At 34.6% G+C, this 72,089-nt stretch overlaps 2 protein-coding genes and 1 pseudogene across 3 annotated transcripts; 2 read left to right on the top strand and 1 right to left on the bottom strand.

The window, feature by feature from the left end:
* Positions 1-2,439: 2,439 nt before the first annotated feature.
* Positions 2,440-3,251, top strand: LOC309860317 (large ribosomal subunit protein eL8 pseudogene; annotated as a pseudogene). The gene has a single exon. The product of its transcript is annotated as a large ribosomal subunit protein eL8 pseudogene (transcript).
* Positions 3,252-5,019: 1,768 nt separating this feature from the next.
* On the top strand, positions 5,020-15,583 carry UTS2B (urotensin 2B; the record flags this gene model as incomplete). The annotated part of the gene is made up of 5 exons (XM_082722124.1): positions 5,020-5,122; positions 10,293-10,391; positions 12,027-12,064; positions 13,286-13,379; positions 15,531-15,583. 5 exons carry the CDS (start codon positions 5,020-5,022, stop codon positions 15,581-15,583), a joined length of 387 nt encoding a protein of 128 aa, XP_082578250.1.
* Positions 15,584-24,075: 8,492 nt separating this feature from the next.
* Positions 24,076-65,528, bottom strand: OSTN (osteocrin). Its single transcript, XM_082726528.1, has 5 exons — positions 65,453-65,528; positions 53,846-53,944; positions 51,376-51,590; positions 30,061-30,172; positions 24,076-26,164 (listed from the first exon to the last, which is right to left on the bottom strand). The coding sequence occupies exons 2-4, from the start codon at positions 53,942-53,944 to the stop codon at positions 30,088-30,090; spliced, it is 399 nt and encodes a 132-aa protein (XP_082582654.1). The 5' UTR covers positions 65,453-65,528; the 3' UTR covers positions 24,076-26,164; positions 30,061-30,087.
* Between the last annotated feature and the right edge of the window lie 6,561 nt (positions 65,529-72,089).

Below are 72,089 nucleotides of genomic sequence, written 5' to 3'. Positions count from 1 at the left end.
TAAAGAAGTGACAAAATATCTCAGTGTTTTATTTCTATAGCAAATAATAAATAAACAAATTCCATGGGTTGGCAATATTACTTGTTTACTAAAAACTATAAAACAGTTTTGAAAGAAATTAAACACATAAACAGAAGGACTATGTTCATGGATTGGAAGAGTTAATATTTTTAAGGTTGTAATATTTCCCAAATTGATCTAAAATTTAATGTAATCCCTATCAAAATCCCAGTTGCCCTTTGTATAGAAATTGATAAGCTCATTCTAAAATTAATATGAAAATGAAAGAGATCCAGAAAAAAGGACAAAGTTGGAAGTCTCACATGTCCTGATTTCAAGGCTTACTACAGAGCTACATTAATCAAGATAATATGGTAGGGGCACCTAGCTAGCTTAGTTAGTAGAACATACAACTCTTGATCTCAGGGTTGTAAGTTCAAGTCCCAAGTTGGGTATAGAGATTACTTAAAAATAAAATATATTTTTTTAAAAAGGTAGCATGGTGGTGACATAAGGATAGACAGACTGATCAATGGAAAGAAATTGAGAGTCCAGAAATAAAACCACATATCAACGAAAGGTGATGGGACAATTAGATACCCACATTTAAAAGAATAAAGTAGGACCCATGTGGCACACCATATATTAAATTTAGTGCAAAATGTGTCAAAGTCCTACATTTTAAAGCTAAAAGCATAAAACTCTAAAAGAAAATGCAGTCCTGAGTCTTCATGACTTTGAATTAGGTAATGATTTTTAGATATACTAAAAATACACACACACAAAGAAAAATAAATAAATAAATTGCAGTTTATCCAAATAAAAACCGTGCTTCAAAGGCCATATCAAGAAAGGGAAAAGACAGCCTATAGAATGTGGAAATATATTTGCAAATTTTATAGTTAATAAGGGACTGGCATCCAGAATATAAGGAGCTCTTACAACTAATAACAAAAAAATAATAATCCAATTTAAAAAGTTATAAAGCTATTGGAATAGACATCTCTACTTTATTTTGACAAATAAAGTCTTTCTGAACTCTTTAAAATAAAAAAAAAATCAATGCACACACTTATCACAGCCTCTACTTTTGCCTTCTTTCTTCTGTCTGCTCTTTTCTTTCACTCATTTAACTGTATGTTAGGAATTCTACCAAGAAATAATGGGGTCAGAGGAGGGTCAAAATAAAATTGTTTAATTTTTTTACTCACTGGAAAAAAAGCCCAACTGTTTAATAGAGTCAGAAAGTAATTATTCAAATGTATTTGAGTCACCATATGGACTCTGATTATCTGTGCTTTTCCTGTCACTCATTATGAGAATAGTTAAGATGTAAATGAATCTTAGAGTTATCTATACATTGTAATATAATGACAGTGTCTTTATTGACAAAATAGAAATGTTATTTAGAAGTAATGACTGAGATACAGACTAAGTGATCAAGAAAATTGCTTTTGAAAATTTGAAGCAAATTATTCGTGGAGCATAACCAATAGCATGGAGGACATGGGGAGTTAGAGAGGAGAAGGGAGTTGTGGGAAATTGCAAGGGGAGGTGAACCATGAGAGATTATGGACTCTGAAAAACAATCTGAGGGTTTTCAAGGGGTGGGGGGGTGGGAGGTTGGGGTACCAGGTGGTGGGTATTATAGAGGGCACGGATTACATGGAGCACTGGTTGTGGTGAAAAATAATGAATATTGTTATGCTGAAAATAAATAAATTTAAAAAAAGAAAAAAAAAGAAAATTTGAAGCAAAATGTTGTAAATTTCCTTTAAAATTTGGGATCTCTCTGATTGGAATGACCAATCACTTTCCATTTCTAGGTTTTCTCAGTTGTGGACAAGAGACAACGTGGATAAGAGTATGACTCTGAGGTAGATCTAGGTTTCCTTTTGGCTCCATTACTTTCTTCCTTTGCTGTAAAAGGTGAAAAATCAAAACAACTTTATAATTTTTGAGGCACTACTGTAAGAATTAAAAAAATAATATATGTGAAATGTTTAGAACAGAGCCTGGCTTAGATGATTGCTCAATTAGTGGCAACAATAACCTTGCTATGTACTATTACTGTGTATACTAATGACTCCAGAAACAAATATTCTAATTTCATTTATCTGTTTAATACAATCAATCTTGAAAATATGTTTTCATTTAAACAACAAATTAGATTATATACTTACCAGAGTTTAGTAAAGTATTTTGATTATTAAGAGAGAATGATTTAGTTAAGGATCTCTGTAGGCTTTTTTCCCAAAGTGGATAGAATGGTCACAGATAAGGAAGTTATTTTTCATCACTTCCTCAATATCAGATAAAATATGACAGGAGATTCAGGAGGTTACATGAGATTTCCTGATGCAAATGTTTGGGGAGCAAAAGTCATACATAAGATTTTGTTTAGAAATGAATCATCAGAGCTCTCTCTTCCAGCCATCTGAGATGCTGAAAGGACAGAAGGCGAAGAGGAAGAAGCTGGCTCAAGCCCCTGCTATTGTAAAGAAGCAGGAGACCAAGAAGATGGTCAATCCCTTGTCTGAGATAAGGCCCAAGAATTTTAGCATCAGACAGAACATCCTGCCCAAAAGAGACCTCATTTGACAAATAGTCCTACTACATCCGGCTGCAACAGCAAAGGGTTATTTTCTATAAATGTCTAAAAGTGCCTCTCATGATTAACCAGTTCACCCAGGCCTTGGATCACCAAACAGCTACTCAGCTGCCTAAACTGGCCCACATATACAGACCAGAGACAAAGCAAAAGAAGAAGCAGAGATTGTGGTTCTGGGCTGAGAAGAAAGCTGCTGGCAAAGGGGATATCCCCACTAAAAGGCCTCCTGTCCTTCAAGCTGTAGTTAATCTTGTCACCACCTTGGTGGGAAACAAGAAGTCTCAGCTGGTAGTGATTACACATGATGTGGATCCCATTGAACTGGTTGTCTTCCTGCCTGCACTGTGTCCTAAGCTGCGGGCTTCCCTACGCATTACCAAGGGGAAGGCTAGGCTGGGGCATCTGGTTCATGGGAAGACCTGCACCACTGTTGCCTTCTCACAGGTTAATTCAGAAGACAGGGGAGCTCTGGCTAAGCTGGTAGAAGCCACCAGGACCAAGTACAATGACAGATATGATGAGATCCACCATCACGGTGGTGGGGGGAGAGAGGGGCAATGTCCTGTGTCCAAAGTCTGTGGCTCACATTGCCAAGTTGGAGAAGACAAAGGCTAAAGAACTACCTACCAAACTGGCCTGAGTGGATGCTGTTGAATTTTCTTTACAGAAAAGTAATAAAAAGTTCTCTTTCAGTCACTTAAAAAAAAAAAAAGGAAATGAGTCATCAGTACCCAACCTTATCACAGAAGGCAGTTAAATTAAGTTGCCTCTTTTAAGAAGCAAACCCTATGGGAATTGGGTTCCTTGTGCTGCTATTTAACATCAAATTTTTAAAAAATCCAAACAATCTTTTTTTATATTTAAAAACTTTTTTTTTTAAGTTAGGGAGCCATGATCTGAACATGTTTTTAATATTGACTCATATTTAACTTGCATTTTATTTGTTATTTTTTGCCATGCCTTCATTTTGGATTATTAGATTTATTATCCACATATTTTATATACAATTGATCAGATTTATTATCAGTGAATTTTATACTTTGTTTTTACTTTTTTCTTTACTAATTATTTGCAATTATACTATTTTTCATCATGGTTGTATATTGTTTGTCTACTAAGTAATACTCATTTGCCATTTTCCATATTGACATACTATAAAAATAGTAGAGTTTAAAAACCTAATACAAATAACTTATTAAATAAGTAATTATGCTTTCGAGGTATGTTTGAATGATGGAAGGTTTTGAAATACTGTGGTAGGATGAACTTTAAGGATCAACTTGCAAAGACACTGTTCTTGAATTTTTAGTCTCAGGAGAAAACACACTTAAGGAGGTGCAATTATTCTTTCCATTCACTTAGCTTGATATCCAAATATAAAGTCTAAAAACATTACTGGGGAATGTGTCAGGGACACTCTGAAGTGAGGAAGTGCAAGGCATGTCCAGGAATTGAAAGCCTATTGTGATTGGTGCAGAAGAACATGCAGTGACAATGAGCCTGTGGAGGAAAAACAAGCCTGAATACCAAACCAAGTAGTTGAGACTTTATTCAGGGAATTTATTAAAGCAATGGGTTCGTGAAAAGTTGGATAATCGCATTTCTTTCACATTATCATGTGCTGCCCTTTATGCATGGGGAACTGAGTCAGTTTTAGAGCTAATGCATGGAATGTTCTTCTGACAGAGAAGTAAATGCCAAGGCCAGAGGTCATTAGCACATCTTCAGAGCCATAAAATTGGAATTGTGGATCTACTGAAAGACTTTGACTTAAAAAGAAAGCAGTTACAATTAAAGCAAGTATTAAAGAGTGTAATTGACGGGACATTTGCCAACTTTGAATTAATTAGATTTAGCTTTAATCTCTAGAAGTGCTGGTTGCAGCAAAATGAAACCATCCTTCTTCAATGTTGTAAGACATTAATGTTCCCATTATGATTCATTTACAGATTGAGCTCTTCCCAACTCTAATCTATCTGGTTGGTTAAAAATGAAGCGGTGGGATTCTAAATTAGTCAAATGAAAGGCATTGCTCCCATTTCACTGTTACGAAAATGTAACCAACAAGTTCTACATTGCCAGTTTTTGCTCTGTGCTTGTGCATGGGTCTGAGTGCATGAACATGCATAGGAATGCGTGCTTTTAGTGAAATGGGCAGGTATGAGATGTATTGATTGGGTTCTTCCTGTAATTGACTGAGTAGCAAACCTGTCACTTCTCCAAGTAGTGAATCATGTTGACAGAATTCATTACATTTTATAAGTTTTTGTCTTTGTCCACATCATTTGTAGTTGAAGCACATTTGGCATCTTTTAAAAGTGATCTCTGCAGCATTCCAGAGCCACTGAAGTATTTATCTTGACTTGGATAGTCCAGTTTCTCTGCTAGCACAGAAGAAGATTTTTAACATGAACAAGGTCCTTTCAACCACTCTTTGCTTTGGACTCCTAACTTTGTTAACTGTAATGATTTTTTTGGAATTGGTGCATGGACAGCCATATCTTACCCAAGGTATGTACAGATGAATCTAAAATCCTATAGATGGGTAAATAATCCCTATCTTCCTGTTTGCATTGTCTTAATTTTTCTGACATTATTAAAATAATGCTGTAAGGCATTACTATGATGTAATCATTAACCATCCCTTCAAAAGCTACTGTTTTAAATTAAATGTAATCTGTGGTGTTGTTCTGCTCAAGTAAATTAATTGTAACCACCACCGTACTAAATTTATTTTGATTACATTGTATTATTTTTTTTTCTAATCATGGGGCACCTTTTTCTTACATCTACTCTATGACCAAAGGTAGTGAATGTATAAATATTAACACAATCAATTAACTAACATGTGCATATTTTAAAAATACATTTGGGGAAAGAAAAATAATAGTTTTACCCAATAAGACTATAAATAAGTTACTTGTGAAAGAAGAACGGCTCAGAGAAGAACTCATTAAGGTGGAAATTTGTGTTTGCAGAGATTTGGAAGTAATAATGCACGGGGAAATCTACACAGTATTTTCAGGAGGATGATGCTAACACCTACATTATGCATTGACTGTATTTATCAGATTTCTAACATATTTAGGGTACTTATGTTAAATGAAATAATGTAATCTATGACATCTACAAATATTTACCATGTAAAGTTGGAGAAAATAAGTTCCTGCTTTTGTAGTATTGTAACTTATACTGATCTTTAAAATTTTCAATGCATTTTGTAGTGGAAATAACTCTTCATCTGAGAATCAGTAGAGCTAAATTTAATGTTGATTCATTAGGCAAACAACCTCATTGAAACTTTTGCATAATTCTTTATGTTTGAAAAATAGTAACTTAAAATAGTCCTCTCTATTTTCCCTTCCAGCTTGGGATTTTGAGGCTACTGTCATCTAACTGACCTTCTTGATGGGCTGGAAAGAGCCTTTTGTCCTACTGGGTGTGCAGCCAAATCAGAACATTATACATTTGGTTTATATAATATTGGACTGAGAAGGGGGCTCAAGTTTCTCTCCCTTTCAGAAGGAATTCAATTGTATTAGACCATGTTGCTTCAAATGCAGTTTTAAAAGTCAATGAAAAAGCAGTTCTTTTGGTAAAGAAACTAAAATTGCATAAATCCTTGTTATTTATTTATAGGGATTTTTCCATTGAAAAAAAAATTGTCCCAGAGACATAAACAGAAACCTGGGAATCAAAAAGACTAGATTTTCTCCATGGCTCACAGTTTGTCTTTGGCAGGTCAAAATCATTACACTTGGTAGGCCTCTATTGCTCTTCCTGTGAAATAATGAAATTTTCAATGTTCTTATCATAGCACAAACATGTGTGGAAAAATGAGACCATTCGTGAGGACTTTGCAAAATTAGGATGTTAGTGGTAAATGTACCTTCTGATTTCATATGCACCTGGGATACAGCAGAATCCAACTCTAAAGCATTTTTCTAGATTAAAATTGCATAACATCTCTGACCCCAGAATACCACACATTGATGTCCTTTTATCACTGGCAGCGCATTGGAAAGGTTTCTCTCTGGGACTCCCTTGGATCTGTTGCCTTGTATGTAAATGGAAAAGATGAAATTACTAGTAAGGTTATTTTCTGAACTAAATTGTATGTGATTAGAGTATGCCTCTCTCCATGCCCACATTTGTCAAAGCAGCATTTGACTTATTGTGGTTTTTTGACACATTTTTCAAATAAGCATTTGTCCACTGACAGAGAGCAAAGTTGGGATTAACCATCTCTTGCTCTGTGTTAGACAATATTCAAGACAAATGTCACGGTCTGCCAGCTTTAATTTGGTGGGGGTTACAGAAAAGCCTGGCTCCATGGGTAAACCTGACAATGAGCAAACTACCTACCACAAAGGATGGAAGAGTGACTACCATGACCCAGAAGACTATGGAAAATTTATGAATTTTTGGTATTATCATTATGGGGGGGTTTCAGGTTTCTTTCTGGTAAAAATTTCTCATCTGTCTCCACTAAAATGCTTCAAATTTGAACAAAAAGCAAGGAGACAACAAAATCTTTTAAGTCTATCTTAAGTAGTAATGAATCAATATGATCTGTGTATTTGTAAAAGCATTTACTCAGTCACGTCTGGGTAACTTTGCCATCCTTTGTGCTAAGGGTGCATCTACACTCAGGGAGTTTTTATTCAAACATTTTCTTTATCAATATTAACCTTTATAATTCATTTTTTTTTAAAATAACTGTAGTTCAAAGACAGAAACATAGTCAAAATATGTGTTTTTTTTTTCTTTTAAAACTGTAGCTGTTTTAAAACTAAAAATGAAAACTGCTGATTTCCTAACAGTGAACGGGAGAATAATGAGGCACAAAAAGGTGAGTGCTGTGAAGTGTGTAAACCTGGTGATTCACAGACCTGTACCCCTGGGGATAAAAATATATGTTTATAAAAAAAAAAAAAAAAAAGTCAGCAGTAAGAGAGAGGGGAGCAGAGGACCACAGCTGAAAGGACTGTCACGGGAACAACTTCTCAGTCCTGTATTTATTAGATACAAGATAGCAACAAAGGAGAAGAAAATAAGGCTATACAATAGCCATACGTCTAGTAGGTAAACAAGAAGGAATGTGAGTCACAAGTTGGTTCCAAGTCTTAGAGGTAAATGAGGTAGACAAGAAGAGGAGTAAGGTGTGTGGGGTCCAGCAGCAGGGAATTGTAGTTGAGCAAGTGCACTTAAAGGGACTGCCTTAACAGCAGGCTTTCTCTGAGGCAGGGGAGACCAGGAAACAGGGAAGCAGGCAGCCATTCCACCCTGAGTGGGCCTGGCATTCCCAGCTGCCCCGCTTCCATGAAGCAGGCGATGTCCCACTCTGGGTGAGCCAGGCATCCCCAGCTGCTCGTCTTCAAGGACATTTATCATCCCCTCCACCAGAGGCCTGCTGCTAGTACATGTTTTTCTCAAGGTCATCTTGGGCATGCTTGTGTGACCAGTACAACTCCTCATTAGTTGTTATATTTTAAGCAGTATCTTATTCTGAGGGATGGTTACAGAAAACAAGAATAAAAAAGGTTCATTTCCTATTATATATCTTAGACAATACTTTCTTAACTTTAAGAATAAAAAATATTAAAAAAATTTTTATTTTTTTTTTTATATTTTTTATTTTTTATAAACATATATTTTTATCCCCAGGGGTACAGGTCTGTGAATCACCAGGTTTACACACACTTCACAGCACTCACCAAAGCACATACCCTCCCCAATGTCCATAATCCCACCCCCTTAAAAAATTTTTTTTTAAAGATTTTATTTATTTACTTGACAGAGATCACAAGTAGGCAGAGAGGCCGGCAGAGAGAGAAAGGAGGAAGCAGGCTCCCCACGGAGCAGAGAGCCCAATGTGGGGCTCGATCCCAGGACCCTGGGATCATGACCTGAGCCGAAGGCAGAGGCTTTTAACCCACTGAGTCACCCAGGCGCCCCTATTTTAAAAAATTTTTGAGAAAGCTTTTTTCTTCAGAGAGTCCTGTAAACAGTGGTTGCCTTAACAGGTAGTGACAAGACTTTTTGAGGACACTTATGCAAGTGTAGTTACCGCAAGCAAAAGTGGTAAAGAAAGGCAAATAGGTTAATTTTCTTTTGTGAAAAATGTTCCACTTAAATATGCAGAAGTGGATTGTGAATTAAGCATATAAAATCTTCAGCTCTACTTTTCCTCCTTACTTCCTTCTTGTCTTATACTTTCTCTAGTTAAGGCAATGAAACAGTTGCTCTTATCACAGTTCTCTGACACAAGTAACCATTATCATCTGGCTATAAAATGTACCTATGTCTTTTTCAAACAGAAACATTTTAAAGTTTATTATTTAACATTTTCATAAACAACTGTAGTAACAATTATTGTATTGCATGGCCACGTCTTAAACTAAACTGTCTCTGAGGGTCTTCATTTAATTAATAGTAAGCAAAATTTCCATTGGTATTTTATTAGTGTTTTAATTAATCAATAGAAAAAACCCACAATGTCACAGATAATTTCTATGTTTATGATGTAAAGAAAATTGAAGAGCTGAGCACCAATGAACTATGTTTGGTCAGTGTGGAAACAATGCTGTCACTTGCCCCAAGTCATCCATTTGCTTCCTCACCAAGGCTTTTTGATTTCCTTCATTAGCCTCTCAGTCCTTTGAGTTTATCAATAAACATTTTCTAGACACAGAAAAGGCAGATGGTTTTATGGAATAATATAGTCAAGTCATGAGCCATTTCTGTAGCTAAAACCACAATACTCTCGCTTCTAAACTTCAAACTTACAAATCTAGTAAGTTTTACAAATCTAGCTTCTGCTCACACTGTCAGCTTGTCTGAGGAAATAAGAAGTAGAGAAAAATGATCCAAAGAAGTTCTATGATAAAGGTTTGATTTTTTAGGCCACCTCACAAAAGTTTATTTTATTTGTAATACACTAGTTATTATTTCAATTGTGTTATTTGTTCATAGCTATCTTATTGGGTCTACATGTTTTATAACTTGAGTAAAGGTTATTGTCCTGATTAAAAATATTTAATAAAATAAAAATATTTACAAAAAATTGGGTGATATTTCTGTTTTTAAGGTGCTGAAAGAGTTGGGCATCTGGTCAGTGAATGGAATGGGAGGGAAACTGACAAAGATAGAAAGATGTCAATAGGGAGAAAATAGACATCATGCAACCTCATCCACAGGGTTCCTTAGATAATTTAAATGCAATCTCCAGAACACAAAATGACTCATATTTTAATGTGTATAGCTCATAAAAATCTTAAAATTAAAAAAATATATAGATTTTTTCTTTAAAAACATACCTTTTATGTTTTTCATATTAAATACAAGAGTAGAAAATTTCAATAATGCAGGTAAAAAATAAGAAATTTACCTGTAATTCTACTACCTAGGAATGAAGGCAGGTAAATTTTAGGATTTCACCTTTCAGACAAACTCTCTGTCTTTCCTTCTCCCTCTCTCACAGTCTGTCTTTGAGTGCTCCAATTCATTCATTGATTTTTTTTTAACAGCCTGTTTTTTTTGATTACACACCTTTCTCCACATGCCTTTTAATGATGACTATATGCATTGATAGTTACCAGTAAAATGTATTTAATTAGAAATACTTCCAGTGATACAGATAGAAAATGGGAGTTTTATTACATTAAGGTGATTATTACAGGAAATAAACTATTTCCAGATAAGGAAGATACAAATCATGAGGAACTACTGCTGGCTCTACTGAATAAACATTTTGATTTCCAAAGACCTTCCAACATTGGTGAGTCAAGAATTTATTCTGTCTACTAGAACTAGAGGGTATCATGCTTAGCGAAATAAGTCAATTGGAGAAAGGCAACTATCATATGATCTCCCTGATATGAGGAAGTGGAGAAGCAGCATGGAGGGTTAAGGGGGTAGGAGAAGAATAAATGAAACAAGATGGGATTGGGAGGGAGACAAACCATAAATGACTCTTAATCTCACAAAACAAACTGAGGGCTGCTGGGGGGACTGGGGTTGGGAGAAGGGGGTGGGGTTATGGACATTGGGGAGGGTATGTGCTTTGGTGAGTGCTGTGAAGTGTGTAAACCTGGCGATTCACACACCTGTACCCCTGGGGATAAAAATATATTATATGTTTATAAAAAATAAAAATAAAAAAATCATACAAAAAGAATTTATTCTGTCTTCTGATCTGTTCTTTCTAAATATTTATTTATATTAAATAAAATAATAACTACTCCCTTTTATGCTGCACTGATGGCTTAAGTGTTTTTATTATTTCATATTCATGTAAAAGCAATGGCATTATTAACAAATATTAAAATCCTATTTTCTTCAATTAGAAGGTCCTAGTGGTATCGGTAACCATGTAGTTACACCATAGTAATCTTTACTCATATTTTCATATCTATGCAACTTCCTATTGGTATAGTTTATACACACACACACACACACTACACAGATATATATATATATATATATACACACACATACACACACACATATATATATATATATATATATATATTTTTTTTTTTTTAGCTAAATGCTTCACATCCATTCATAGGTTTCCATTAGAAATTTCACAAATTAACAGAAGTCTCATAGCAGTTAAGTTAGCATATTTTGCAATCAAATTCTCCCAGTGTGAGAAATGGAGAAATGGTTAAAGTAGAGACCATTGGGAAGTTTAGTCTACACCAACTGAGATTTTTTCTTTCTTTAAAGAACAGAAGAATCTAATTTATGTATCAGAATGTTCTCAAAGAAATGACAAATACTGTCAGAAACTTGGTAAGTCTAGCCTGAGAGAAAATGTGACAATATGTCAATGTGGTATACTCTCAGAAAACATCTGGTCTTCTAAAGAAAATGTCTATTCATGGGACAATGTGCTGACTACAACAATATTTTAATAAATATTTTTAAAATACAAGGTTTTAAAATTAGAAGTAAGATATTCTCTTTGAAAAAATGAATGAAATTATACAAAAGAAAAACTTATACTCAAATTTTAACGGGGGGAGTTATTATTCATATTTTAGGTGTTTATCAGTTGAATTACATAGATGCTTGTGTCCTGCTCTTTTTGCTTAAAATTGTTTTCTAATATTTCCTCATATTAGTAAAATAGTTTATTTCTAAATAATAGCACGTGTTAGAACTATGGTCTTTTTAAGAAAGCTTTATGTTTATTACTAGAAATCAGATATTTTCTCATTACATAACTGGTTACAAGTCAATGTTATAGACATTGAGAAAGTATTTGGGTTTTATATTAGGAATGATGGGTGGTCTTAAATCATATGAAAAAAGACTTTGCCTTCCAGATAAGATCCTAATGCGTGTCCTGAAGTGAATAAAATATTACTTGCAATGAAATTTTTCATATGAAAAATGTATCTTGCAGATAGACAACTGGCTAGCAAATTGGAAGAACTTAAGCAGGTGAGAATGTGCAATACTTACATTTCAATTTTAATAATAATTATAAGGCATTTTTTGGGGGTACAGTTTTGAAAAATTATTAGTGCTATATTGTTAAATTTTTTTATTCCTGCTAGAGAAAAAGTGAAGTAATTCACTAGGGAAAAAATAGTCAAATTACACTTAAACTAAAAAAGAAAAAGAAAAGAAAAGAAAACCAAAATGAAACTATAGCTGAAGAGATCTTGAGACGAAATGCATCCCAGCTCTTCAATTACCTAACTATAAGACATGGATAAATTAAAATTCTCTGGATTTAAATCTCATCTGTAAAATGGGAGGCTATACTTAGATTGGTGATTTTTAATAACATAGTTATTATTTTAAAAAGTGAAAATACTTTTTCCCAAATAAATTGGATGTGGTGCTAGTAAGTGAAGCACATGAAGGTGGAGCTCTTCTGCTTAAATCACCTGGTTGCAGGCCTGAAGTGTCACCTTCCTGACCTGCTCTCAGCCCTTCTGATTGGGAGCCCCTTAGCAGCCTTATTTCTCCAGGCTGGGAAGAAAATTCGAAAATCACCAGATTAGATGATTTCAAAACTTGTCTGCATACATGCATGCAAAGAGAGAATTGTACTCCATCATTTTGAGCAGGCTGGACATGGACACCTTCAGTAGCCAGGCTGAACTCTATTTTGGTAGAGTTAGGTCTTCAGGGCATGGGCAATCAGAGAGCTTGCTAAAAATTAACATGGGTTGAATACCAGGTAAAAGTCCTAAGGCCTCAAAATACCTCCCCTTTCCTTCTGGAAAGGAGAAATATTTCAGGAAATTCAAACATTTACATAACTCTTTGAAACTCCTTGAAAAGGAATGCTCATTATGGGTGACATAAAATCCAGTCCAGCAACACAGGCTGTGTTTATAAGCTCCCCATTAATTAACACCTGGAGTTGACTTCCTTCACTATAAACCTGTTTTTTCCTATCTCCTGTTGAGTCATGTACCTTTCCAAACCAGTCTCTAACTACAAGTTTCCTTGGATTTTCTATTTAATTCTTTTTGTTTATTTTCTTTATTATTTTTCTCCTTTTCCATTCCTTTTTTCCCTCCTTTCTTACTGCCTTCTTCCATTTTTTCCATGCTTTTTCCTTTCTTTTTCTAATTATTCCTCTTTTTCAATAGAAAGCAGCATCATTCTTATTAAATATTTATAATTTTTATATTTGATTTTTAACAGTTGGAAAAGCTAAAAGAGCAGTTTACGGAGGCAAAAGATGTTGAGATATCCTATGCTATAGATGGTCCATCTTCTTCCCCTCCAAGCAAGCAAGGTAAATTTTAATTTCAAAATTCTAAAATTGGCATCTGATAGATTACTTTCACAATTATTACTAAAAGGGAAAAGAGTAACTTGTCATTTCTTAATCCTATGGTGATTATTAAGATCGAGGTTCATATTTTTTAAAAAGATGCCAATGAATATGTTCCTTTGTGAATATATCTGAGCTCTGTCATGTTTACAGAAGTGGATAGTAAGGTCATATGTAAAATAGGCCCTTATTGCTAAAAATTGTAACCTACCCTTGTTATTCTGGTTAAAGACTGGAGTTGGGAGAATCATAAATAGAAGCAATCAAGTTTTAAGTCAATTCAAATTTTAGAAGGTCTTTATTGAAGTAAGGTGAACCTTCATTGCTCTAACACTTGGTTCAAGTTTTGAATCATAACATTTAATTTTAGAAAGATTTGTCTTTTATATCCTTCTTGTTTTTTCATAACATTTCTTGGGAAATTCTTGTTTCTTGCTGAATTAGTTATATTTGAAAAAACTTTGTATATATTTCTCCATTCATATAGTGATGTGAGCCTTCCTAAGACTCCTTTTATTTATCTACATTTCTCCCCTCCTTCCAGATTTGTCTTTAACTTGTGCAAAAACCTATTTCACAATGCTAGTAAGTGGGAAGAGGATGCACTGGTATTATTTAAACACTTAACATATTCAAGACATTTTGTACTTTAATATGTCAAAATATTGTGGTTAAATACACAGGCTCTAGAGATAAACTGCCTGGGTTCAAATCAGCATGGACATTTCCTACCTGTTTGAACTTGAGCAATTATAAAACATCTTGTGCCTCATTTTCTTTCCCCCCAATTGCAAATTATAATAATAATTATCTTTATGAGATTGTCGGGAAGATTTGATAGGTAAATATAGGAAAGACATTTAGAATAACGCCTGGTATATAGTAAGTACTAAGTAAGCCTAACTTGTTTTTTATGGTTTTGATCAATACTATAATTATTATTTTATTTTCATCATAAACACCATAGGATAACTATTACTATGCTTATTTTATAGATGAGGAAATTATATCTCAGAGAGGTGAAATTACATGCCAAAAATAACCCAACTGCTAAGTGACTCAAAGGAAAGTGTAGTAGAAGATGAATTGAAGATGTAAAGGAGAGAAACTTCAGGATTTTTAAGGACTTTAGCTTTTATTGAGTATCATATGGAATATCATTGGAAACTTGTAGCAAAATAGAAATATAAGATAAGTTTTAACGGAGCCACTCTGAAGCTTCGTGGAGTATACACTGCAAAAGATGGGCAAAGGTAGAAGCAGAGAAACCATTAATGAGGAAAATTTAGTCATTCAGATGGTAAGTGGTAGTAGCTTGGATTAGGGTGGCAGTAGTGAATTGGTAAGAAGGGGTCTGATTCTGGATATAAGTTGAACAAAAAAATCAACAAAATTTGTTGTAGAATTGCATGTTTGTTTGTTTTTTTAAAGGAAGGCATCAAAAGTGATTTCAAAGTTTTTTTTTAATCAACTAGGAAAAGAGGGTAATTTCTATTTATTGAGTCAGAGATCGCTGGAAGAGGAGAATGTTTGGTGGTATAGAAGCACTGGGATAGACATTTATTAGGCCTTCCCACAATTAGCATAGTTTAGGTTATCTTGTGGTATCAGTTTTAATCCAAATCTCAGAGGCTTATTTTATAATAAAGTCCAATGCAGGTTGCGCAGCCCACTTCTATTTTCTGGCTATATCATCTAGAAGGTTGTTATAGCTTGACTGCCCCTAATATTTCCAAGACACAGGAAAGGGATAGAGGATACATCCCAGCTCTAAATTCCCTGAGTTCAGAACTCAGTTCAGTGACAGGTATCAGTTCTCCTGAAGTCTGTTGGCTAGAATTAGTCATATGGACTGCCACCAAAATATTGGCAAGACAGGCTGAGACATTTTAGGAAGTACGTATAGTACTTGGAAAGCTCTGCCTGTACCACACGCGGTCAATCCTTTGATCTCCCCTTAACCACATAGACTATACTCAATGCCTTCCCTTTAGAGACAATCCCAGATCTCTTTCAGTGACTGAACCCAGAAGTCAGTGAACAGGCTCTCCAGGAGGAGATACGTACCAGCCTTCATCAGCTACAGTGTGGCTTCTTCTTCTTCATTCACAGACCTGTTGGCTGAAAAGACAAATCCAAAAACTGGCAGAACCAGGACAGGATAATGAGAACTGATAATCCCTTTCATAAAGGAAACCAAGAGACACACAGAATGCTATCCTCCAGCAATTCTGAAATCCCACTGGGCAAATATTATAAAGGTCTCCTACCCTGGGGTTGGAAAAAGGTGTCTTGACTGGAGCCTGTATTATCTAAGAGGAGTCATTTGCCTATTGTGATGTTTCCACTGGCTGCACTGTTTGAAATTTTTGCTTTTTCGTTTTTATCTCTGGACCCATTTTATGTGCCACTCGGGGATTATTCCTTTCTCCAGATGGCACAGTTTTCTCAGGTCTCGTCCTACTTTTGCAAAGTTGGAAGCACAAGGATTATTTTGTCTTTACGTGTTGAAGATATTTTTATTTTAGGATCTATGGTTTCTTTGACATTGATGTTCCTTCAAAAATTAGAAAGCTTCTCATGTACTTGCTCCATGCACACACTTTTTAAAAAATCAATTTTAATTATTCTGCATTCTCACCCCCAATTTAGTAGCAGTTGCCTTCAAAGTATCTGGAACATACCTTAAAGACTACATTATCAGTCTGATTTTTGTCCTGAGTTCTTTATTCCAACTGCATTTACAGAGGCTCTATCACTTAGAGTGTTTTCAAATCTCATAGTGTTTGGGACTTAGAAGAAGTTAGTTCTTTCAACATTTTGAGATTTTGTTTTCTGGACTCTCTTTATTCCCACTGTATTTGTTGTCAAATTGTATTTGGGGATAAATTAGGCAAACTCCATTAGCAAACTAACCTTACGATTTCAGTAATGAAGCTACTTTAAGATTTATGTTTTGATTACATGAAGCCTCGCATATGTTGGTCATTTTCCTTTAACGCTATATCTACTCTATGTGTTCCCGAGGTAGAACGGGAGAGAGATGGAGGTAAACACACTCTTAACTGCTAAAATTAGGCACATGATCTTAATTTAACTGAACAGGGTCAGGAAAGCACCTGGAAAATGTAAAAAAAAAAAAAAAGCACAAGAGTTATTTGGAGAATCCTATTTCTACCACAGACATCTTGAGCTTGTCATTACCATGCATAACAGTATCTCGACAGTATAGTAGCCTCCTCATGCACGTTTTGTAGTTTCAGTTACCTGTGCTCAGCCATGGTTCAGAAGCAAACAATCCTCCTCTGATATGTCAGCAGCATTTTGGTCAGTAGTAGCCTGGTATTATGTCATAGAGCCTGTGTCATTCACCTCACTTCATGTCATCATGTAGGCATTGTATTATCTACATCATCACCAGAAGAAGGGCGACTAGAGTATAATAAGATATTTTGAGAGAAAGAGGCCACATTCACATAACTTTTATTGCAGTGTATTGTTATAACTGTTCTAGTTATTAGTTATTAGTTATTGTTATTAATCTCATTGTGCCCAGTTTATAAACTGAACTTTATTGTAGTATATATGCTTAGCAAAAAACAGTATTTATAGCATTCTGCAGTATAGAAACTGCAATACTATCTGCAGTTTCAGACATCCACTGGGGGTCTTGAAACATGTCTCCCACAGATAAGGGGGGACTTCTTTAGTGATCTGAGTAGACCTTTGAATATATAAATTTGAAGTTTAAGGAAGCAGCTCATATTGGAGATATAAATTTGACAGTTATCAGCATATCAATATTGCTTGTTATTGTGATCAAACCATCTAAGAAATGACTCTAGGTATAAAAGAGAAGACAGGGGCGCCTGGGTGGCTCAGTGGGTTGGGCTGCTGCCTTCGGCTCAGGTCATGATTTCAGGGTCCTGGGATTGAGTCCCGCATTGGGCTCTCTGCTCAGCAGAGAGCCCACTTCCCTCTCTCTCTCTCTCTCTGCCTGCCTCTCCATCTACTTGTGATTTCTCTCTGTCAAATGAATAAATAAAATCTTAAAAAAAAAAAAAAAAGAGAAGACAGCTCAGGTGATTCCAAGGTTAGAGGTTGGGCAGAAGAGAGAATCAGCAAAGGAGGCTTAATAGAGTGGCTACCAAGGAAGAAAGTGACCAATAAAGAAGACTTCACAGTTTCTAGGAAGTAGTGTAAGTGTATTTAAAACTATAATAGGCCCATTAGTTGATGACTTCAACTTTCCTTCTGAACAGCAATAAAAGATAATTAATGGCTTTGACAAGAATTGTTTGGTGGACTTTGGCTAAAGAGAATATGATAAAGCAATATTTTTATCATTTCTCTGGTACCACTGACAATAGACACCACTTTTGAGAAATTTTGTTCTAAAGGGTATAAAAAATTAGAATATTAGCTAGAGCACTTTGAAGTCTGATCAAAGAATCTTCTTTGTTTTTAAGCAAGGATATATTAAAATATATTTGTATGTAGTAGGAATAAAATAAATATTTGTGGTGATAAACATGAAGTAGATGCCCAGGTTAAGTCACAGAAACAACCCACCTTATAGTTAAAGTGTTGTTCTATTGTGTAACTAGAAGTTGTTCTACTATGAATTCCCTTGTGTGAAGGTAAAATGGACACAGAGATCCAGCTAATGCTAAAGTAAATTATACTTACCGGGAATATTATAATTTGCTTTAATCATTTAATATATAATTGATAGACACCTGCCAAATTCACTAAGAATGGTACTGTCTAATGTGATAAAATACAACATCTTTTCATGATAAAAACCCTTAACAATATTGGGTATTGAAGGAACATCCCTGAACTTAGTAAAGGCCATATATAACCAACCCACAGCTAATATCATATTCAATGAAGAAAAATAGAAAGGGATTTCTCTGAGTTTGGGAACAAGATAAGGTTACCCACTCTCACTACTTCTATTAGGTATAGTACTGGAAGTCCCAGCTAGAGCAATTAGAAAAGACAAAGAAATAAAAGGCATCCAAATCAGGAAGGAAGAAGTAAAACTGTCACTAATTGCTGATGGTATGATCATATGTATATAAAATCCTAAAAAGTCAATCAAAAACTTGTTGAAATTAATTAGTGATTTCAATGAAGTGGCAGATTAAAGAATCAGCTTACAGAAATCAGTGGCATCCCCTTATGCTAATGATGAAGCATTGGGAAAAAAAATCCCAATCACAATAGCATCAAAAATAATAAAATACCTAGTTAATAAAATGTTATTGAATTAGAGTTGATATACAATATTATTTTAATTTCATGTATGCAGCATTATAATACAACATTAGGAAGTGGTCACCAAAATAAATCTACCTACCATCTGTTACCATATAAAGTGTTTAAATATTTTTTAACTACATTCCTTATTTTGTACACTGTATCCCCATGTCTTACTTATTTTATAACTGGAAGTTTGTACATTTTAACTCCCTTCCTCTATTTCACTCCCTCCCCTCTAACATCTGCCAGATTATTCTCTGCATCTAAGGGTCTGTTTTTGTTTTCTTTTATTTATTCATTTGTTTTATTTTTTAGAGTCTACATATAAGTAAAATCATATGGTCTTTGTCTAACTTATTTTATTTGGCATAATACCGTTTAGGTCCATCCATGTTGTCATGAATGGCTAAATTTAATTTTTAATAGATATTCCATTGTGTTTGTGTATAATCAATCTTCTTTATTTATTCATCTATTGATGGACACAGGTTGTTTCTATATCTTTGCTATTGTAAATAAGGCTACAGTCAACATAGGAATGCATGTACCTTTTCAAATTACTGCTTCCATTTTCTTCAGTTAAATACTCAGAAGTAGAATTGTTGTACCATATTGTAGTTCTATTTTTAATTTTTGAGGAACATCCATACTTTTTCAGTACTGGCTACACCATTTTGCATTCCCACCAATAGTGTACAAAGATTCCTTTTTCTCCACATCTTTGCCAACAGTTGTTATTTATTTATTTATTTTGATAACAGCCATTCTGACAGGTATGAGGTGATATCTCATTGTGGTTTTTATTTGCATTTTTTTGGTTATTAGTGATGTTGAACATCTCTTCATATATCTGTTGGCCATTTGTATTACTTCTTTGGAGAAATGTTTACTCAGGTCCTCTACCCATTTACTTAGGAAAAAATTTAATCAAGGGAGTGAAGGATCTGCACAATGACAACTATAAAACTGTGCTGAAAGAAATTGAAGAAGACACAAACAAATGGGAAGAAATCTGTGCTCATGGACTGGAATAATAAATATTGTTAAAATGGCCATATTCCCCTTAGCCCTCTACAGGCTCAATGCAATCCTCACCAAAATATCAAAGGCATTCTTCGCAGAAATAGAAGAAAGAATCTAAAGTTTATGTGGAACCATAAAAGACACCAAATAGCCAAAAAATATTCTGAGCATAAAAGGACAAAACCTGATTTCAAATTACACTGTAAAGCTATAGTAATAAAAACTATGTGGTACACAAAAATATACATATAGACCAATGAAACAGAACAGAAAGCCCAGAATTAAATCTCGGTATGTACAGTCAACTAATATTCAACAAGGGAGCCATGAACACCTCTGGGGGGAAGGATAGTCCTTCAACAAATAATGCTGGGAAAAACATGCAGTACAATGAAATTGGACCCTTATATCACATCACTCACAAAAATTCACTTGAAATGGATAAAAGACTTCAACATAGACTTGATAACATAAAACTCCTAGAAGAAAATATAGATCAGAGGCTTATAAATATTGGTCTCAGTAATGACTTTTTGCACATGACACCAAAAACACAAGCAACAAAAGGAAAAATTAACAAATGGGACCACATCAAACTCAAAAGTCCCTGTACAACAAAAGAAACAATGCAATGAAATGACAAATTATAGAATGGAAGAAAATTTTATTTTCTTGCAAATATGGAAGAAATGGAAGAAAATTTTGTCAAATTGTATATTGGATAGAGGTTAATATCCAAAAAATATAAAGAATACAACTTAATAAAGAATATAACTTAATAACAACAGAAAACCCCTAAAAGCATCTAATTGAAAAATGGGCAGAACTAGATTTTTTTTTCTAAAAAGGATATCAAAATATCCAAAAAAAGCACATAAAAGATGTTCAACATCACTAATCAGCAGGAAATGCAAATCAGAACCACAATGAAATGTCATCTCACACCTGTTAGTATGGCTATCGTCAAGAAGACAAGAGACACTGAGTGAAGTTGAGAACATGGTAAAAGAGAGCTCTTATACACTGTTGATAGGAATGTAAATTCATCCAACTGCTATGGAAAACAATATGAGAGTTCCTCAAAAAAGTAAAAATATATGTACCATATGATCCAGCAATTCCACTTCCAGGTGGATCAATGGATGAATGGATAAAATTTATATATATATTTTTTTTTTCAGCCATGAGAAAGGAGGATATCCTGTCTTCTGCAACGACACAGATGACATCTGAGCCCATTATGGTAAGCAAGATAAGTCAGACTGAGAAAGACAAGAACCGTATGATGTCACATATACGTGGATCTAAAAACGTGAAACGCATGAAAAAATGGAGTAAAATGGTGGTAATCAGTAGATCATGGAGGCAAGGGGCTTGGATAAGATTGATGGAGTTAAAGTATACAAACTTGTAATATACAGTAAATAAGTTACAGAAATCTAATGCACAATGCAATGAAAGGGGACAATAATATTGTACTCTAATGATGTAATCTGACATAGACTACTTCAATGGCAATCATATTACAAAACATAAATTTATCAAAGTAACACACTGTATACCTTAAATTTATGAAATATAATGTCAAATTTATTAAATTTTTAAAAAAGGAAGAAAAAAAAGTCTCCTTAGCTCTCACTCTGGTCTATTTACTTAGTTGTACTCCTAAGGACTTTAGTTTTTTGGATTCATAAGCTGATGTAGGATAGAAGCAGCTCATTTGAAGAAACCTGGGGATGGGAGGTGAAAAATAAACATATAGCTGTCTAACACATAGCATCCTGCTGAAAACAGGGTTACAAGAGTGAACCGGAGAGACGTCAAATGACACCAGAATGCTAGCAAGAAGTTTCCTTCACACAGACTAAATATAGAATAGATAAGCATTGAAGAATTAAGCTCTACTGGGGATATCATTCATGACACTTCCTTTCATCCAGTTCCAGAAAGTTTCCCAAACTATATTCCATTGCATACTTAATCGAGCCGCTCATGAGTAATTTTTGGATATGTGTGCATTTCTATTTTCCTGACAGATACTCAATGATATCTGAAGGGCCAGAAAAGGTAGTGATGGTAACTTTCCAAAGCACACTATAAAAAGAAGATTGGATTAATGGGCCAGGCTCCTCAGTTTAATGTCTGAAAATAAACTCCTTTCATAGGATTTGAATATGGTTTCATTTAAAGGAAGCTGTGGCTCTTGTAGAAATGAAAAGTAGACTCTGAGTGCTGTCACAACACTGGATGTGTAGGTGGTGATGAGCTTGAGGGTTACAGTTTACAGAGTGAATAGAGAGGGAGGGAAACCTGGCCAGCAGACAGACTTTTACCATTTATTTCAAAGAGGATTTCAATGAGTATCTTTTTTTTTTAAGTCTTTTTCATCAATAGTAAATCAAAAACCTGTCTCCCTGAGGTCTTAATTTTATAAACCACTTAGACTGAAGGAAATTTATAATGAGTCTATGAAGTTACTTTAAATCAGGCGATTGGGAATAACCTACAGAAGATTTAAAATGACTCAGTCCTGCATTTGAAGATTAAAATAATGTTAGAATTGGTTTGATTTTTCTGAAGCATCATTTTTATGATCAGAATGTGAAGACTGAATGTGACAATTAAATTACTTAAATAACAAATGACCTGCAAAGTGAACTTTAAACTCTCTCCCTACTTTTCCTCCCCCAGTAAGTTGGAACATATTTATCACAGTTTTTACTCATGTGACTTCCTTTTTGGGATTTCAGTTACCCCAGATATAAAACAGAGGGTTGTATCTAATAGGACAACTGTATTACACGCATTATCTGAACTGTATTACACACATTATCATGTAGAAGAGTACTATCCAATAGAACTTTCTGTGATGAGGTGACTACTCTGTAATGCAGGGCTCATTATGGTAGTCACTGGCTACAAATTACTAATGAGAAATCTAAATGTGGCTAGTGTGATGGAGAAGGTGAATTTTCAGGTTTTATTTAATATTTATCAATTTATAGATTCCCATGAGGCTGATAACAACTGTATTGAATGTTCCTTTTACAAAACTCTCTCATGCTGAGGTACACATAACCTATTTTATTCAAATGTAATGTTTCATCAAATATCCTCCTAATAAGGAATGTATTTTGCTTTCTTTTTTAGCATGCTTTTGGAAATACTGTGTCTGAAGTTTTTTTCCTCTGGATACAAAAAGAGAACACTAGAAAAAAAGAGATACAACCATTCCCTACTGCTTAAGGGTTATAGCTATTTTAAGCATAAAGAAACAGTGGCATTTATTCTGCCTGTTATAAACTTGAGGTTTAAGGTGTGAACAATGACAAATCAGTTGCACTTTTGCCTGGCATGGGCTATCAAATGGCCTTGTAGCGCTCAAGTTGACAGTGTTGTATCTATTATTGTATGCTGTCTATAGATTCATCCTCTACATCTGATTTTGTCTGGTGATAACTATGTTATTGAATGAACAAAGTATTTTAAAAAGCATCTTGGAAAATTAAAATAAATTATATTGTCTCAATTTATGGAAAAATATGCATCATTGTCCTTTCTCTTTCTTATGATTTTGCTAGCTATTATTTCTTTTCTGTTCATTTGGACAACTGTCACTGAAACTACTACAACCAAATGAATATATTACTAGCAGGCAGTAATATATGGTTTATTGGACTCTGAGAGAAAGTATTATTAGATGTCTCAGAGATAGATATTAAGAAAACTTTCCTACAAAGCAATTTGCCTTTTCGTTTCTTAATTCTCTTCTTTGCCTCCACAGCATCATGAACTATTTGAGACACAGCATGTCTGGAAGAGATGACACTCATTGTGGTAAAAAATAAAACAAAGCAAAAACTCATTGGCTTTCTCTTGATTCCTTTTTTTTTTCTTCTTTTTCACATCTGTGCATCAAACTGCTCGTGCTTTCATCTGCACAAGCTTATTTAATCAACTCAAGGCTGGGAGTTCAACTTCAATCTTGTCTGTTAACTGTGGTAGCACAGAAACATCGCCAAAGTAACTTGAAAGAATATTAAGGGCTAGAATAGATGGTCAGATGAGCCTATACACAGTTCCTTAATACACAGTATGGGGGAAATGCAGCTTGTCTACATAATTCTAATTTTGTGATGCTTAAAGAGAAAGCTATCTCATAAGAGAAGATGAACAATATTAAGTTAAAAAAAATAAAACAAACCAAGTTGAGTCATATCTCTATAGTGCTATTTATATACTTGTTAAGAGCCACTCAAATGTGCATAAATACCAGTTGCTCAGTAATATCTAATTATTCTTATATATTTACATTTGTTGTAAACACAAATATAATATTGTTATAAAGAAGACAAAAACTCCTGTGTTCGCCATCTCATGTTTATTAACTTTGGAACAGTTAAACAATATGCAGGCATTTTGAACCTTCAAGGGTAAGGTCCCTCAAAAAAGCTTTTGCTACTTCTTCCTTTTAGAAGAATCCATTAAATCAACTTTTAATAGTTTGCTTTGAGAAATTTAATTCCCTAAAACTATCTGTAGATTAAAGGTAGAATTTGCTAGACTTTTTGTAGTGAAGATTTTAAGACGATGTAGCCAGGAAAGAAAGCCCTCATGAAAAATTAGTTATGTGATTGATGCCAGAACACGGAAATCCATGTTTACAATGTGCTCTGTGAGCTTCACAAATGAATGAGATGACTCATCTTATCCTTAATCGAAATTATGTTTTAATTTCTTGCAGTGTTAAAAGAATGCCTCATTTCAAACAAGGGTACTGTTGACTTATTTTCTACTTTGTATAAAGTAGTGGTAAAAATTAAAATATGAAATTAAATGGTCTTAAGGGGAGAAAACATTTTTCTCATTTTGTTCATTGAAGACTTGAGTATATATTATGAGATAAATGCATTATAGATTAGAATAGAGTATAAATCCATATAGTGTGACCTCTGATTTTAATTAGACCGAATGCCATAACTATAACTTTATTAAAAAATAAAGATGAGAGGAAATCAATTTATTTAATTTGACTTTAAATCTTCACCATGATAAAATTTTAGGCTGAAGTAGGCTTTAATACCTTTTGTCATTGCAGGAAGCAGCAGCACCCAGTTGGATTAGAACCTTACAAATATCCAGATGGAGAAAAAGGGAAGAAAGAACTTCCAAGGAATATAACATATTTCTATAATTCAATAAAGTTTGGAGAAAAGTGTCAAGAGACATTCTAATTTCTTAAATAGTTTTCAAATAATGAGTTCTACAGGATATTTGTCCCTGTGCTCCTGCTAAGTTTATAGTTTATGAAAAACAGAATTAGCGCTCTCAAAATTCATTTCTCTTTGCTATCGCCCATCTATTACAGTTAACAGAATTGTTCATTTATTGTGTTTTTTTGTAAACTTAAATTTGAAGATTTTCAATAGTTGGAAGAATTTTCCCCAAAACACATTATACTTTTCAATGCCTTATTAAACAGAGTATATGAAACCAATCAGTTTCTTGAGTGAGTCAGTACCATCAAGATGACGGCTTATTGTACTATGCCAAAAAGTACCATGCTAAAATTATATGTATTTAATTGCGTTCCAGACTATTCTAGTGGTTTACTACTGAGTGATTCTTTGCTTTTCCCCAATAATTTCATCTGTTACTCCTGTGTTCTTTACAATCTGCTGTTCTCGTAATTAGTCGCTGCTGCTCTTAATTAACTACCAGTTGTAATTTAGAGAAAAGAAAAGTTGTTAGAGGACATGAGATCTCCAAACTTGACAAATGAATGATATCCTTCACTTCCTAATTGGGTCAATATGCTCTGACCTTCAAGTATTTTCTCAATTGTTTCGAAGAATAACATTGATGGGTTTAATTACTAGCTGGGTTTTTTTTTTCCTTGCTTATAAATCATTCTTCTTTTATTTCTAGAACTGGAGCTATGTTTTATGTGCCTGAACCTCACTGAAATGTGAATATGCGAAGACAAGCCTAATTTCATAATCATTACCCAAGAGGCTCACTGACAAAGTATACAAAAGAAATCAAATATATAAGAGAACATACACAACATTGTCTTTCCTCATCTCTCAGTAATGAGCAAACAGACTGTACCTAAGTTGTACAGAAAAAAAAATCAGTCTTCAGTTATTAGTAAATGCATATAGAAAGCATTTCATGTATAGTGTGTTTTGACTGTTTCTTAGAAAAGCAAGGTTTGGAGCTAGGGAGCCATTCTCGTTAATTAAAATATATATTTTAAAAAATATCCATGCATTGAAGTGGTCTGCATAATTTAATTGAAGTTATAACAATACTGTGATATGACTGACTGAAGTTCTGACTGTGGAAAGATTTGCAGAAGGTCAGTTCTTTGAATGTTGAATCATTATTGAGTGTAAAGAACTTCACTGAAGCATCTTCCATGTTTCTGTGACATTTCACCGGAGAAGCTGTGTCTGTAAAAAGGAAAGTTGAAATTGTTACAGCTACAGGAAACTCCATAGATAAGGGGAATACCATCAACTTCAGTTGAGAAGAGCTGAAACTCTAAATGATGTTTCATTATAGATTTTTTTCCTGGGACATATTTTAATTGCAAAGACAATAATGCAAAGTGATCATTTCAGATCAAAACACATTAAAAACACCATCTTCAATGTATAAGACATTTCCTATTCTCAGCCATGGTTCCTTTCTTTGGGTAACTGCTATATTCTATTTCTTTTCAGTTTTAAATCTTGGTTCAGGGATGTTGCCTTGACATAAAAAGGAAATAAAGAAAACCTAACTATTACTTTGTTTATTGCTATAACCCATTGATAATTTTATATATTTTGCTCTCCTTAAAGGGACCAAGTATAATGCTGGCATTTAAACATAATTTTTTCTGCTCTTCAAGAGTTCTGTTAATATGTTTGAATGATAGTGCGTCAATATTGGTCTAAAATTTAAAAAAATTATCAGTATAATACATCAACATGTGCCTTGTATTATTAAAAATCTTAGTGCATATGGTAGCAAGAGGTAGCATAATTAGTAGTCCTATTTCTACCCAATTTCATCAGGAAGGTATCCTGTTTTCAATTGTAGAGACTTAGAACTTGTTAATCGTGTTTAGACAAGCTGCAAAATCTTAGAAAAAATCCTTCTCTGAATCTGAGTTGCTTAGAGCTGACACCTATAAAAAAACTCAAAATTGTGGTCAAATACATTAATGATTTGAGGAAGACATTGTTGTAAATACCAGGTTATCTTCTTTTCCAAAACGCATATTGAGAAGAGGTTAACATTTGTTCTGAAAACTAGGTAGCATAGAGCAGCTGTATCTAGATCTAAACTCAAACCACACAAAACTTCCACGATTAGAACCAGTTTCACTTTTAGTGTGAAGACTTGTGAAACCCAGAAGGTGAAAACGCACAAATAAACCTTCTTTAAAAGAGTATACATTAACTCCCACAGAAGTGGAACAAAGATTTTCACAAAGTCTGGCACACCGCTTCTGTTTGTTTTAGAAATGCATAAGCAGAGAATTTGGCATCCAACAATGACAACTTAACCTCCCGAAGACCTTCTAGGTCATGAAGAGAATGCTGACTTAGAAGTCCAGAGACCTGGGCTCTGGATCTTGCCTGTCTGAGAGTGTAAAATTTTGAGCAAATCGTTTTCCTCTCACAGACCCAGTGTCCTCATTTATTAAAAAACAAAACAAAACAAAAGGGTAGGATTAAATGAGACTATGTTTTGAATCTCTTAGTGATTTTATCAGTCATTAAGAATAAAAAACAGTGTATCAGAAAATGATTTTGAAAAGTTAAATGGAAATTAGACATATTTATTTTTATTTATTTTTTATTATTCATAAACTGAAAACCTAAAACTTCGTATGAGAAAGTAAGAAAGCGTCTGAAAAACCTCGGTGACAGTGGCAGGAAATAATGACTAGAAACCTAATGGTTGATGGGTGCCCCTGCAATGACTAACAAAGGGAAAGAAAAAAATACATGGTGTTAGGTTTTATTCTAAATCTATTATGTTGTTGTATGACTATCTTGAAACTTCAGTAATAAGGACAGTGGTTGTCATCATACTTACCAAAGCCTATTAGATGAAGGATATAATATATGAATTTGGATTTTACCCATAGTGATTCAGGAGACATTATATTAATTCAAATACCTTGCTGTAGTTCAGTGGCTATCAGGAGTTTACATGGTCTGAAACTTCATATGAAAATGTAAATGAAAAGGAGTTTCCTGCATGTATTTTTTTTTAAATCATAACCTGTTTTGGTTTAATTCAGAAAATACTAGAATGGTGATAATCCAGGGAATCCAAGGTGGTAGAGTTCCTATGGAAATTAATCAAACCTAATTGTTTTAATCTCAGTGTCAGAATGTTCTCAACACATCAAGAAACTGGAGGATTGTGATCCTGATTTCAAGGAATTACTCAGTTTTTAATAGCAATTAATTAGATCCTATTCAAATATAATGTGGTGATTTTTAACAATACTAAAGAGTAACCATACTTGGTATACCTCTAGACAAAAACAAAGTTCAATCCACATTTTGAAGATGGCACTACTCAAAATACATTGTTCTTCACATACTAAGTCAGTCCTCTTATATCTGTGGACATTCAGTAACTTCATAACTTCATTGATCAAGAGCTCCATGGTGAAAAAAAATTCTTTTAACTAAGTCATTCTGAGAATAAGAAAGTTGAAGTAAAATATTCACTTTTCACTGTGGTTTAGGGCATTTGATGAAGAGAACAAACCGGCATGACTTAAACTGAGAGGTTCAGGGTTAATGTGATGTTTTGGGGGACTCTGCATCCTTGGTCAAAGGATCATCCGGAGAGAAATAAAAAGCATGAAAGTCATGCTTGAAACTGTCAAAACAGTTCCCGTTTGTCTCATCTGCCTGAGATGGAGGATGCATCCTCTTGTAAGCTTTACTGAGAAAAAATACATTGCCTAGATTTTATGTTTAGCATTTCATGTTTAAAATATATAATATGGGGGTGCCTGGGTGGCTCAGTGGGTTAAGACTCTGTCTTTGGCTCAGGTCATGATCCCAGGGTCCTGGGATTGAGCCTCGCATGGGGCTCTCTGCTCAGCGGGGAGCCTGCTTCCCCCTCTCTCTCTGCCTGCCTCTCTGCCTACTTGTGATCTCTCTCTGTGACAAATAAAAAAAAAATCTAAAATATATAATATGTATGGCTAAATATACTTTTGAAAATATAAACTCAGAATTTGACCTTTCTGGATTTAAATGCTATTTATGTCACTAGCTATATGGCATTGTAAGTTAATATATCTACGCTTTCTATTATTGTATAATACTAATATTATATAATATAGTATAATAATAATGATGATTATTGAATATTTACATGTCAGACACTATTCTAAATGTTTAATATGTATCAATGCATTTAGTTCTCTGGACAATGTAGTGTGATGGAACTTCATTATTATCATCCGTTTATGGAGGGGAATTTTAGAATTTAACCAAGGTCCCACTGCTAACAGGTAGAACAACCGGGATTTGACCCACAACACTGGCCTCTCCTGCTGTCACTTTTACCTCTTACACTGTACTACTTCTCAAGGTACTGGAGACAGCAACAGGACCTACTTTAGGGAAAAGGATGATTAAATGAAGCAGTATGTACATAGCACAAAGTATAGGGCCCAACACAGAGTAAATTTTCAGAACTATAAATCTAAGATTACTGGCATGTCCTGTGTGCCCAATACACATCTAATTTAATTCTCACGATACTAGTATGTTACTATTTAAATGAACAAGATGTAGAGAAATAAAATATGGAAACAAGATAATGAACAAACGAGTGACAGAGCAAGGATTTAGAGTAGGTGTTATGATTCCATGACCAATACTCTTCTTGCTACACCATTCTCTCTCCTGTGTTCTGTGTTATCATAAATCTGGGAATGTAGTTATTGGCAACAAAATGCTGTGTGACACTGAAATGTGTCTTCCTTATAATGGAGGGGTTACTACACAGTTATGTGCATGTATGAAGGTGTTTAATACGTCAGTTAGAATTTTAACCATTGTTCATATATTAGTATCCCCTAATTGTATAAGAATCTGTGGGGATAATTGAATCTTCTTTTTAATGATGAAGTAGATCTAGGACATTCCTTTGCTTTTTAAATGTCATTTAAGTTACTTGCATCAATATACTAATTGAGTACAGAAAAGCTGAAACAATGAATTTATAAGCTAGGAAATTAAAAGGGCAATTTATAAATCAAGATGGATCAATGAACTCATTGTGAAATGTTAATCAGAAGCTTGCATATACTGTTACATACCCAAATTGTACTCATGGTTAGAATCAATTAGCCTCTGGAATTTGAGAGACGGCTTCCACCAATCCGATCCACAGGAATACCGAATCGTCTTTTTGGATGATCTACTACTTTCCTGAAACAAACCAAGGAGATTATTTTTAAGCTAAGTTCCAAGTTATCAATTAATGAGTTTTGCTCTTTTATTTCTTACAGATCTAGGTGTTTTATTTGGGAGTTGAATACACATGATAGTTATCATTCACTACCACCCACTATATGCCAGACAGTATCTCTTATTCTTTGGATATCGGTCAAAGTGGGTCTAACTGCCTCCATTTTATATCTGAGGAATCTGAAGCTTTGATAAATTAAGTTACTTATCCAAAATCAAACAGTGCAGATGAAAAGTGGGGTCTTATTAGCATACCAATCTGTTACGTGTTTAGCTTGGGTAAGTCCCTTTCTCTCTTCAAATGTTGGTGTATTCCTCTGGTGATGGATGACAACTACATTAGCTCAGTGGTTTTCCCCAATTTCTGACTCAAAATGGTTCTTCTTGGCAAGAATGGTGGTGGGGGAGGAGAAAGTGCTGATGCCAAGACTGACTGTGGATGAAGTGTGCTTCTCAGGTCTTCACTTGGATTTTACCCAGGGAAGCTTTGTACACAATGATCTCTGTCTGTCACATATTCTCTGTGTCAAATATTATTTGGAAAAAATTAGTTTCATTATTAAGATGGGAGGATTTCTGGCTTTTATGTTTTGTAAAATCTCCCTTTAGAAAGAAGAAACATATTCTTTTGATTTGCTATTGTCATCCCTTCGTTCTACCAAGTCAAAATCCTAGTCCTCTCAGATGAGTGATGATTTGATGTAAGTAGGTAGAGGGGAAAAAAGCTCTCATTTTTACTGACACCAAGTTTTTACCTTAACTACCAGGTCTAATCAGTGTTCCTCATATCACTATTAGGTAAATAATTGATTTAAAAGCTTGGAGAAATATAGAGAATAATGGAAACATGGAATATTTTTATTACTGTATCTTACACATAGAACATTCCATAAACACAGTTTGACTGTACTCAAACTAATAAATTTGATGGTTATTAATATTTACTTAATGCTTTATATATGCCAGGCACTGTGCTTAGTACTGTGTATACAATGATGATAAAAATAGGCAAGAACTTGATTTGGAACTTATCCCTCAATGATACTGCAGGAAACAGGCACAGGGCCATGTTATGTTTTTTATTTGTTTGATTGTTTGTTTGTTTTTACCTAATTCAGCGTTCTTTTCTGTTGATTCACATCCATCTGCCTTTACAGGCTGGCTCTTGGTTTTGCAAGTCAATGCAGATAGCATCATATATATGATTTTATAAGGTTGTCTGTTAAACAACAGTTTGATCAATAGAGGAAAATCCAGGAAAAAAAATATTTAGTGTTTATCCTTAACTTAGTCATACCTCTGCTACTCTTCACATTTCTTTTTTTTTTAAATTTTTTAAAATTTATTTATTTGACAGAGAGAGATCACAAGTAGGCAGAGAGGCAGGCAGAGAGAGAGAGAGGAGGAAGCAGAGAGCTGGATGTGGGCCTCGATCCCAGGACCCCGAGATCATGACCTGAGTGGAAGGCAGAGGCTTAACCCAGTGAGCCACCCAGGTGCTCCTACTCTTCACATTTCTGAAAAACATAGCCTCTTCAGTGAGGTCCATCATTTGTACTTCTGGATTTTTGGATACGATATGCACTACAAATTTTTCAACTTGATAATCAAAGGGGATTAGTAATATTAGTGTAAAATAAATGTTGATGAGACAGAGGAAATATGTATATCACCAGTGCTTAAGTATGCTGATGTAATTATAAATAATTATTACTGGAAAAATAAAAAAACTCATATTTTTTATTTTTATTCATATAATTTATAGACTTTTATTTTAAACAGTTATTTTCTTTGTGGTAGTAAGAATAAGGTCTCCTCAAGGATGTCCACACCATAATCCACAGAATCCAAAAGTATGTCACCTTACACAGCAAAAGAGACTTTACCGATAGAATTAAAAAGGACCTTGAGATGAAAAGATTATGCTGGGTTGTTTAGGTAGGTCCAATCTAGTCCAGTCTCTGTAACAGTGGAAGATGACTGAAGAAGAGTGGGTTGGTCGGAGAGCTGCACTCTGAGAAGGACTTAACCCACCATCCCTGGCCTTGAGGATGAAGGAAAGAATCAAGAACCAAGGAATGGTAGGTAGGGGCGCCAGGGTGGCTCAGTCAGTTTGGCCTCTGACTCTTGATTTCTGCTCAGGTCATGATCTCAGGGTCCCTGTGTCTGTTCTGCCTTCATTGGGCAGTTGCTTGAGAATTCTCTCTCTCCCTTTCCGTCAGCCCCTTCCCCTCTTCTTGTATATGCTCTCTCTCTCAAATAAATAAATCTTAAAAAAAAAAAAAAAAGGAATGCTGTGACTGCTAGAAGTTCTCAAAAGAGAACCAAAACAGATGGAATTCTGTCCTATAACCAAAACAGACTGAAGTCTTCCAACAACCTGAATGAGTAGGAAATGGATTCTCCTCTAGAACCTCCAAGGAGAGCAGCTCAGTGACCTCTTGACTTCTTTCATAGCTAGCTGGCAGATCAGGCAAAAGAAAGCACACAGCAGCTAGCAGGGACAATTTTAGAGGCTACAAAGTGCCTAACAATCAATCACATGGCTGTCCCTAATTGGAAAGGAGAAAAGTTGTATAGATTGGTATATGGCGACTGCCATATACCATATTGGTATATGGATGTCCGGCCTATAGAATTGTGAGACGGTATACCACATCTTCTTGATCCATTCATCTGTTGATGGTATATATACACAATGGAATACTATGCAGCCATCAAAAGAAATGAAATCTTGCCATTTGCAACAACATGGATGGAACTAGAGCATATCATGCTTAGCGAAATAAGTCAAGCAGAGAAAGACAACTATCATATGATCTCCCTGATATGAGGAAGTGGTGATGCAACATGGGGGCTTAAGTGGGTAGGAGAAGAATCAATGAAACAAGATGGGATTGGGAGGGAGCCAAACCATAAGTGACTCTTAATCTCACAAAACAAACTGAGGGTTGCTGGTGGGAGGGGGATTGGGAGAAGGGGGGTGGGGTTATGGACATTGGGGAGGGTATGTGCTTTGGTGAGTGCTGTGGAGTATGTAAACCTGGTTATTCACAGACCTGTACCCCTGGGGATAAAAATATATGTTTATAAAAAATAAAAAATTAAAAAAAAAAAAAGAATTGTGAGACAGTAAATTTGTGTTGTTCTAAGTCCAGAAGCTTAAGGTAGTTTATTATCATAGCAATAACTTATGACTATATCTGTGTAATTTAGAGCTTACGTCTGAGGGTAACATTGTTGATATATATTTTTAAAAAATCAGACTTGATAGGATTTTTTATTCCTTGAACCTTTCAATTTTTATACTGACTACCTCCATCGTAAGTCCAGGAAAAGGGTAAGATAGAAGCCGCCTCAGGGTGGAGGAGAGTGCTCAGGAGAAGTTCCAGACAAGTAAGAAGAGGAAGTGAGAAACCAACCCCTTTGGGTGTTTCAAGGACTGGTGAGAAGGGGAAGGAAATGGCAGCTGGGATAAAGAGTAGTGCCGCACATGTGAACTAATCTCCCAAAGCACCTGCGGGTTGGATGGTGGCAGGAACAGTCACACTTCTGCTTCTTTAGAGGAAAGTATGATGGTCTCATGCATCATTATAAATTAGAACAGAACATTTACTGGTTAAGAGTACTAATGCAAACTAATGAGGTACTATATCTTGGCTAATTGAATGTAAATAAAAAAAGAGTACCAATGCATTTTTTTCAAAAATAAAGGTAAAATAAATGAAAACAGCATTTTTTCTTTCTTTTCTACGATGGATCTTTTTTGCTCAAGCAACTAAGAGGCAGCTGTAGTGGTGGAAAGCAAAATAAATTCTTTTTTCCCTCCTTTTTCCCTCGTTCTATCTTCCTTCCTTCCATTGTTCCCCCCAAATTTGATTAAGAACCAGGATATGAAAGACAGATTCTACCTGATTCTTCTACTGTAAGCGTTTGTAGGACCGTTGTCATCCTGATCTTCTCTTTCTTTTTTGATGAGATTTAGATAATACCTGCTCTGCCTATCTTTTCAGGCCAGTTTGTTTATTTAACACTTATTCCCTAAGTAAATTTGATTGCTTTATGCACAATCATTGATATTTTTTCTCTGTACTGGGGATAAAGTGGTGAATAAGACATACATTACCTGATAAAAGCTAATGAGGTAACACACCTGAAATCATTCTACACATTTTAACCGATTCTACTATTATTTCCTATCAATCCTGTCCACTGGTTTTAAAACTATTTGTAGTTTACTATGTCTACAAATAAAAGCTTTATAAAAGAGTTCAGTACTTAAAATGTTCAGTGAAGAGCCATCCCTATAAAGAAGTGCCCCACCTTCTCCTATATTGTGGACTCTGTAAGAGCTTCCAGAAACACTTAAGAGTGCTTAGAGCAGAGTTTGAAAACCACTGGTCACGTGGATATGAACGTTTTTGTCCTAACCATATATCCATAATTACTTTGATTCATTTTCTAAAATTTGGGACTGGTTTCAAATGCTCACATGTATCTTGATATCAAATAAGAAAAGTAAATAAACAAATAAATGTGAAAAGCCATTCAGTATTTAAAATTTTTAGCACTAATACAAAATGAAAACAATTATTTCTGTAAAGCAGTTAAAAAAAAAAAAGACCATTGCTCTGTAATTAAATAATTTCTATGCAGTCTCCATCCATTTAGAAGTAAAATGGCATACTAGTACTTATCTTAAGGTTTTTGCTGATATGAGATATATATCACAGTCCTGTACTCTGTAACACATACCCTTATAGGAATAAACAGTGTGTTAAACATAAATGTTAAGACAGTGAAATATTCTTAAAACCAAAGGGGAAAACTTCTTTCTGACTATCTAGTCCCTCTTGTGACAAAATAATGGTATGACATGGCTTATATTATATATCCATGTTACCTTTTACATTTTAAAATATTCTGAAATAGGTTAAGGATACAAAATACCTGCCAAACTAATAAAGAGAATGCATTGGTTATTTCAAATACTACCTTAAACTTTCCACTTAAATATACTTCTTGTGTTAAATAGGATTTTTTAAGCATTTATATCCTTTGATAACCCAGATTCTGAAAAAACTCTTACATTCTAAAACAAGAGTTAGGAAATGTGTATTTAAATGTTTTATTGAGAATCACATCACACATACAAAATAGCCTATAGATTTATCTATCATCAGTTAAATTAAAAATGAAATGAACATTCCTTTGGCACCAGATGAAGAAATAGAATATTAGCGACACTATAGAACTCTCCAGTGTTCTTGCTCCCAAATTGCATCTCTTTTATGCCTCAGTCCCAGAAGTAATCTGTAGACTGAATTCTGGTCTAATTATCTATCCCCTTGCTTTTCCTTATAATCTCTATGTATTATTCAAAACTCTCTTGTTTTAGTGTAGATGGTTCTGTAATTTTATTTTTTAAAAAACCATGTATGAATTCTTCTTGACTTCTTTCAACAAATATTTTGTTTTGATATTTGTCCATGTTGACATATACAGTTGCATTTCTTTATTTTCTCCGCTATATGATATTTTATTGTATTTATACACAATACCTTATTTAGACATTTTGCCATAGAGGGAAATTTGAGTTATTTTCTTTTATGGTGTTAAATATTCTTCACATGAAAATTTTCTTAGGGTTGCCTTTAGTGCACATTTAAGGATTTCTCTCAAGTGTGTTTTTAGAAGTACAATCGTCAGCTATGCCTACACTTAATTATATTACATTGTGCCAGACTGTTCCAAAGTTGTACCAATTTACATATCCAAGAGCAGAGTATGGCAGTTCCTATTGTTTCAAATCTAGGCCAGCCCTTGCAATGTGCGGTTTTTGTTTTTCCTTCCCTTCCCCTATGTTCATCTGTTTTGTTTCTTAAATTCCACAATTGTGTGAGATCATATGAAATTTGCCTTCCTCTAATTTACTTCGATTAGTATAATATCCTCTAGGTCCAACCACGTTGCTGCAAATGGCAAAATCTCAAGCATTTGTAATTTTGTCTCACTGTGGTTTTAATTTGTTGTTTCTGAATAAGTTTCTCCCCTTCTCCTTTGTTTACTGATTACTTGGATTTCTTCTTTTGGAAGTGTCTGTTCAAGTCTGTTGCCTGTTTTCTAATGTTTAGTTTTAGTTTTTTTGTTTTTTTTTTTTTTCTGTGCTTTGTTTTTTTAGAAGTGAGAGAGGGAGAAACATGGTGAGGGACGGCAGCAGGCAAGGAAGAGACTCTTAAGCTGCTTCCATGCCCAGGGCTCAATTTCAGGACCCTAAAATCATGACTTGAGCCAAAATCAAAATTGGGATACTTCACAAAATGAGCCACCCAGTTACCCTCGTTAGTTTATCTTTTAAATTTTGATTTGTAGGAAAGTTTCAAATACTCAGAATGTTAGATTTTGTCAGTTACATGCAAATATCCTTGTCCGTTTGTGGTTACTCTTTATTGTGTCTTTTATGAAAATCTTCACTGTTTTTAAATTTATTGGTATTTTTGCTTTTTGTTTATTAATGACTTCTGCTCTAATGTTATGAGGATATTCTCCTATTTCATACTAAATTCTTTTTGTAGTTTTGTTTTTCACATTTATGTTCTTAATTCTTTTGAAATTATATTTTTATTTATGGAATGAAACAAAGGTCTTTTTTATATTCATATTCAATTATTTATAAATGTTAGATTCAGCTTATTAAGTCTCATGGAATATCCTTTTGCAATTTTACTTTGAATTGTTTTGAATCTAAGGTATAAACTGGTCTGGAGAGATTTGAAATCTTAATGCTATTGAATCTTTCTATCTAAGATCTTTTCTTTAGGTTATCTGTCATGCCTTCTCAAGAATAATTGCAATTTTCTTCATAAAGACTTTCCATAGTTTATTGGATTTGTTGTTGTTGTGACACCATTTAAAAACATGTGCTGTAGGTTTTTTAATAGGTGTCCTTTACTTGGTTAAAAAAATAAAAGTTTCCTTATATTTCTATTATTAGTTTATCAGTGATTTTGATCATGAATAGATGCTTAATTTTATTGAGTGCTTTTTCTGCATCTATTGAGTGATGTGGCTTTATTTCTTCAATCTATTAACGTTGTTAATTGACCTTCCAAAGCAAATCAACCTTATATTGTGTTTTTGTGATGAATCGGACAGGATAATGCTGTATTCTTCTTTTAATATATTACTTGAATTGTTTTGTTAATTTTTTTGTAGGAATTTGTATCTGCTCTCATTAATGCAATTGTCCTATAATTTTTTTTCTTGTTCTCTCCATATACGGTTTTGGTGATCAGATAATGCATTCTCATGAAGTGAGTTGAGGATTGCACCTTCTTTTTTGGTTATCTTATTGTTATTTAATTATATCATGGTGTGAAAATATGTTCCATATGGTAACCAGAACTTTAAAAATTTTAAGGCTTATTTTGTGGACTGGAACTTCATTGATTTTAATAGTTATTTCAGGTGAATGTAAATTTTTTTCCCCAATTGTTGGTTACAACTACAACTTTTACTGATCCTGCTTATGATTTTGAGTTCCAAGGAAAGAAACCTAAGAATCAGAGTGTGGAGAATGTTACTTAAAAACAACAGTCTGATTTGCCAGTACATCTTAAATGGGCAATAAAATGCTAGGCCCTGTCAACAAGGGCCTGCCCCTCAGCAGCTTTGAGTAATATGTGGAAAGGGAAGATACGGTAATGGTTAATAGAGGATGTTCTTTTAAGTAGTTCAGTAATTTATTTTATTTTATTTTTTTAAAGATTTCATTTATTTATCTGAGAGAGAGATAGAGGGAGGACAAACTCAGGAGAAGGGCAGAGGGAGAGGGATTAGCAAGCTCCCTGCTGAGCAGGGAGCCCAACACAGGGCTTGATCCCAAGACCTTGGGATCATGAGCTGAGCTGAATGCAGATGTTTAACTGACTGAGTCACCCAGGTGCCCCTTAAATAGTTCCATAATCTAGATTAGTAAAACATATTATTAAATTATTATATACAGCTTAGATGAGTATAGTAGCCAGGCTCCAACATGAACCCCAATAATATCACTATAATACAGTTTCCCTCTATACCGAGCAGGGCTGACCTCTGTAGCCAGCAGTATATTGTGACTGATGTGTGACTCCAAAGCTAAGTCATGAAAATATTGTAGCTTGCCCTGCTATTTTGGATCACTTACATTAGCGAAGTCATCTGCCTTTTCCAGAAGACACTCTAAGAGCCCTATAGAGAGGTTTATGTAGCAATTAACTAAAAGCCTCCTGCCAACTGCCAGTGAAGAACTAAGACTTCCTGCCATCAGCCATGTTGAGTGGGTCATTTTGGAAATGATTAATCCAGCCCTGGTATAGCCTCCAGATGACTGCAGCCCTGGCCAGTTTCTTCACGGAAACCCTTAGAGAGACCTTTAGCCAGATGCATTCAGACAAAAGTTTTCTGGATTCTGATGCACAGAAATTATGTGAGAACATCAATGTTGATTAGTGTTTTAAGATATCTAATACTGTGAAATTCGAAATGCTCTGGAATTCCACAAGAGAAGAGATCACATCTAGTTTGGGGGTTCCTCGAAGAATTTACGGAAAATGTGGAAACAGTAAAACAAATGATGGTCCCAATCTTGGTTATTGCAATTTATAATTAAGGTATAGAATTAAGCAATGATTGAACTAGGGGGCACCTGGCTGGCTCAGTTAGAAGAACATATGACTCTTTAGATCTCAGCATCTTGAGTTCAAGCCACACACTAGAGATAGAGATTACTTAAATAAATACATAAACATAAAAAAAAAAAAAGGAAGAAATCACTATAGGAGGACAGCTATAACTATATGAACTTGGAAAGAAGGACTGATGTATGAGGACAGGCTAAAATGAAGGACTCAACAAAGCCCTGTAAAGAATGAAAAAGCATTATCATCACAGTCCAAAGAGTTGAGCCTGCTTCCTCCTCTCTCTCTGCCTGCCTCTCTGCCTACTTGTGATCTCTCTCTGTCAAATAAATAAATAAAATCTTAAAAAAAAAAAAAGTCCAAAGAGTTGTGTTTAAAACAGAAAATTAGCCTTTTAAATTCAAATTCCAGAATATCAGGATGAAGGACCATAATAAGTCTGAATGATAATGTAGTTTTTAGGGGCCAATATACAATGTCCCCTCCACCACAGAGTCCACATTCAGAAACAATAAAGAAGCTATGATCAATGCATGAGAATCAAGATGTCATTTTTATTAGTGATCAGACTGAACATAGGATGTGGCTTCACACTTGCATTTGAAAGGGCTTCTTTCTATTTCCTGCATGGATTAAACCAATTTATATCACTAGTCATGGTTATCATGTAGCAACAGGAAGAAAGGCAATCAATGAAATATGCTTGACTCTTCCACAATAACTTGCCTGTTAGATAAATGACTGCTTTCTCTTCCAGAAGGGAGTGAATCAAGGGTAGGACAAGAAGTTAGTCTTTCCCTACCTGGAATTCCTGTACATGTAAATTTGTGGCTTAATAAATGGGATCTGTTTAGGAAGATGGAAGAAAGTGCTACTCTTTGCTTAGCAGAAAGTTGATGTATGACTTGGAATTCTATTTCAAAGTAGTAATTCAATTTTAAATGGATTCTGTTAAATTTATGATGATGGTGCTGACTAAGCATAATATCACCTTCTAAAGTATTATCCCAAGGAATGGGTGGAAACAAACCACGAGCACTGGAATAAATAACGAGATTGAGGTTTTTGTAAGGTAACATAGGCATGTTTGATTTGGAAATTGCCGTAAAGCACTAGGATAAGGTATAGGGTGTCTTCATTTGCTTGGCTCATGAACCTCTGTGAAGGTCTAATGAAACTTTCAGAACTTCTACCCAGCGAATAGATTTACACAAAAATATCTTCTAGAATCTTCTTTTGGGGATGGGAGTAGATAAGGTACACATCAAAGCCTATCCATGGAATCAATATTGCTGCTCTGGGGAGAAGGTTTTAAACTCATTCAGATACTAGTTAGGGTAGGGAGGAAAGGCAAAGGGACAATCTCAGTCTGTGGTATTGAGCTGCAGTGATGAGAGGCCAGCAACAGAGAACAGTTATGAACAATGGCCCTGGATCATTATGCTTGAGAGCATCTTCTATTACATAGCCAGGCTTTTCAAGTAGGAGGAAGGAAGTAGGGAAATGACACACCATTCTTTGAATCATTTTCTTGAATTTCTTCTCTGAAATGGAGCCCATTTGGAACTATATCTTTTGGGCATCACCAAATAAGAGCTGGAAAGGAATAGCAAAAACCATGAGATTTCTAGGTTGGCTTAGGTCTGTAGCATTGCTTCTCAATTAATTAGGAAGGAATGCGAAATGTTAGGATTTTTATCTTTAATCTTTGGGACTGTCCTCAAGAACGGCAATCATATCTGACATGAAACTGCATTTGCTATTCTCAACTGTACTCTGAATTTAATGTTTGGCTTAGGATAGAAACCCATCTATCATTGGTATAAATTTTCCAAAACTATTTATTTAATGCATACATTCTAAGTGAACCTTGCTGTTCCAGTTCTTGGATAGGTGCCTTTTTGATGCAGAACTTTAATTTCTTCATCAGAAGAACTATTTATCTGGAAAGTCAATGGACTTGGACTTAAACATCTAACATTCTAGCTGATAATCTCAGGAAAATCATTTTTTCTGCCTGAAAATATGCAAATAAAATGAGGATAATAATATCTTCTTAGGGAGTTATAGGGATTAGAAAAAAAAATATATACCAGGATGTTAAAATGGGATTTTTTTTTTTCTATCTTAGTTTTGGCTGTGACCTCAAAAAGCTGAGGAAAAACAGAAGTAGGTGGCAAGCATTTCTTCTTGCATTCCAAAGTGAAACACTAGACTCTTGCAGTTGTTGAAAAGGGGTTTCCTAAATACTGATTATCCCAACTTGAATCCAATAAGAGGATAGATGTAGATAGAGTAGGTGAAGAAGGAGAATTTCTGTGGAATGAATTATTGGAGAACAGTGATAATTTTCCTCCTCTTTCCTCTTCTAGAGTGTGGGGGAGACTTCGAAAAAACAATTTAGATGGCTTGACATATGCCCATGGAAGAGGGCAGGCCTGAGAGAACAGCATCAGTGAAATCTCAAGGGCAAGAAGCTGTGAGAGTTCGCTCCAGACAAGAATGAAGAGATGGGGGACGCCTGGGTGGCTCAGTTGGTTGGACGACTGCCTTCGGCTCAGGTCATGATCCTGGAGTCCCGGGATCGAGTCCCGCATCGGGCTCCCAGCTCCATGGGGAGTCTGCTTCTCTCTCTGACCTTCTTCTCATTCATGCTCTCTCTCACTGTCTCTCTCTCAAGTAAATAAAAATAAAATCTTTAAAAAAAAAAAAAGAATGAAGAGATGGAAAAAAAAAAAAAAAGAATGAAGAGATGGTAACATAAGGAACCATTTCAGTTTGTGACTGGAACCAAAGCAGTGGGTTTTCTGTGGAGCAGAGGCAGAGCAAGCTTGTGGATAGAGTTGGCCTTATGTTCACTATAAAAAACACCTTTCCTGAGGGCCTTGCTGCCAGGGGTGATGGTGAGGTGACCTCATCAGGGTGCTGGTGGTGATGTCATTTGAAGAAGTTGGGAAGGGAAGATGAGGATGAGGGGCAAACTGACCTACCAGGGGAGAGCATTGCAAGAAGAAAGGATATTTATATCGATGTTCCTGATGGGGGTATGTGATGACTGCTCCTCCCCTCAAAATAGCCCATGATAAGGAATCAGCTTTGAACATTTACTGAGGCCAGAGAGCAGTAAAGCCAGGGTATAAGTCTCATTCTAGTCAGAGTTTTCTTTACCTCTCTGCACTGCCATCCTCAAGACCAGGGAAGCAGGAGGCAGCCCACTGTCCTAGGGGAAGGGGCAAGAAGAAATTGACTACAAGCAACCCCCTTCCCATTGCAACCTCACAACTTGAATGGGGCCTAAGCAGGGAAGAAGAGAAACTTTAATTATATTTATGGTTTGGGCTAAGATGTAAGAATAGTTATTTGAATGATTGATATATGGTTGTTTTGTAATAAAAACGGCAAGAGGGGTCTTTCTTATTTCAGTGGGACCAGTGGAGCCATAGTACCTGCCCTTATTTTTATCTAAGAGGTAGGAAGCAGCTCCTACTGAATGGGTTAGAATGCATGTAGGTGGGGATTAAAACTGTTTTTCTGAGTATGTCTCATGGAGTCCTTCTCTTTGAAGTAAGTGGTTATAATAACAGTGTACTGGAGCAAAGTTTATTGACCTGAATCTGTACAATGTGCATAATTACAATGAATGTAATTACACTTCCGTCTCGCTTGCCAGAGTCAATCTCTGCCTTTTCTCATTTGACTTTTAGTCCAGGAGGCTAACCTGTTTGGAAAAGATAAAAATTCCTCTGGTCTCTGGCTTCAGTTTGGGTCAGGCAATGGGCAACCTTGGAAAGAGACTAGAAGAACAGAGGAAGTGAGATCGGGATAATTCCCCCTGCCGCCCGCCTTGCCAAGTCACGTCCCCCAGTGAAGGTCACTCCTTCTCTCAACCCATTTAACTGTTCAGGACTGTCTCTTGGACTTCTGGAAACCTCTCCCTTCCTTATCTCTTTAGACCCAGGTCTCAGGCTGTTGCACCTTCTATTACAATTCCCCTCTACTCAGTCTTTTGTAAAAAATCCTGTTGTGAGCAAACTCTTCTCAAATTTTCCTTTTTTAAATGTGCTGCCTGTTTCCTGCAGAAATCCTAACTAACAAAATAATGCTGACCTCAAGATATTAACGAGAGAATTCAAGCAGTAAGAGTTATGAAGATGTTTATAGTAAGTAAATACAAATAATGAGTATTGTTTTCTTTTCCACAAGGTATTCTCAGCATTGCATGAAGGAGTGAGGGAAAAAAGTTTTTAGAGAAATTCCAGGCCAGTTATTAGCATCCTCCAATATTAAAAGGCCATCCATATAGTAGATGCTATTTTGCCCGGGATATAATCAAAGCTGCTCATTTTATTTGCATAAATGAGAAAACCATTCATTAACTGCAGGCTTTAAACAAATGAACTGAATGAGGAAAATACTTTGGACTTCAAAGCATGGTTAACTTTGCCCTGAGAATTAATTTGCACATCCATTTGATTATGAAGCTGGTGTCAAATTGAGATAGAAAAAAAGTTAAGCACCATAAAAAATAGGAACCAATAGGTGGTTCCTTGCATCATTTTAATATGATCTGAAATAGACTTTGTTCTGTTTTATCTTTTTCATGATTGTTTTTGTTTTTATTTTCCCCCAACAATTCATCTTTCCATTTCCATCTCTTAGGAAGTTTTTCAAAAACAAAGTGTAAAATTTTCTTTTCTGAATACTTTACAGTAATTGAAAATAAAATAATGTGTGTCATTTGCTTGAATGTTAGAGTTTTTAAATATGGAATTGTATGCCAATATAATTCAGGGATCCATACGTGTGATGCGAAAATGTTACATCTTTGGTTTCATTACCCTCTAACTGAAATATAGCAATTCCTTCACTTATGAATGCAGGGAACAAATCACAATAATATCAGGAGTACCTAGACCTTTGTTACAAATAGAAATCACAGATATATTCAGATTTCAGTTGTTGTAGATATTTTGAAATTGCTTTTATGTTCAGCACTACTTGAAATGATTGTTTTTTGGACTTGTCTCTTAGAACTTATTATTCTATGGATTAACAAGTAAGCATATATGTTATTATATACTAATTAACTTTACATTTTTTGATAATTCTATTTCTATATATTGGTAATCTTTGAATTCTTTTTTTTATGAATATTATCCACTTAAGAACAATAATATGAGAAGTAGTCCATAGGCTTCACCAAGCTACCAAAGTGGTCCATGACCCAAAGAAGTTTATGAGTTCCTGGATTAGGGGATGGATGAAATCTTGGGGCTTCAGTATGAAAATGGATCTTGGACCTATGCTCTTCTGTGGGTGATTACGAGAAAGTAGAGAAGGATAAAATTTGAAGGGATACACATGAAAACCATGGATGTTTAAAAGCCACAAAGAAAGTGTGAACACTCATGCAAACTCATGTTAAAGTAATATGATAATTCTTAATTTTGTGAAAATTCCAAAAATAAATAGGGAAGAGGTTAAAGGTCCCTGTATTAGTGGACCAAGGCAATTGTCTCAAATCTGATAACAGAGCAGCAAATAACCTTACATATGACTCTCCCAAGCAAAATTGCTATAATTTTTTTGCACTTTTTATAAATTGGTGCAAAACTCTAACCTATGTCTTTTTATACAAAATATGGAAAAATACATATTTTTGTCCTGTCACTTTATTATACACATTTCAATGATACAAAGATGTTTTTGTAACAGATGATTGAAATTTTAATCTTCAATCTTGAGTTATCATTATGTCTTGAAAAACCTAAAATTGTTTTCCAATTAAAACTCAAGAAGGGGTAGAGAAATATTTTATGCAAGAATATATTTATTTTCCATTATTTCCCACCTTCCTAATATACAAACCAAATTTAATATTTACTTTGAGGCCAAGAATGGAACCCTTATTAAAAAAAAAATAAATCTTGTAAAAAAATTCCCACAAGATGTGCCCTTTGAATTTAATTTGAAAGATTAAAACATGAGCTATTGAAAATAAAAATATAAAATGCAAAAGTAACTTATATCTACATAAGAAAATTATTAATATGTATACATCATTCTAAATAAATTCTAAATAGAACAATCCTGACATTGGAGCTCACCTTTGTTGCTATGCCAGTGAGTACAGAAAAGCCTAGTCTCTGTATTCTAATTTCAGAGGTGAAGCAAGATTAAACAGTCTAGCTTAAGGGAAATCCTCAATTTTTCAAGCTCATGGGGAAACTACTGTGCAAATGTATTAGTTCTACTTAACTCATTTCTAACTTCTGGAAGTAGTCAGAAGTAAAGATAAAGGTAGAACAAAAAGGTAGAACAAATTGAAAACTATGATATTTGACCTTCTAAGATCATCAGTTACTCAACTAAAATCCTTTCTTGCTTTATACACATTGGATGGAGCAGTCATTGTCTAGCTTCAGAGATACTGATCGAGTTTATATGGGTTTTCCATAGTTTTGAAATGGCAGTTTTTGAACATGGCTTTTGAACACAGCTTTCCTGTGAGACCCCAAATCTCCTTCCCAAGTTCACTTCTTATCCTGCTTCTTATCTGTATCTGATACTAAGCCCACACCATGCTCTTGCAAGAATGTGCCTCACAAGAACATTCAAGCCTGTGAACCATCTCTTTGATGAGTTCCTCTCCACAGAATAGTTATTCTTAATCCACTTAACCTTTCAAAAGCAGTACTAGTTATTTCAGCCAAAATTTATTATTATTGCTGAATATGAAAAACTATCTTTTTTTCTTCTAGAAAATTATTGAAAAACACACATCATCTACTCAAATAGTGCTTCCCTCTGTTCCATTTGTTCCCACTGAACTTTCATTAGATTAATATATATGTTATAATCTCTCATTCTGTCCTCCATCTCTTTTGATATATTCTTCTTATATGATGAATTCATTTACTGTTTGGCCAGATCTAATCTGCTATTTCTCTCATTGCATAGTGTTTTGTTTTTCTCCTTCATTTTATCATGGGATATTTCAGACATCTGCCAAATAGAATTGCATAAAAAGCTCCCAAATATCCCTCATTCTACGTCAACAGTCATCAGTTAGGCAAATCTTGCTTCCTCCATTCCATTTTCATTCCTATACTATTTTGAAGCAAGTCCAAGGTAAATACTTTCAATTAAACTTTTAAATGAGAATCTCTCTCATTTTTAATGTGACCACAGTACCATTTTCATATTTAAAATTACACTATAATTACTTCAAGTCGTCAAATAGCCCTTCTTCACATTCACAATTGTGTCTTACAAAATTATTATTATTATTTTTTTTTTTCCTGGATGTATCATCTGGCTTTCAGTATTCATTTCTTTTTTTTTACTTAATTTTTTATTTTTTATAAACATATATTTTTATCCCCAGGGGTACAGGTCTGTGAATCACCAGGTTTACACACTTCACAGCACTCACCATAGCACATACCCTCCTCAATGACCATAATGCCACCCCCTTCTCCCAAACCCCCTCCCCCCAGCAACCCTCAGTTGGTTTTGTGAGTTTAAGAGTCACTTATGGTTTGTCTCCCTTCCAATCCCATTATTATTTTTTTAATGTGACTGGTTAATAAATGCTTTATTCTGCTTTAATCTTTAGGATGTCCTTTCCCCTCCATCCCTTTCTTTTTCTTCAAAACCTTGTAATTCATTTATTGAAGAAACTGGATTATTCATCTTGCAATTTCCTATAGTCTGACTCTTGCTGACTCCTTACAGTGTCTCTGAAGAGAAAACGAGTGAGGGGAGGGGCGGAAGCACAAGCAGACTCCCCACTGAGTGAGGAGCCATGGTGGCTCCCTCAATCCCAGGGCCCTGAGATCCTGACTTAAGCAAAATCAGACACTTAACCAACTGAGCCGCCCAAGTGCTCCCAACTTGTCATTTGTAAAGAAACATAGTTTTACTTCTTTCTTTGCAATTCTTATGTCTCCAAATGTTTTCTCCTATCTTAACACATTTTTGAATTGTAGCAAAAATAACAGGTATGATTTTCCTATTCCTCACTTTAAACTTCCAGTATATGTCACCATTAGGTTAGATACTGGCTTTGGGTTGAGGTATACACATACACACATACACACATACACACACCATATTAAGGAACTATCTGTCAGTTCTCATTTTGTTGTACTTTAAAAAATATAATAAATGTTAGATTTTGTCAAATGCCTTTTCTGCGGATTCTTTTTAGCGGATTCTGTTTATTAACTTCATATCTATAGTTTTTGCATTGATATTCATATATGAGATGAGCCTAAAATTTCATTTTTAAAATGTAATGTTGTGATTTAGGGATTAATATTATATTTATATCAGGAAATGAACTTGGAAAGTTTACTTGGTTTACTAAGATCTGAAAAGGGAAAATAACCTTAGGAGTATTTGATAACTTAAGATTTGGTAAAATTCTTCCATGGAAATATTTAGGTCTGCTTTCTCTTAGCAAGCTCTTAAAAAAAAAAAAATCTCCATGATAATTAAGCTATTTATCTTTTTGGGAGTCAATGTTTATAAATGATATTTTTCCAAAATTTTATCCTTTTTGTCCAGGTCTTCAATTTATTTATATACAGTTGAGCAAAGTTGTTCTCTTTTTTAAAGATTCTCTATTTTGGTTTTTCCATCTTGTCATTTCTAATTTTGTGAATTTGCTTTCTACTTTTTTCTTAATTAGATTAGGTTAACTAGTGGCTTATATTTTTCTTGATTGAAGAAACATGGCTTTACATTTGATTTCTTTCATCCTGTGTTTTGCTTCACAAACTTTGATTTCAACTTTTGTCATTGTTCCTAGTTTCTGCTCTTTTTTTTCCTCCCCTGGCTTTTCTTGACTTATTTTGTTGTTCTTTCTAGATTTTTTTGTGTGTCATTTGCTTTATCTTAACTTTTTATTTTTATCGGTATAATAATGGTTTTTATCTGGTATTTTCTTTATCAGCCCCTAATGTTACATTTTCATTATTATTATTTTCAATAAAGTATGTAATTTTATTTTGTATTCTTCTTTGACTCAACCGCTATTTAACGATACAGTTTATACTTCCTAGATAAAAGCGCTTCTTGTTTTCTGGTTTTGTTACTAAGTTCTAGTTTATTATATTTCAGTTAGTGAATGATTTTTTAGTGTATCTGTTCTTTAGAATTTCTAGAAGGTTTATCATCTCAGATACAGTAAATTTTGTAAATACATCATACGTACTTGAGAAGAATCTATATTTTTTTATTATTAAAATTCAGGTTTCAAAGTATATTTACAAATTCTATTTTAAGGATTACATTATATATGTCTTCTATAAATTTTAAATATATAATCTGCCTTGGATTTTAAGAAATGAATTAAGTATATTTTTAATATGTTTCTATTTTTCTAGCACTCCCTGCAGTTTCTCTTTGATAAATATTGGTGCAGTCTTTTAAATTTTTTAATTTAATTTATTGTTTATTTATAATCTATTTTAATTTAATTTTCCTGATACAATTTGTCCATTCTTTTATTGCCAGCTTTTCTAAATATCTTTATTTGTAGTTCTATATTTTAAACACAGAAAAGTGTTGGGTTTACTTTATCAGACAATCTGAAAATACTGGCATTTTAATAGGCTAGTTATATCTATTTACATTTATTAATATAATCAGTATTTTTTGGACTCTATCATATTTTAAGTGTTATATTTATATATGTTATATATATAATATGTTATATGTTATTTATATATGTTATATATATAATATGTTATATTTATATATGCTGATATTTTATATGAAGTTTTTCATATGTCATTTTTATGTTTTTATAGGAAAGTTTTGTTTTTTGTTCTAATGATTTTTATACTGATATTTTATATGAAAACCTTGGTCTTTGTTCTTTTCAGTTGTTTTCTTTTATTCTTTAGTAAAATATTCAGTAAGTTTAGTTTGTAATCTTTTTCTTTCCTTCTTCTCCATGTCTCCAAGCAACTATTTGTAGTGATAACTATGATTCCCAGTTAGTAACCATGAAACAATCAAGACTCATTCTAAATTGTAAATGTTCTCACTATTGTTCCTTAACTGTTAGAAATTTGATGGAACTGTGTTCCCAGATGGATCTGTGTAATCATAGCATGCTGTACTCTTTTCTTTGCAATTGTCATTTCACTTTAATTCCTCAGTTACACTCACCCCAATTCTTATAATGGTATCTCTCCAGTCATTTCGTTCAAGAAACTCATCTAGCAGCTTTCTCAAGAAGTGCTCATGGGAACAATATTCCCTAATTTTTAAATGCTTGTAACAGCTTATTCATAGCCTTTATTTGTGAAAATCTGTTTACACGGTTATTAAATGCTTGCCAATCTCCCTTTTTTCTTACAAACTGAGCTATGTCAGATAGATTATATCTCCTAATATGGTCTCCCCTTATGATTGTAAGAAGTTGTAAGGATGAAACCTCAGTGTAGATGATACGTATTTATGATATTAATGCTTGTGTACTTGGTAAATATGCTATGTATTTATGCTATTATAAATTTATATTTAAATATTTACATATAAGATCTACATGTTGATTTTTCAGTTATTTAATAGACTATGTTAGAAGACTCAGGAGTCAAAGAAATCACATTTATTAGAAGACACAATATTTTTTCCTCTAAAATTCCACTGATTCCTTGGAATTGCCTGGCCTTCTTTAGATACTGTACCTATAAACATATCTCTTCTTGCTTTGCATTATAATTCATTAAAATATTTTGATATTTCTTATTGGAGTGTGATTTCTTTGAGAGAAAGAGATTACACTTTCCTCCTGTTTTTCCACCAGAGCCCAACACAATGCCTAGATTAATAAGTGGATCTGATTTGTATGTGTTTAATTGAAACAGGGCCTGAATTTCAAAATACAGGCAAAGGATTATTTTTCAAGTACAGGTGTGATAAATTATAGTCTCCAAGTGGTGATTTTATTTCCTCAGGTAGCTTGGAGACTCTCAAAAGAGAAATCTAGCAAATTGCATCCAGTATGAGGAATCTTGGAGCCCAGCGAAGTCACGGGACTATGAACACACCATGACAAGTCCCAGAGCTCCAAGTAAGAGGTGAGACTGGGGCGAAGACATGGACGCGAGTGCATGACAAAATGGGGTGCCAGATGTTGAAATTCTTTGTAGGGTTTGCTGAGGAGTTTTCTTTCATCTTTTAAGCAATAGGAACATTTCACCAAAAGATTATAGTGTTAAATGATCCCCCTGGTAGCAGAGCAGAGGATACATTGGTGCTAAAGAGGTAATCATGATGGTAGAAGTGGAGATGAAGAAAGACTGGATGACAAAACAAATGTGAAAAAGAAAATGTAGGCCAGAATTAGGAAAGCCTTAAAGGGAAAATATATTTTGGAGATATTTGAAATACAAAGCAAATAGGATATGAAGAATTTCATGAAAAATGGGATGTTTAAAGTAAGCAAAAGGATTCCTAGTAAATTCCTCAGATTCCTGGCCTTGGTCGTTGGGTGGTCTCTTGTGCCTTTGCTAATATCAAATGTATGGCATTAGGAACAAAGACTAAGGAGGCAGAAGATGAATCAAGATCAAAACAACTGCTTTAAGTTGCTGATAGTTACACAATGATTAAAGGGAGATTTAATTACTCTAATTCTATTATAATAACAGCTTACAAAGTACTCATTTGAGTTTTTATAGAGGTTAAATAATTATCCCCGTTTTACAGATGAATAGGCTGAGGATCACAGAGAGTAAGATTTTTATACAAGTCATATGGCTAGAAATGATCAGAAATTTGATTTAAATGCACGTTTTCTGACTCCAAGTCCTGAGAGAACTTCACTACGTCTCAGTATATGAGAGTGGGCTCATTCACATATTTGACAGCTTTGTATCATAGGTGAAAATAGAAATGGAATTTTGGTTACCTCTGTTAAATTGAGGAATCGAGTGGCTATAACATTTATCCCATAATACACACATTTCCCCCTCATCTCCCAATGCGGTAACGTCTTATAATAACTATTTCACATTTGCATGCAATGGAAGCTTCCTTAGGAAGGTATGACAAAATATTAATGCATACTGTAGCAGTCATTTTCCTTCCTAAACCATTATTTTCAAAATCATACTTTTAAATTCACAAGTTAGCTAAAATCCTGTCAAATATGTTTACCTACAAAGTTTTCATTATATTTTTAATGTGGAATTCTGTTTCTGAAGTTATAGCAGAAGAATTAAAAAATAAAAATATTCGGGGCGCCTGGGTGGCTCAGTGGGTTAAAAACCTCTGCCCTCAGGTCATGGTCCCTGGGGTCCTGGGTTCGAGCCCCATGTTGGGCTCTCTGCTCTGTGGGGAGTCTGCTTCTTCCTCTCTCTCTCTGCTTGCCTCTCTGCCTGCTTGTGATCTCTGTCTGTCAAATAAATAAATAAAATCTTAAAAAAAAAATAAATAAAAATATTCTTCATCCAAGAGTTCACTTACCTCTGTTTACCTTTATGATCGACAGAGCCAGCAGAGAGTCTGTCCAGGGGAGACCCAAAACCCGAGAAGCTCCTTTTCTTCTTTGTTTCAATTACATCATTCTCCAAAGACACAAGTTCATCAAGAAGCAAGAGTTTTGCTGCCAGATTAGTAGCTGATTTCTCTTTCCTGACTGTGGATGGTGACTGCACATTTATGACTCCAGAATCAAAAGCCTATAGGGCAAGAAAGGTGATTCCATTTGTTCAGGAAAAATCCTCAAAATGTATATCATCTGCATTTGGGTTTTGCTATCTTTAGCTGACAGGCCTGTCATGAAACTTGATTTTTTGTAGATTTATGTCCCAAGAAAAAGACTTCTGAGGACAAAAATGTGTTCAGATGAGGTATATCTAAACACAATTAAAACAACACACATAGACACAGATGCACACACCCACGCAAACACCCAAGAGAAAAGGAAAAACCCCAGACCTGCCTCTAAAATTTAGTACATTAACTAATCATTCTTTTAGATTCTTTCCCAGTAACAGCTGCATTTTTCCTTAACATTCCCATAGCACTTACCTCTCTTTCATCATTGTATACATTACATTTTCCCTTATATTAGATTAGTTACAATATATTTGTATGACTTATTAGATTGTGAGTAACCTGAGGGCTATACCTATGTCTAATTAATCTTTTAAGCCAGTATTTTGCCCACAGTTAGTACTCAGTAAATTTCTGAATATTTACTGAATGAATTTTGAAAATGCAAATGTCAGTTATCTTTCACCAGTCATTCACACCTTATTGATTCAAGCCATTAAGTACCCACTGTGTACCAGGTTCTGCATTAGACCTGAGGGATACAAAAATGAACAAAATCCAGGCTCTGCCCTTAGGAAGCTTACCATCTCTCCGTGTGATGTATTACCGAACGTTAATGAGTGTCTACAGTGAGTCAGAACTATCCCAACGACTGTCCTCCCACATAAAATTTCTTGTTTGTTACACATATTGCCACTTCGCACTTCATTCAGGACATAAAAGTGTAGGTGTCACTTATGAAGTCTGTTTTTTTCCTTTTCTAAGCCTGATCACAGCATTAAAAAAAAAAAGTTCCTATTAACGGTCTCTAGTCATTGTGGAGTCTGGGGGCTCTTGCTTCTTTCCTAAGAAAGTGAGAATAATGGCCCTGTGGGAAGAAACTTGCTCCAGGGACCTCCTCCCTGCTTCCCTGTTAGTCACATTCCTCCTCGAGCCAGACTCTTAGTCTTGGCAAGACTCTTTTTCTTCACTTCCTGTCTTTCTTCTTGGATTATTTCTTCCATTCTATTTCTATGTTCTTCATTTTCCCCAGTAAAATGAAAGAGTGGCATTTCCAAACCTTTTCATCATGGGCTTCAGCAACTCTCTTGTGAAATACATACAGTCTGACACGGAGACCCAAAGCGATGGATTCTAATGTTCCCTAAACCAATCAAACTTGTGCTAAGTCTGGTCAGTTCTTCCCAGTAAACCTCTCTTGCTCTTTCTGATTCCCTTCAGTAGTGAGTCATATCAGCTCCCCTTTGCTGCTTAGTGCATGTACACTCTTAATGACCTCATAACCTGCTTCTCTACCCCATCGCCCCTTTTCTCTTTTGCCGGAAGCTAATTATCCCCAACACACTCTCATCCAGTAGAACGAAAATCAGAAATCTCTCATAGCTCTTGTTATTTAAAATGTAGACTCCACAGGGTCCACAAACTCCTCTTAAAACCTCAACGTCTATCACTCTCCTACCTACACTTGACAACAATGAAATTGGGGAAGGGAAAGACGCTGTAGTCATGAGAAAGAAACTTTAAAGAGCAGCAGACAACTTTCAAAGAGCAAAGATGGGAGATCTTTTATTATCTCTCAGCACATCCTCCAAAATGCCTGCTTCCATTCTTCCAACTCCTGCACATAGAAAATCGAGTTTGATCCCTTTTAAAGATAATCTTAATCCCCTGGGGGTAAAATCATGGAACTCAAGTAAATCAGATTCTTACTTGTTTTTTGTGAAATACAGAGAACACTTTCTAACAAGATCAAATGAGCCAAATTAACATTTCTCTGTCTAGAGAAGTCTGGGTATTTATTTTTCTTTGTACTTTAGTCATGGCAGCAAGAAAACATTTGTATAGTCATACAAAATTTGGCCAAAGCAACTGATTTAATTAAATATATGGTTGAAATGATCATGAATTTTCTTGTAATGCTTTTTCGTTCACGGAATACACATCTTTATTGCTTCCAGCTTATTTTTTTGATATTCAGATAACTGGCCTTCACTGAATCTATAGGGAGGTCAAAACAATAGGATAAAAATGTATCTATTTCCTTGATTTTGTGTTATCAAGGCATCTCTCTATTTGTCAGCAACACTTACTTCTGACACTAGTAGAAATGGCTTATGTTCATAAAAAATACATGGTCCCTTAAGCTAATTTTCATTACCTCTGTTGCTACATCCACTGAGTGTACTTTTCCTGAACTCCACAGCATCAACATCACAGCCAGAATAAAATGTGCGTTTGCCAATCTCCAGTCCGGCATCTGAGGGTCACATACATCAGGTCAACATTTATTACTTTGGGATATAAAGATAGAAAACAAAAGCTCCAGTAAAGCTTGTTAGTTGCAGGTGATAAACCAAATTATTCAGCTTCTAGGTGCTGGAGTACATCTCTGCAAAACTTAAATAATACTTAATAGAAACTGTCAGTCTCCTGGAATGAATTCTATTAAGGCTTCATTTCCATGGAAACCTAGGCTGGGGTTGTATTACTATAATCATAATTTGAACTAGCCAAAGTCTGAGAAATCTGGTTTGTATAATCTTATTCTTTGACTAATCCAAGGACTATAACCTCATATATCCAGAGGAAATGTATGAAATTGACCAGGTATTAGAAAATAAGGTCCAGTGAGGTCTGTATGAATCTGAGAAAATGCACTGTGTCTAAAAGCATTTACATTCACAAATTCAAAAACACCACATATCCAATAGGCAAATATATTTATGTTCTTGTGTTATATAAGGATTTTTTAGATTCAAATGGTTCAAAAAGCAATATATTTTTAACATAATATATAAATGAGAGATTACCATTTGAAATACTTAAAAACTGATATATACAATTTTAAAAATAAGAGTGAATTAACGATTAATTAAAAACAGGACAAAGTTATGAATAGGTTTTTCATGGAAAAGAAAATAACCTCTTGGAAAATAAGCATCCAAAAAGACATCATCCAAAATCACATACAATTATTTAATGCAAAAAAAGAGAGACATACATTGGATTGGCAAAAATTCAAAGTGAACGTTGTGAATGTTAAAATGGTGTTTGGAAACAGAAAAACACAAGTGATGCTGGTGGGGTTGGAAATGAATGCAATCATTTGGAAAAAATTAGACAATATCCAGAAAAGTTGAAAATAATCATGTTCTACTTATAACCTATTTATTTCACTTCTTGATATATACTCCAAAGGAACTCTTACATGTTTTTATGGAGCTATATCTATATCTCTATCTATATCTCTATCTATTGATAGATAGATGATAGTTAGATAGACAAAAACTAAGTCCCAGGGCACCTGGGTGGCCCAGATATCTATATCTATATCTATAGATCTATATCTATAGATATATCTATAGATCTATATCTATAGATATATCTATATCTCTATCGATAGATATCTATCTATATCTCTATCGATAGAGATATAGATATCTGCTAGAATATAGACAAATAAGTGTTTTCTTATAGACAGGGTTGCATCTGTGTGAACCGTCTCTATTAAAGTTTAAAATAAAAATGTATTTTAGCGATGTTGATAACATTTATCAAATATAATTTCAGTTTTCATGTTATGTTGTCTAAACTTAGTTCTTCAGTATGCCACCAATAAATATTTTGGGCTCTTGTAATGTCAATCACTAGTTACTTCTCTATATGCCACCCTTTCTAGAAGGGTGCAGTAAATTCTCTGTTCTCTTTCAGACAAATTGATATATGAGCTGAGTATTCTTATAAGTATCAAAAAGTAATAAATCATGTAGATGACTCTACATTGAAGAGTAGAAAAATAACAAGAAAGAATACAACAGTTATCTGGTAAAAAGATGAACAAAAAGTGCATTACCTATTCTTTAGAACATGTGTCACAGAATTATATTTTTTCCCTTCTGATTATGCTGATGTCTCTTTAACTTTCTTCAATGTAAAGGAAGATCTATCAAAACTTTAACTATTTTAAAAATGATTTCATATTTCTGGCATATCTTTATTTCTTAAAAATAGCTCTTTCATTCAATCAAATATAAAGTACAATTCCTCCCTCAATTTTTTTTTTTTAAAGATTTTATTTATTTATTTGACAGAGAGAAATCACAAGTAGTCGGAGAGGCAGGCAGAGAGAGAGAGGGAAGCAGGCTCCCTGCTGAGCAGAGAGCCCGATGCGGGACTCGATCCCAGGACCCTGAGACCATGACCTGAGCCGAAGGCAACAGCTTAACCACTGAGCCACCCAGGCGCCCCTCCCTCAATTTTTTTTATCACGTTGAAAACAGTTTACAAAGTGTAAAACTGCCCAGTTTTATAAGCCTTGCCATGCAGATTTCCTTTAACTATTTTTATGTATGTTTCACAAACCAGGTTTCTCTTCATTTCTTCAATATTATAAATGGCACAGGATGATGGACATTTATAATATTGATGATTATGTTTGAGGCATATATTTTTGTGCTTGGGTGTATACAGGAAAAAAGTTGTAATGTATCATCTTACAGATAACCACATCCTGATTATTTGGATAGGGGGATGTAAAAATAAGTGCCGAGTTTAAACACACACATTTAATGGTTTAAACCCATGCCTGTAGCCAGTTAACCAAAAGGCCAAGTTCCTAAATATGGCAGTTGGTACACTAATGAAAACAAACACCCTGGCACCTGCCACACAAAAGACATTTGATTAACTCGTTGAAACTTGATTGCCACAAAATTAGAAACAGAGGAAATTATAGGGAGGGAAGGGAAAGAGTAGGTTCAGCTCCATTTCCCTATTTTGTTGATACTGGATAAATATAGCCTATGATTTAAAATCTAGTTGGCCCCATGTACACTCCAAATCACAGAAAGAACACTGAAGGATGTTCATTATAGGAATACACCAGAGTGGCGATGTTTGCAAAGTTTTCAGGACATCAGTAATTTGGATTGAGCGATTTTTGAATAATATTCCTCTGGCTAGTGAGGAGCTTCAACAGAGACAGTGAGCATGGAATCTGCCTTACAGAATTAGGCACTTCCTCTACTTGTTGTTAGCCAACTGGTTTACTATGTTCTTGCATTTTCACTTTTTAAATAATATTGCTGAATAATTCAAATATTCATGTTGTGTAACTTCTTAACCTTTGTTTTAAAGACCTTTCCACATGTCAGAATTATAACCCAAAGGGATCCTCCAAACTCTAGCTGGAATGGCAGTGAGGAGAGCAAGGTTGTTGGTGTGTGTGTGCGTGTGTGTGTGTGTGTGTGCGTGAGAAGTTTTGTCATTTAAGTTTTGGAAGCAACGCATATTGTATACCCCTTAGAGGAACATTGAACATGCATACTGGCATATTAAAGGCTCTGAAAGTACAGTAGCAAAGAAATTATTTAATTATATTTAGTCTAGAGTTAAATGAGAATTCTGTTAAAATGAGGAAAGATGTTTGCATTGTTAAGAATCAGTGAGGTAGGGGCGCCTGGGTGGCTCAGTGGGTTAAAGCCTCCACCTACGGCTCAGGTCATGATCCCAGGGTCCTGGGATCGAGCCCCACATCGGACTCTGCTCAACAGGGAGCCTGCTTCCTCCTCTCTCTCTGCTTGCCTCTCTGCCTCTTTGTGATCTCTGTCTGTCAAATAAATAAATAAATATTAAAAAAAAAAGAATCAATGAGGTAATGAGTCATTGTTCTTACTAAAAGAAATCTCTCATGGGCAGAAAAGAAAGAAAAGATCAAGAAATACAGATCTAAAAGAGAGAGCAAATAGGAATGAGAGGAGGTGATAGAGTAAGAAGTTAAACTGAAAAGAGAAAGAGTGTGAGCCAATATCTGATTGCATGCAATTTTTAAACACACTTTTAAACTATCTGTCTTGAGGGTTGGTGTTGAAAAAACACAAACTCCTCTGGTGATTTAGAAGATTTCCCTTCAACCTGAGACCTTGTCATTAATGTCTGACTAATGGATGGTAGATCTATTAGAAAGTCTCAAGAGTACTGAGTTTGGGAATTTTTAGTTTACTCCAGTAACTTTTGGGATTTTTAAATTTACCCTAGTTACTTGATTGGAAATACTCAAAATAGACTTTACTGCACCCTTTTTTCAACAAAAAACTAAAAATAAAGGGCTTAAAGATAAAGGATAAAAGACTTACAAAGTAATTAAAACTTTATATTTTTTAAGTGTGATTTAATAGGACATGTAAAGTGTCCCTGTTCCGACACTATGAAATGACCCTATGTGCCTTGCCCCCACCCCCTCCACACACACACTACTCACTGTCTTCTTAGAAAGTGATGGTCGGTATCTAAGCAATCGGTGTCAGCTTGGCCCTGAGTAAATCTATAAAACAGTAAGTTCAGTGTGCCCGGCACCAAGCTCCATAAGTCACCCAGGTCTTCTTGTTAACAAAGGAAAGCTTCAGGAAGAGTAGATAACAAAGTGACTTTTTTTTTTTTTTTTTTTTTTTAAATTTCAAAAGAGGACCTAATAGGGACAATGCTTAACACAAAGTTCTTGTGGCTCACTGTCATAGAAAGGCCTGCTCCAGGTCTGGAGAGACTCAGGCCCTGCCTTGACTTGACCATATCGCTTAGGCAAACCCTTTCCTTTCTAGGCTGAGTGAAATGTGCTTGGTCTAAATGACTTCTAATGTTGCTTCCAACTTTTTAAAAGTCTGTTGGTATATCTGGCTCTTTTCTGGTGTAAATGCAGACATTATACATAATGATAACAGTTGGTGCAGCTTTATCTAGAAAGGCCTTTCTTCTGTCCCTCGAATCAGCCAGTCTATGCATAAGATTGTCTCTAGGTTTCGACATGAACATGTTCCTCTTGATTTTAAAGTATTTCCAGCTGGAAAGGGGGAGGGCCTCCAAAGTTTTCATTTTAAGATGTCATTTATAGTAAAAAAAAAAAAAAATCCCATTTTATGCATGTATTTTAGGAGGAAAAAAAATGCTGTGAATTATATTATGACATGCTATCAAGTGTAAGACTCATTCCAATTTCTGAGATGTTAAAATGTGCATCAGAATGGATGAAATATGATACATCTAATGTACTTTCAAACGCTTACGTGTTTTTTTTTAAACATGCTTAAGTCATTATGCTGAGTATTTTAAAAAATATAACTCTTTCAGTCAATAAATAAGTATTCAATAACATCAGAAAAATATTTCTGTGATGATGAGGAAAAAGCTCAGAATTAGATTTGAAGGATAGAGAGAGGTGTCTTTGTTGTGTTATATATTGGTTTGGTGACCCTGAACAAGATGCTTAAATTGTCAAAATTATCTAATAAAACTCATTTTATGAATTCATATTTCAATTTCAGTTAATTGAAAATTATTTAATTAAATTACAAATAGCATAAATGTTACAGAGGTGGTTTTTAGGATTGTCACATACAGCAATAAGTGCCTTTAAACGTATATTTAATATTATTTACTGAAAATGTATAAAGATATAATTATTTATTTTAAAAACCCTTATCACTTTTATTCTTATTTTATGATAGGTAAAAAATTTTCAATGGGAATTTTAAATTGTCCATGAATAGCTTTGCAAACTATAAGATAATGTGAAAAAATTAATTATAGGGTATCAAGAGGGTTATAATTAGGCTGAAGGTAGATCTTTGAAGCCAAATCCTTCCAGGGAACATAAAGCTTGTACTCAACAACCCAATAGGGAACTGAAAATTTGGGAGCATTCATAAAGACAACCTGCAACACTTATTTTAAACAATCCAGAGGTGCAACATTTATGTTAAACAACCAAGAGCCATTTTACAGTTTGACATAATACAGATAATTCTGGTATTTCAATGAGTGGCAATATTTGAACAGAATGTTAAGAAGGCTGCTACTAGTTTTCTTTGAAGAGTGGAATAGCCAGGTGTTTGAGACACTTGTTAGCTGGAAGGCAGAGACTCAGACCAGATGAGCTGGAGGTCTCTTCCTTCCTGTAGCTTCAATTCCCCTGCCTCTGGCCAATTTAGCCCCACAAACAAGAGAACCCAGTGTAGCTGTGGCACTTAGAACTTTAGGAGTGGGGAATTGCTTTTGAATCCTCATAAATAAAAGACTTAAAATCACTAAGGATTTTTGCCCCAAAACAATTTGAATTAGTATGAATGAATGAAATAGTATATACATATATAATCTATATCATCCTCACAAATATATATCAGAGAAAAATGCTCATGTTGCTGAGAAGTTTATTTAAAATTCTTTCTGTAAAATTTGTTATTTTCAGTAAATTGTGTGGTGGGTATTTTGCTTTCTGTTTCCAGTATGATCCTGAAAGAAAGGCGCAGATTGAGACAGCAGTTTAACATTTCCTTTTTTGTTTGTTCGTTTTTAATTAAAATATCAGGAACATGTTCTTTCTCATTTTTCATTGCTTTTCAGTCACCAATAGTAAGTTTTCCAAAATCACAGAGCTGGTTAGAAGAGCCAGAAAAGCAACTTACGTTTTCAGATTCTCAGTTTCATGCTCCTTCAAGTATAAACGATTTGTAAAAGTCTAAAACATTTTTCCATCTCCAAAACAAACTGCTTATAAAGTAAATTTTACTTATAAAGTAAAATGTTTATGAATGACGTGTTCTTCATGTGGCAGGCACCTGCATTTTAAAAGGACTTTCTCTGAATGCTGTGAATCAAGAAGAATGACAATTTACTTACTACTATACATGTGTTAATTGATTTTACTCTATTTGGCACCCTTTGGCATCCTTTTTTTTTTTTTGACACTATAACCTTCGAAAATTTCAGAATTCTGTTGTTAAATTTCTTTTTTGCTTAGTTAGAATTCTTAATCATACTATTAATCTCTTTCTTGCAAAAATTTAAGAAGGAAATCTATAATGACACTTTAAAGGAAGGAAGATTGCATCACTAAAAAGCTCAGGTAAATATATTTAACAAGGTATTTAGAGTCAACATGATGTGCTGAATGAATGAACGAATGAATGAATGAAGTAGCTTCATGTGGGAGGTAAATAGGAATGCAGAGCAGATATTAACATTCCAGCTTTATTAATATGGAAACTAAGGCTTGGATAAGGGAATAAATTTGCCCAAATTGCACAATCACAGTAATATGTGGTGAAGCTCATGCCAGAATTCCAGTAAGTCCAGTAAGTCCATTAATGTTTCACATCTCAGATTCTTATTCTAACAAAAGGGATGTGAATCAATATTCTCCAATAATTTTCCCAGCTGTGTTTAAGATTTCTCCTTATCAAAACTTAATTTGTGCTTAGATCCCTGAATTAATGCAAGTTTCTTGAAATAAAATAATTTCACCTGGAAATAGAAAAAAATTTTAGTGTGTGATTATATACAATTCTGCTAAGGGGATTTGTGGTTTAATTCTAATGCTTTATAATGAGAAAAACAAGAGTCGTTAAAATTATGGATGATCTGGTAGAGTTGTACATAAACGTGCTGCTTGGTCATTTGATACATGGGGAATTTTTTATCTGTCATGAAAAGACTTTCAACGGATAAATGTGATTAAAGATGGCACACATGAGTGAGCCTCAGGATATTGTGGAACATTACCACCTCTTTCACCTTTTACCCCATTTTGTACCTATGTATAATATTTAATTAAAATATTAACTAACAATTTAATTACATCAAACTAACCAATATAATCAATTAAAAATACTGTCTAAAATGTACATGAAGGGCAAAAATATAATTGTTACCATATTCCAAAGTATGCACTTATTAGGTATATACTATATATCAAGCTCCAGAAATATAAAAGTGAGTAAGACACCCTCCCTGCCTCCTAGCTGCTCCCAGCCTTGTCAAAGTAGAGACCCCTGGACTGCGAGCTCTGCCCTGGAATTTCTTCCTGCAACACCGGACTCTTCCTCGAATGTTTCCATTTCTTTCTAGTACTATTGTTGTAAGTAACCATTTTTAAACATTTGCATAGCACTTTATTATTTTGAAATTAATTTATCTCCTTTCATCACCACATCAATCATGCTTGATCTATATGAAAAATACTATAATTGTACTTTTTAAAATAGATGTAATGAGATAAGCTGAGTTACTTTAGAATACTGGTAGTTACTTTAGAATACTGGTGTCCTAATTCCTTGTCCAGCGTGTACACTTTCTTTTTTTTAAATATTTTATTTATTTATTTGTCGGAAGGAGAGAGTGCACAAAGCGGGGCAAGGGTGTAGGCAGAAGGAGAAGGGGACTCCCCACTGAGCAGTGGACTCCCCACTGAGCAGGCAGCCTGAGGCTAGACTGGATCCCAGGGCGGGGATCATGACCTGAGCTGAGGATACACATTCAACTGACAGCTACTCCGGCATCCTATATATATACTTTCTAACACAATGAAGTCAATTAGTAGAAAGAGGTCGGTCCTTAAGTTACATAGATATGGTTATGATTCTTGACTGGGCATGCTACTTAGCTTCTCTATCTTAATATTTTCATCAGGAAAATGGGGCACAGATTTACTCTGTGGTTTTATTATAAGGATTACAAATAGTACAAGTGACTAGCACAAATTAATTATGCAAAAATAATAGCTATCATTATCTTGATATTGCCTTCTAAATCTGGCCACTTAACAAAATATGCCATGCTACTTTTTTGTTATGAAAAATATTTTCTTTATCCTTGTTCATTTTAAGAAACAAAGTTACTTGAAATCTAGAATTACGACAAGATGGTAGAAAATAAATTTTTAACAAAGTAATACTGAATGAGGGAAGAAATTTCACCAGCGTTATAAATGATAACCATTCCAGCATTTGGTGTTACAAAATATTATGCATTATCATTAATTTCAGCAATAATATTTTAATGAAATGTATCTGTGAAAATATTAGCATACAACAGAATATCATAACGAGAAGAAAACAAAGGGAATTAACTCAGTTATACTCAAAACATAATTATTCAATTTCTAATTACAGTAACAAAAGTGAATTTTTAATTGAATTTTAATATAATTTTATATGATACATATTTTTGTTTTATAGTTCATAAGAAATCTTTATTGACTTTTTAAAAAAATTCTATGTTGTTAAGATGATGATTTTTGCAGTTTTTGTGATATTGATATTATAGCATAGTTATCTGTGTCATGAAAGCAAACCCATCATGGATATTATGGGAATGAAAGATCTTATCATTGGAACCAGACTTCGCAGGGAAGAGCTGGGAAGGAATGGACCACAGAGAAGACAGAGGAAGAGAGCATGCCTCCTAGAGCTCTGGTGTGGATAGACAAGTCAGCATTCACAGGGAAATGCAACCACCAAAGTGGTCCCATGGGAACCACAGTTCTGACTTGGTAGGTCAACAGCCAGGTTGCCATTAGTTGCATGGATGATATTTTAAAAGTTCATTTTTTTAAGGACAACTGGGTGCTCCATTTGTTAAATGTCTGCCTTCTGCTTAGTTCATGATCCCAAGTCCTGGAATCGAGCCCCACATTGAGTGCCTTGCTCAGCGGGGAGCCTGCTTCTCCCTCTCCCATCTGTCTGCCACTTCCCTGCTTGTGCGCTCTCTCTGTCAAATAAATGTAAAAAAATTTTAAAAATAAAAAGAAATAAAAGTGGCTTTTCTACATGGTTACAGCCTTATGTGTCATGGGAACATAGAATTTCAGAAGGGAGAGGATGCTCTTTGGAAACTGTTGAATTTAACACTCTCAACAATGAGAGAGCAAGGCTCAGAGGCAGTTAAGTTGGCCAAGAGGGAAGAGATGAAGGTAAGATTTAAGATGGACAAAAAAGAGGAGGGAGCATGGTGAAGCTTAGTGGAGGAACTCTTCCTGTGGGAGCAGCATCCTGTGGAGAACTGAGTTGTTGGGACACTGAAAAGGGTAAGGCTGGGCGATAGCCAGTTCAAGCCAACCAAAGCACTGGGCAATTACTGGCAGGTGATGCTAACTACTGCTTCAGAGAGGTACCCTGACAACTATCTGGCAAAAGAAGAGGGAAGGCTCAGTTAAAAGAGACCTCCAAAGGAGAGAGAACTCAGCTACAGAGAAGTTGGCCTGTGTAGAGAGGTATCCAGGGCTAAGAAAGAACTTAGGGCTCACCTTTATTACCTCCCAGTATCCAGGGGAAAAGAAGCACTGGGAAGGCTGAGTCAAAGGTGCTGAAGTCAGGACTGGGATTAGAACTCTGTTTCCTGACCCCAAAACTATGTTCCTCTGAGGCCAGAGCACAAGTTGTCCAGTAGGTAGAGATGCCAGTAGATGAAATACAGGCAAGAAGATTAAATTGAGTGGTATGTAAAGATGAAGCCCAAGATACTGTGAAACTGAGGCTTCATTCTCTATTACAGAAAAACAGGATGATGTGGGAGCTTCCCTTGGTCATTCTCCCACTCAATAGCCCTGGTACTTCCAGCTCTTTTGTCTCTTTCCTTAGTTAACAGGATATTATTGAGCACAGCTCTGGGCTTAAGTATTGCCCAAGTTATAAACCACATAGTGACAAAGTTGGGACAGTGTTTTGGTACTGCTTACTTTGAGTTCTATTCCTTTGGGACAAGTTCAATTAATCTAATTTTATTAATCAAAAGTTCAAGTCATTGAAAGTATTTGAATAAGAAGTTAAAATTATATTTCTGAGGACCCTAAATCTAGTCTGCTAAATATATCTGCTTCTCTACTACCCATGATTTGTTATATAGGAATCACTTCAAAACTCTAAGAAAAAAAGGGGAGAAAAAAATGTCAACTTCAAATGCCTTATTGAATGATACCACAGTGCGATTCACTTACAAAGAGGAGAATTGAATTCATAACCTCGGGAGAGTTTCTTTAGAAAAATTCCATAAGAGTGATAAAGAGTAGTATTACAGTAAAATGACACACACTGTGCCTGAAGTTTTTGGGGAGACCTCTCAATTTATAGCTTATATGGGCATTAAAATCATCATAAATTATTGTTAAAATTATTTAACTTCTAGAAAGGTAACTTAGAAACAAATAATTACCACATTCCTAAACCTATAGAGTCTATCATTGTAATTTGAAGGAACAATATTTTGCATTGGCAAAACGGAATTAATTGAGTATACACTAATCCCACAGATCAAAACTTGAAATAAAGTTTTAAATTTGTTGTTAAACACAGCTCAAATATATGTGTCAGATTAACTCTCAATTCAATCATTCAATAGCAAAGGCACTTCAAATACAAAAGGGTAGACATGATTTCAGTCCACTCTAAACTGTTATTACTATCATGCTTGTGTATTTGAGTTTCACAAGAAGAAAAACAGAGGATACTTTAGGTTTGAAGAATATAGAATATTGACTTTATAATTTGATTAATTTAGGGCTATATCTTAAGCTCCAACTTTGATAGAAATAAAGATGAGAGAAACCTTTCTTTTCTACCTAGGCTTTTAAAAGTAGACCACTTTTATACATTTAAACATTTACTAAATTGGACATCTTCAATGAAAGAAAACTTAAGACTATTAGCATATATAGAGAATCATTATCTTGAGTTGTCCTTCTTTTTGTTTTGAAATGGTAAAGAAAAGCAATGAATAATCTAATAAATAACAAATGTCTGAACAATTAGCTCCTCCTTAATTTTGTATTAAAAATTATCTTCTTAGATTTTCTACTCATTTTAGAGAGGGAAATATTACCAAAAACATTCAAAATCAAGATATAACAAAACATTTAAGAAGTATGTGAAAATAAAAAAAAAAAACAGCTCAAAGAAAAAAAAAACCTAAATTTTTCTCATAGCTTTTAAATTTAACTTACCTTGTGAAAAATCAGGAGATTCTAACTTTAAAGTCCTCTCTGTGCAGTTTCTCCCAAACTCAGCCCTGATGGTGAGCTTTCTCTCTGAGTTTTTATAGTTTCAGTTATACACCCCTTACTCCAATCCCTGCCTTTGCTTTCTCTTACATCATTTCTAGATTTTCCACTGAACATTTTCCCAAGCCTCTCTTCAATCTCTCCCCCACTCTCTTATTTTATTTCTCTCAGTCTTTCCCTTTCCCTCTCCTACTCTTCTCCATATTTATTTTATCTATTGCTTTGATCACGGTATCTAAGTAGCACAAGATCTTGGGTTCTGGAAAATTTAAGTATACATTTATTATCGTGTTCAGCCCTAGACACATCACTTCTCCCTGAGGTTTTAGTCTAGCTTGGATAATTACAAATCATATTTGGGAACCAAAAATGCACTCAGATTTGTCAGAAAGAAACTCACTAGGGTATTTCAAAGTAAGATTTAGGGAGATTATAATCAGAAACCCAAACTGATTTACTGGTGTATTTTTTGGACTTTTAAATGCAATGATCATCTATGGAAATGGTGAGTGGTTTCAGCCTCGGTCAGGTGCACAGTGCTGTGTCAGTGAAACTGACAGCGACTTCAGAATTAACATTGCTATACTGGGAAGGTTGTCACTAACAAACCTATAAATACTGAACTGTGACATGTGGGCTATAAATGCAGATGTTGTAATCATTCTTATCTTTCCCAGCTCTCCAGTATTTTAATTTCCTTTTCACCAAAAAATTCCTGCCTCTGTCTGAAAGTTTTCTTCTTTCCCATTTCCTACTAAGTACATTTGCAACCTTACCCACACAGATTGTAAAAAGATAAGTTATTAAGTCCTAGAGGTATTATGCTGTTAGATCATTATTAGCACATTTGATTCAATGCTAGGTCTCCATCTGACAGATAAGGAAACTGAGGCTAGATACATTAAGTGACTTTATAAGGTCACAGCTAGGAACTAGTAGTAGAACCAGATTTCAAATACACATTTTAATTCCATATCCAGTGCTTGTTCCGCAGCTTCATCCTGTCTCACTTTTTAAAAAGCTAGAAAAGGAATCCAAGCCAGATTATGTTTTGTGCAAATAGAAATAAAATTGTTCTTTTTGGTTTTGCTTTAAAAGCCTTTTAAAATACTAATCACCAGTGTAGAAACTATTACATGGTTAATTTGGATCTAGATGGGGAACTGACCAGAGCACACTGAATTGGTGGGACAGTAAAATACTTTTTTTTTTTTTTGAAGGGTTTCCAGGGATAACATATGTCTCAACAAGCTTGAAATTTGAGTAGTTGGCAGTGATAGTTCACAAGTCAAGATAAAAATACAGCCTAATTGTGGACCCTTGTTTAAACATTACTGCCATAAAACGATTATGTGAGCTTGAATCCACATGATGGAAAACTCTCAGTATAGATTTAACGGATGCATCATAATGCTACAAGAAGCCAATATTCTTGACGTACCTTCTACCCTTATTTGAAATGCCTCTCTCAGCTTGCTGACAAGTGATATCTGCGGCTGATTTATTCCAGATCTGTCCCTGCTTAGACAGTCCAAAGATTCCACCCTATTTGTGGATTTTGTTGACCTAATTCAAAAGTTTGACTTAACTGTTCTGCAGCAGTAGAAATAGCAAGTTTATTCCAGGAACATAACCATGGTACATTTAAGCCATTTATACAGGGTTCTTCACATTATATATCCCTATGTAAATTGCTTATAAATTTATACATGATAGGGAAATTCTGTTACCTTGAAAGACAGCGTAGAAACAGGAGCATATGAAGAAACTGAAAGAGAATATGCATCCAGGGATAGAGGGGAAAGACTAAGATGAGAAAGGGAGAAAATATTAATGAAAAAATTTCAGCTAGTGTATCATTATTTAATTTGTATAAAAACCTTGCCAAAGAGGTATTACTATTCATATTTAACAGACAAAAGAAACTAATGCTCAAATATGTGAAATGCATAGCCCAAGGGCTCACAGCTACAAAATGATGGAATCAGGAGTTGAACCTCACCTCTGATTGTGACAGTAAAGGGATGGCATGTTGAAATGGAATACTTTGAGGAGAATTTAATGTGAGCAAGGTGTAGAGGAATCAAAGACGATAGCAGAGTACACAGAACCAATAACAGCAGGTATCCCTAGTCTTGAAGGCTTAAAGGTAAGTAGACGGATATGGGTAGACAAAGTTGTTTGGTAGAAATGTGACCTTTCCTCAAGGGACACAGCCAGTCAGGAGCAAACTACAGGGGAGGGAACTTAAGAAATAAACACCAGAATTTCACTCTGCTTTCTCAGTATAATCTCCTGTTTTGTTTACCTTCAGTCAAACCCAAATGGAAAAGGGATTGAATGGGGGTAGATGAAAGAACCAGCACATTATTTAACCTCAAAACTGTCTTAAAAGGCATTCAAAATGAGTTCCTTTGTGAAGAGCAGCGTGACTGCAAAAGCCTGGATTTACCTGAATTAAAACCTGATACTTCTTAACATTTTTTGCAAGTCGAGTTTATTGAGATGCGATTTATACACACAAAATCTGACCTTTTAAAATGTACAGTTTTAGGAGTTTTGACAAATGAACACATTATGTAACCTCCACTAAAATCAAGATATAGACTTTGTCTATATGACCCCCACCAAATCTCCTTTCTGTCTCTTTACAGTCATACTGATACCCAACCTCCAGGTCCTGGTCACCACCGATTTGATTCTGTCCCTGTAATTTTGCCTTTTCGAGAAGGCTGTAGGAAATTATACAGTGTGTAGTCATTGGTGTCTGGCTTATTTCAGTTAGAATAAAGCTTCTGTGATTTATCCATGCTGCTAAATGTATCAACACTTTTTTCTTCTTAACAAGAGTGTGTGCTATTGGATTGGGTGTACCACAATTTACTTATTCATTCATGAGCTGGTGAAAATTTGGGTAGTTTCCACTTTGGGGTGATTATGAATAAAGTTGCCGTAAACATTAATGTAGAAGTCCTTGAGTTGATATTTATGTTTTCATTTCACCTGGACAACCTGGACAAATACAGATACTGGATTCCTAAATCATGTTGGGAGTGTATGTTTAACTTCATAGGAAATAGTGAACCTGATATCTAAAGTGGTTCTATCATTTTCATTCTTTTTTTAAAATTTTTTTATTTTTTATAAACATATATTTTTATTGTTTTCATTCTTACGAGATATGTGTGAGAGTTCCATTTGCTCAGCACCCTTGCTACCATCCGATATTCATTGCCATTTTCAAAAATTAAGCCATTGTAATAAATGCATCCTGGTATCTCACTGTGTTTTCATTTGTATTTTCTTAATGACTAATGCTGCTGAGAATCTTTTCATGTACTTATTTCCTATTTGTATATTCCTGAATGTTCAAATCTTTTGCTTAATGTTCAGTTGTAAGAGTTCTTGAACTATCTGGACACAAGAATTTTATAAGATTTGTTTCGCAATTTTTTTTACTCTGTGACTTTTCTTTTCATTGTCATAGCATTTTCTCCAACAGAGTAGGTATTTTTAATTTGATAAAGTCCAATTAAGCATTTTTAATTGATCATGCTTTTTGTGTTCTAAGAAATCATTCTGATCCCTTTTATGTAGAGCTTTAATTTTCCCTGGCAATTTTTTAATTTTTAAAAGCATATAAATCTTGCACATATTTTGTTATATTTATTCCTGTTTAATTTTTTTATTGAGGTATAATTGACATATATTAGTTTCAAGTGTGCAATGTAATGATTTGATATTTGTGTACAGTATGAAATGATCACAATAGTTATCATTGATCTCCACACAAAATCACAATTTTTTTGTTTTGATGAGATTTTCAAGAGTTACTTTCTTAGCAACTTCCAAATATGCAGTACAGTACTATTAACTATAGTCCCCTGCTGTATATCACATCCCCATAACTTATTTATTTTATAACTAGAAGTTTGTACCTCTTGACCCTTTGACCTGCTTTACCAGTTTTATCCACCTTCAACCCCTTACTCCCTAGTGAATTATAACCTTGATTCTACTTGGTCATGACATATTATCCTTTTCTGGATTTGATGTGATACTACTTTTTAAGGATCTTTATTAATGAGGGGTATATGTCCTTTGTTTTGGTAACAGGTCTCATAAAATGATTGGGAAGAACTACATGCTGCCTTAGTCCATTCAGACTGCTGTAACACAAATAATCGTAGACTAGGTGGCTTAACCAGCAAACATTAGTTTCCATGTTCTGGGAAATCCAAGATTATGGGGTCTGCAGATTTGGTGTCTGGTGGGTACCTAATTTCTGGTTCCTAAATTGTGGTCTTTTTTTTTTTTTTAAAGATTTATTTATTTATTTATTTGACAGAGATCACAAGTAGGCAGAGAGGCAGGCAGAGAGAGGAGGAAGGGAAGCAGGCTCCCCACTAAGCAGAGAGCCGGATGCAGGGCTTGATCCCAGGACCCTGAGATCATGGCCTGAACTGAAGGCAGCGGCTTTAACCCACTGAGCCACCCAGGTGCCCCTAAATCGTCTTCGTAACGTGTCCTCCCATGACAGGGAGAGTGAGAAAGCTCTCTGGAAGCTCCCTGATAAAGACAATATTTCATTCATGAGGGCTCTACTTTCATGACCCAATCACCTCCCAAAGGCTCCACCTTCAAATAACATCACATTGGGGGTTAGAGTTTCAATACACGATTTTTTCAGGGACATAGACAATCAGTCAATAACAACCTTCATCTATTTGCTGGAAGAGTTTGTGTGAGATTTATATTATTTCCTACTGAAATGTTTGGTAGATTTCTCCAAGTGAGGATATCTGTGCCAATAGATGCCTTCATGGGAAGGATTTTAACTAAAATTTCGAATTCTTTAATAAGTATAGGACTAATCATTGTAACTAATTTTCCTGAGTGTACTCTCTTGGCTTTCATCTTCCAAATAATATATTCATTTCATGAAATTATTGAAGTTATTTATACTTCTTTTTTCCTTTTGATATTTGTGCAATCTGTGGTGATGTTCCCCTATTTGATTCTTAACTCTGGTATTCTTTTTATTTTTATTTTGTCAGTCGTTTTTTTAAATTAGTCATTCTAAAATTCTATAAATTTTATTTATCTATTAAAAGAATCATAATTTGGTCATTTTATTTTAATGATTGCTACTTTGTATTGTTTTGTTCCTTTTTCCTAATTTGTGTTTAGTTTGCTCATCATTTTCAATTTTCTTAATATGGATGATTAGATTATTGAATATAGATACTTATTTTCTTCTAATATAGGCATGTAGTACAATATATTTTCCTCTAGGCACTGCTCTAGTTATAGCCTATACATTTTGATATGCTTTGTTTTCATGTTTTATGTAATTCAGAATATTTTCTAATTTTCTTTAAAATTTTGACTACTGATTTTTTAGAATGTATGTCAGTTAATTTCAAAATATTTGCTTATTTTCATTTTTTTTAGTTATTGACTGCTAGTTTGTTTTCTATTAAGGAAACGTATTTTGCATTATTTTAAGTCCTCTGAATTTGTCAAGATTTGTCTAATCGCCAGTAATATAATTGTTGGCCTTGGTGAGGGTTCGTGTGTAGTTTAAAAGACTGTATATTCTATTATTATTGGCTGGAATATTCTAAATCTCAGCTAATTTGGCTGATAATGTTCAAATCTATACTTTTAATGATTTTTGTCTGCTTGTTCTTCCAATTACTGAGCAAAGATTGCCAATGTCTCCAAGTCTAAAATTTCTCTGTTTTTCTTTTTAGTTCTATCAGCTTTTGCCTTTCATGTTTATGCCTTTTATATCCCTTTATCATTATGTAACTTACCTCTGTATCCTTGGCAAAAATCTTTGTTTGGAAGTTTACTTTTTCTGACATTATTTAGACAGATATAAATTCACTATAGCTTTCTTTTGATTATTGATGGCTTGGGGTATCTCTTCCCTACCTCCTTCCAACTTTAGTCAATCTATCCCACTGACACTCTGACAATCTCTACATTTCAACTGGTGTGTTTTGACCTTTGCGTTTAATGTAGTTATTGATATATTTAAAACCCCAGTCTTTAAAATTATTTTGTTTTAGGGGCACCTGTGTGGCGAAAGCCTCTGCCTTTAGCTCAGGTCATGATCCCAGGGTCCTGGGATCGAGCCCCACATCGGGTTCTCTGCTACGCAGGCAACCGGCTTCCTCCTCTTTCTCTCTGCCTGCTTCTGCCTACTTGTGGTCTCTGTCTGTCGAATAAACGAATAAAATCTTTAAAAAAAAGTATTTTGTTTTGTTTCATCTGTTCCCTGTTGCCTTATTTTGGATTATAATTTACACCTCTTGTTAATTATTTACATTGTTGCTACAGGCTTACAATTTGCATCATTATGTTGCTACAGTCTTCCTCAAATGTTTTTCCACTTCATACATAATGTAACAATCTTTCAGCAGTAGCCTTCCTCTTTATCCTCTCATTCTTTAGGGTATTACTGTCATGCATCTTAATTTTACCTGTTATGAGCCCCACAATTTTTTTTCTTTTGTACAGTTAATTATTTTTAATGATTTTTACAATGTTTAAAAATTCATATTAACTATAT

Source organism: Mustela nivalis, assembly GCF_964662115.1.
Source record: "Mustela nivalis genome assembly, chromosome: 1".
Classification (NCBI taxonomy): domain Eukaryota; kingdom Metazoa; phylum Chordata; class Mammalia; order Carnivora; family Mustelidae; genus Mustela; species Mustela nivalis.
This window is presented reverse-complemented; position numbering and strand designations above follow the sequence as displayed.

Excerpts from the sequence above, each read along its gene's own strand:
- OSTN (XM_082726528.1), bottom strand. The coding sequence starts at position 53,944 with ATGCCGGACTGGAGATTGGCAAACGCACATTTTATTCTGGCTGTGATG. Across the intron at positions 51,591-53,845 it reads CAGTGGATGTAGCAACAGAG|GCTTTTGATTCTGGAGTCAT; the intron begins GTAATGAAAATT and ends CTTGCCCTATAG. Across the intron at positions 30,173-51,375 it reads GATCATAAAGGTAAACAGAG|GAAAGTAGTAGATCATCCAA; the intron begins GTAAGTGAACTC and ends GGTTTGTTTCAG.